At 42.4% G+C, this 70,760-nt stretch overlaps 5 protein-coding genes across 6 annotated transcripts; 2 read left to right on the forward strand and 3 right to left on the reverse strand.

Annotated features, from left to right (window-relative positions):
• Window positions 1-25,252: 25,252 nt before the first annotated feature.
• Window positions 25,253-32,384, forward strand: C1QTNF4 (C1q and TNF related 4; the record flags this gene model as incomplete). Its single annotated transcript, XM_079536777.1, has 2 exons — window positions 25,253-25,298; window positions 31,276-32,384. The coding sequence occupies 2 exons, from the start codon at window positions 25,253-25,255 to the stop codon at window positions 32,382-32,384; spliced, it is 1,155 nt and encodes a 384-aa protein (XP_079392903.1).
• A 2,931-nt stretch (window positions 32,385-35,315) lies between these two features.
• Window positions 35,316-37,934, reverse strand: FAM180B (family with sequence similarity 180 member B; the record flags this gene model as incomplete). The annotated part of the gene is made up of 3 exons (XM_079536971.1): window positions 35,316-35,759; window positions 36,029-36,108; window positions 37,868-37,934. 3 exons carry the CDS (start codon window positions 37,932-37,934, stop codon window positions 35,316-35,318), a joined length of 591 nt encoding a protein of 196 aa, XP_079393097.1.
• Window positions 37,935-44,751: 6,817 nt separating this feature from the next.
• Window positions 44,752-49,399, reverse strand: NDUFS3 (NADH:ubiquinone oxidoreductase core subunit S3; the record flags this gene model as incomplete). Of its 2 annotated transcripts, XM_079537377.1 has the most annotated exons (7): window positions 44,752-45,003; window positions 46,184-46,303; window positions 46,685-46,810; window positions 47,948-48,097; window positions 48,358-48,455; window positions 49,208-49,279; window positions 49,354-49,399. In XM_079537377.1, 7 exons carry the CDS (start codon window positions 49,397-49,399, stop codon window positions 44,836-44,838), a joined length of 780 nt encoding a protein of 259 aa, XP_079393503.1. In that variant the 3' UTR covers window positions 44,752-44,835. The 2 variants fall into 2 exon arrangements, with proteins under 2 accessions (XP_079393503.1, XP_079393502.1); XM_079537376.1 differs by lacking the exons at window positions 49,208-49,279; window positions 49,354-49,399 and adding an exon at window positions 48,716-48,897 and having other exon boundaries at window positions 48,358-48,478.
• A 230-nt stretch (window positions 49,400-49,629) lies between these two features.
• Window positions 49,630-55,809, forward strand: KBTBD4 (kelch repeat and BTB domain containing 4; the record flags this gene model as incomplete). The annotated part of the gene is made up of 4 exons (XM_079537317.1): window positions 49,630-49,648; window positions 51,137-51,757; window positions 54,284-54,390; window positions 54,949-55,809. The coding sequence occupies 4 exons, from the start codon at window positions 49,630-49,632 to the stop codon at window positions 55,807-55,809; spliced, it is 1,608 nt and encodes a 535-aa protein (XP_079393443.1).
• Window positions 55,810-56,811: 1,002 nt separating this feature from the next.
• On the reverse strand, window positions 56,812-58,767 carry PTPMT1 (protein tyrosine phosphatase mitochondrial 1; the record flags this gene model as incomplete). The annotated part of the gene is made up of 4 exons (XM_079537836.1): window positions 56,812-56,952; window positions 58,052-58,243; window positions 58,451-58,531; window positions 58,597-58,767. The coding sequence occupies 4 exons, from the start codon at window positions 58,765-58,767 to the stop codon at window positions 56,812-56,814; spliced, it is 585 nt and encodes a 194-aa protein (XP_079393962.1).
• Between the last annotated feature and the right edge of the window lie 11,993 nt (window positions 58,768-70,760).

The raw sequence follows: 70,760 nt of genomic DNA on the forward strand, positions 1-70,760 counted from the left end.
TATGTGGAGGACTGAGTCATATTTTAAGAGGTTAATAGCTTTGACTTCAAAGGCCCTTTGTACCAGAAGCTCTGCCTTCAGCTCCATTTTCAACATTTTTTTTTCTTCTCAAAGCAAAAGAAATTACATACCCATTATACATCCCTTTTGCATTTCAGCATATGCCAGGGGCAAGCATGAGAGTTTCTTTCTGCATCTGATGACTCATAAGGTCGCTTCTTTGACCAGTCAGCCTTTGGCTTAACACACTCAAGAATCAAGCCAAACAGTAACTTCCTGGTTCTACACCCAGTTTTTTCCTCTAACAAGGAGGTTTTTCAGTTGCCACAGAAGTTCTCCCATAAACAGTTTAAACTTTCCACAAGTATGTGAATAGTGCCTCTAGATGTCCACAATCACCCCCATTACTCTTCTTTAAAGAAAAGAATGAAAGGCATTTGGTTTTTATGTTCTAAAGAACTATGTCACACAGACAAAGTGATCATCAGTCTATTGCCGAAATCTAAAAGATGGGCTGGTTCTGACCATCATGGTTTTGTGACTCATTGGCCAGAGAATGTTATTTGGCTCATCAGCGTGCACTTTTGCCAGAAGGATGCCAATCTGTTGAAGCTGATTCCACTTTTGGACAGAAGAGGCCAACACTATTGCTCTGCAAGCATAGCGTTGCATGTGTTTCATTGTGTGTCATCAGTAAGGTATCAAATGCTATAGTGAGCTTAACTAACAAATTTTTACAGGATCTTTTAGTCAGATAATCTACTGTGGCACCACACATTACATATGTTAGTTTCCTGAAATTTCCACGAGGTAAAAGAGGAAAAGTTACCTTTATCAGAATCTGAAGTTCTGTTCCTTGGAGCACACATCCATGAAGTGAATGCAGCTCTGCAATATGAGAAAAAAGCAGATGAATCCATTCACTAAGTCTCTTTTTAGTTTGTACTAAACTAGTCTTAGTTTGGGGATTGCTATCAGGATTGGAAGCTGTTAGTTTTGGAAAATAGTGAATGGCCAAGATGTGGAGTGTTTTTTCTTGCTCCCTCTCATGCTATTTTTCACTTTCTTTATTCATGAAATGCAATGCTGTACCACTGATGAGCTGAACTTTTCTATGAAATTGAATGAGAAAAACAACCAAAAAAGCAGCTGTAAGTAATACCTCTTTTTCCAACTGAGGATTACACTTCACTGAATTGGATATTGAGTCAGAATCCTAACAGATTGTGCAAAACCCACCAGAAGTCCATTTGCACCTTTGACAAAAGATGCCTCTGAAAACTCTTTCTTAAAGGACATTTCTCTTAGAAAGAAGAATAAAAGGGCTGGGAGAGAATTTGCAAAGAAGAAATAGAAGGATGCAGTGTGGGTTCTCAGTGTTATTCTTTATTTTTTATTAAACTTCATTTTGAAACCAAACTGAAAATTGGCAAAGCTTCCAGGAAAATTTAGCAAAGAAACAGCTTGCAGTAATCTAGCAACGAGGGTTACTATGGCAATAGCAGTACACTGTGAGATTTAGTAGATACAATTTTCCATGATTCACAGTATATTTTTAGCTATTTTTCTTTTTGTTCTGTCATGCAAATTGCCTTTCTAAAGAAAGGGAAGGACAGAATATCTGGATCTTGCCCTCAGAAAAGATAGAGAGGTGTCAGTTTGTGCTTAAGGGAAGTCTTTGTGCACTAGCTTCAATTGATCAAGTCTCCTAAAGAAATCTTGAGTCTCTGTTCCCCTTTCATCTTGTCTTGAGCCTTTAACACCGCTGCTTGTTCCTTGCTTCTAGGAATCCTTCCATCCTTTGTTCCCCTTAATTTTTTTCTCTAATTCGTGCCCGTTTCACAATCCAAACCCTAGGAGTTTCCTTCTTTTCCAGCTATTCTCCAGCATAATTCTTTTCCATACCACTCTTTTCTTTGTGGCATTGTTTGAGCCCAGACATTCAAAAATCTAACCCGTGTCTCCTGACCTCCCTCCCTCTGTGCAGTCCTCTCTTTGGTCTCTCTGTGGCTTGCTCATAGCCTGAGCTGATAAAGACTTTAATGTTCTACTACTCTCAATCACACTAATTCTATTACTCTCCTAGCCATTTTATAGGGCTCTGACATGCAAGCTGTTATTCTGTTTTCCCTCATATATCTCAAAGAACTGCCCTTCTATTCTTTGACCACATGCCATACCTGGTCGTTTGGGTCCTCTTCTTCCATCACAACTAGAGTCTCTGCTCCTGGGATACACACACTCAGAGTCATTCAAAATGTGGATTGCTTCATTTTTTAAAATTTTATTATTATTATTATTATATTTTATTGATTTTTATTTGCTTTCTCGACTGCTAATCTCTTCCTCCTCTGCTATGCCAGGTTCTACTTTGGTTCCTCAACTGCATGAACTAAAAAGTTAACTAAGTGCCTTTACTCTGTGTTGGTGCTCTTGATCATCCCCTTCACTTTACCACTGTCTCCAATTTCTGTTATTGTATTCCAGAAATGTACAAGCACTGTGTTACATTGGCTTTAATATATGATAGATGGCTCATGAAAGAAGTAAAAATAGCTCCTTTTATCTCCCATTTGTAATTCACCTCTGCCTCTTTATGTGTAACAGTGGCATCTTAGTACTGGTTAAGCAACCAGGAAACTGCACAGAAACACAAGCAATCATCAGAACACGCTCATGCTATTATTCTTTGACCATCCTTACTCTTCTTCTTTGTTGTTGAATTCACTGCAGTATTGTCACTAATTAGGCTCAAAATGTCTGCCTGTTACACTCTTATGTACACAGTTCAAAAGAAATGAGGCTCTGTGAAGCCTCTCTAAACTTTGGAAGGAGTGGAAAAAATGCTGAAAAGAAGCAGTTCTTTAAGTCAGTCAGGGCTGAAGAATCTAATGAGGTTCTCTGGAAGGCTTAATAAAAGACCTGAACTTGGATACCCACCGTTCACAACTCCTACTGGTTTTAGTACTAGCTGCAAATATCAGCATACGTAAATGCAAATAAGCAATACAAAATAAGAACTAAATCCTAAAAAAAAATTAAAGATAAAAAAATACAGAAAGGTCATTTTATCAAAGCATAATATAATTTCATAGTCGATCTTCCTGCTACAAGATACAAGAAAAAGCTGACTGTTTATGTGTATTCGTAAGCATTTAGACACAGCTGATCAGTAGCTGGGGCTGTGGTGCAGTGTTACATAATGCAAGTTTATGACTTTGTAAGATGATGTTTTCCTTTCCAGCATTTCTGGATTTGTTTGTTGATTTTTTTTTCCCTATGATAAGAAAGTAAAGTATTTCAAATAAGTACTCTGTACATTTTTTACACCACATGGGGCATGTTAAATGCACTAATGGTATAAATACAACAATACGATGATTCTTCTGTCACAGAGGACATTAGACAAAGATGTCCTAATCTTTTCTGTGATAACATTCCTATATTGCTCAGATTAAGCTTTTCTCCTCTGAATCATCATAAAGCATGGAGGTATTTCTCAGGATAGTTGATGGATGCAAAACCCAAGGAATGAGATTTCCTCTCACAAGATTCAGCAGTACTGGGGCTCCATCATCTCCTCTGTAGTGCCATCAGTCTCTCTTGTTGCAGCCCACTTAGCTGGGCAGAGGCTCTGCTGTGCTCTGGAGTGGCAGGTGGCACTGTGAGACAGGAGCTCTCATCAAGTTCCCAGCACGACTGTGAGCAACCATTACAGCTAAGAGTCTCAAGACTTCTAGTTCCCACTGGGCCGTGTGTTTTTCTGACACTACCTGATCTCCTTTGTCCTTTTTGGTGGCTGGCAGTGCTGTTTTCTGACTGTAAATTGTTTTCCTCAGGTTTTCTTCTTAAAGGTACTCAAAGACCTTTGGTTATTATTGCAGGAGTTTACAAATAATCGTTAATTATATTGCTATTGTTCCACATCTAAAGTAATTAAATACCTGTAAGTAAACGTTGTATTTCCAATTAAATGCCCATATTATATTTTCAGAAATGTCTCCTGTGCCCACAACTATCACATAGCATTTTCCACTACTAGAAACTAGGATTTCTTAGGTTGAAATCTCTTTTACAGTCTTCACTACACTTTTTACCACAGATGCATCAACATTCACAAAAAACAAACTAATATAATATGGTTTTGGTGGTTTTTTTTTTTAAGTGTTTGAAATCTTCAGCGTGTTCTGGGTGTTTGCTAAATAAATACAATATGTTGTATTTAGTATTCCAGTTTCCAAAATGTATTCCCTGCACTGTCCAGTAGATGATGCTAATGCATTACAAACTATTCTTTAAGTTTAGTCCAAGGAAAGCTGTGTGTCTCAAATGCGTATTATTGGCACATCTAAATTGCTCTCTTTGATTCCAGTATTTTCTTGCGTGTGCAATTTATAGTTTCAGAACGTGTTGTTTTTCTGCTGCAGTTTCGTTACTTCCTTTGTGTTCCTATGTATCAATCTTCCATAACTCTCTGATGCTCCAGTCAGTCTGACATGAGTTTGGACAGTTTCAGAAGTCCCTTGGGTATGTTTGCCATCTATTCACTCATGATTTGTGATGTATGACATGAGGCTTTTTGCTGTGTCAACATTTCTTCCTGTTTCCTGTCTGCAGTATGTGAAACTAAATCCTTGCACTAAAAGGACAAAAGCAAAAAGGTGAAATGAGTTTCCACGAATCTTCCAGGATACTCAGCTGTTCTAATCTCTTTCCCTAGCATAAGCATACCTTAATTATAGACTTCAGGAAGAAGCATTATAATTCTCCTTTGCAATTGATTCTGATTTTCTTACACTGAGAGACTTGCTGCTAATTTCACATGAAGCTTTCTTCATGATCCTGAAATTACTTGCAGAATGCTCCCAATCATATATATCAGAGCCCAAGATTTTTCAGAGAGAGTGTGTCTGTATGGCATTTATAGACACTATTTACATTTTGCTACTGAAGAAAAAGCATGTAATAAAAAACGTTTGCCAAGGTGAAGGCATAAATAACTTGAGATCTTTCTGCCTGCTTCAGTCTCAACCTCATCCTCTGAAGTGGTGGAATTCCTACCAGACTCTTCCAGAGGCTAGACAGCTAGTTAATATTACTCCTAAGCTGGCAAACTAGCACTTGTGGTCCTTTCAGCTGTTGGATCCTGTCATAGCTGTTACCTGCTTGCTTAATGGACTCACCACCAGAAGGACACAAGGCAAGAGAACCAAATCTTCTAAGGAAGAAAGAAAGAGGGAACTGAGCTACCACTCTTTGATCTTTCTTTCTTTTTTTTTTTTTTTTTTTTTTAACTTTACTCCCTTGGAAAGAGTACGAGCACCTGAGAAGATGAAGAACTTTCTTGTTTCTCGCAGCAAGCAGATCTGATGTCTGTCCTTGCTAGACTGTGATGCTGAAGCTAACTAGACCATTTGACTTTTCTTACACTTTTTCATCCAAGAAAGATTAGTTGTATGAGAAATTTCAGGCTTCTCAGGTCACTCTTCAACAGGCTCAAAGACAGGCAAAAACCATTACGGGTTGCATTGCAATAGTTGGCAGCACAGATGAGATCTAAGAATAGGCCACCCAACCAGCAGCTAGGGCATGAAGCTGGTTTAGAAAATGCATGATTCAAGGTGTAGGTGTTAGAGCTTATGTGCCTTAATCTAACACCTGGGCAAAAAATTCCAGAACGTATGAGTAAACCAGGAAGAAACACTTCAGCAGAAGCATATCTAATTGTGCAAGGCATACAGGCAGATGTGCATGACTGGTTGTTGTGTGGTCATTCAAGCAAAGAAAGAAAGAATGGGCAAATTGTTTGAATAAAGAATACAAAGCAGTCATCTTTTACTATTTCCCTGGCACAAATCAGCAACAAATATGCATTTGTCACCATGTTCAAGGAGAAAGAGATAGTGACAGAGAGAAAGAAAAGAGACAGAAAGAGAAGGCACAGCACTACAGCCAACAGTACGTCCTATCCCTTGGATTGGAACCACCTGCCTGGCCAGTGGTCTGCCTCAGACCTGGTTTTGTGATATGTGCCCCTTTGGATGTAAGCTTCATACAGTATCAGAAGACACTGTATTAAAGCGTTAGTGAGAAATCATTTGAGTACAAAATAATAATACGTATGTGTAGATACTGATTCATCTCTAACTATCCAGGTAAGGTTCTAACACGGAAAATGGTCAAATCAGCAGTCCAATTAAAAATATCTGCTTTTTTCCACAGAGTCCTGTTATATTTAAGATCTGGAGGGCAAAGCAGAATTACCTGACTTGTTCTGCACAGTAATTGTTTCTGTGAAGGAATAAAAAGCAAAAATTTCATAGAAATTTAAAAGAAAGGGCAATAATTGAGAAAACATAGACTTTAGAGAGAGATTGCTTTCAGCCCTGGCAGGCAAAAGAGCCATTGAACAGGAAAGAAGTACTGAAGAACTGGATCAGTTTTGTTTTATCTTGAACTTTGATGCGCCCTGGAGAGGGGCAGACTTTTTGTGTAATTGACAGGAATTTTAACACGCCAGTACAGCTGGGTGATGAGAAAGAAGCTGCTGGTCGCTGTAGCTTAACTTGATAGAATTTGTCAGGAATGGCTTTGCTTGCTGTGATGAGTAAGCACGGGAGACATTTCATTGCTACTGTGAGGCTGTTTTTAATTCACTGTAGACATTTGGGTTAGGAAGCTGAGCTTTATGGGCCATTGTGTTTAAGTAATTTGAAACAATAGTTCGGGTTATTTTAGGGAAAGCTGGGTTTCCATTATGTTGGTAATCAGGAAGAAACGTTTAAGTCAGCTTTAGCTGGACTAATTTGCTTAGTTTTGCCTTTGAGTTTCAATGTATACATTGAGGTTGGTATTTTTTAGTTTAATATAACAGATTCACCTCAAAATGGTTTTTAAGTCATAGAAGCGTGGATTTGGGTGTGGAAAGCCTTTATATACAGTAAAGATACAATCAAAGAAGATAAATAGTGGTAAATTAAATAAATTTCTGGAAGATTAACAGTGGCACAGACATTCATGAGGCATCATCTAGAATGGGCGTAACAGAAAAGACATTTCTCTCAAGGTATTACTGATTTCTTTAAGAGAAACTGAATTTTTGTTGAGAAAAACTCATGCAGTAAATGCCCAGGGCATATATTGTTAAGCATTTAGATGCTGAAGGAATACTGAGTTCTTTGTCGTAGCAAGGTGTGCACACTGAAAGTACACACACTATAATTTCTACCACTTCTTTGTATGTGATCTCCACAATAAATTACATAGAAAATTGTATAGCTAACAATCTGAGACTGCATGATTCACATGTGAGATTTCAGTGGGTTGGAGCATACTGGGTAAGGAAAGAAACATTAAAATATGAAGGGCTAGATTTTTAGAATTGTGAATGCTAATGTAAATTCTAAGCAGCCTAATACAAGTAAAATATAATTTCCAACAGTATTAGAAACTGCCAAATAGGAGCAATCTGATCAGCTTCCTTTTACTACAGAGAATAAAATTTAAAACACTGTTCTCTTTTTGTGGGCAGGGGGAAGGAGCAGGGGCAGAATTGCAAAGAAAGTAGGTCATGATGACAGCTTCTGTCCAGTTAGGCAGGATATTTGGAAGAAAATGGAATACAGTTTGTACTTCAGTATTTTTGCTTCAATGAGCAACAAGAAAAGAAAGTTTTTCATAAATTATAATGAATGGAATGTGTGTTAAGTTCATCCTATGCTTTCAATTAGAGATCTGAAAATCAGGAAAGTGTTTTGATTCAAATTCTGAAGCCCTTTGTTTGAGGACAAAGGAACTGGCACATAAAAAAGACAAAAGTACTCTTTTTTGCCTCTTGAGTTAAGTAAGTAGAACTTAGTGCTGGTGGCCATTGTATAGGAAAACTGGCAGTGTTAGTTAATGGAAAAACATGAAAAAATAGGGGCATAGGAGCAGATCATAAAACTAACAAGACTTCTATTTTGGAAGGAAAGCTTCTTTTTGAGTGATAAAACTGACTTGGAGCCATCTTTCATAGCGCCTAAGTCTCAAGAATGAGAGAGGAGGTGGTTCCCAGATGCAGGAGATGTCTTTGAGCAATATGCTGTTTGTTTTTTCATGGCAAAGGTGCAGCTGGGAAAAACACTGAGCTGTAGCAGATGCAGTAAAGAGGCAGTTTCCTGCAACATGTGAGAAGAATTTGGCAACATGGAACTTCTTTGATCTCGTTCTTTTTTCAAAGTTTGCAGGACATTCCTCAGTATGGCCAAGCGATGTATGCAGTTCCATGATGTAAAGCTTACAAAAAGCAATGCGATACAAATTCACAGTACCAGCTGATTCCAGTTGATAATAATCTCCAGCAGTTATATGGCATGTGTCTATTAGCTCAGTGTACTTATAACTGTAGGCGCATTTTTAACACAGTCATACTCCGTGAAGATGATTTTGAAGAAAGACTGTTGGTTTTTCTTCAGTGTTTTGTCAGGGTGCATAGAACCATTTTACTGAGGCTGTTTTTCAGTTTCACTGAAGCAATGTATTACAAAGTCTTGAGGTTGGAAAAAAAAAAGTACACATTTTCAACGAGTGTTATGTGTATGTGAATTTTCAAATAAAAATAAAGATAAAAGCATGTGAAGTTAGCACCACTGTAACTTGAGGGCATTCTTGCTGGGACGACAGGGGCATAGGGAAAGAAGACCAAAAAGAAAACCAGGTTAACAGCAGAAAGTAGAACCAAAGGGAGCTGAACTAAAATTCTTACTGCAGTTTAATTTCACAATTTCAGAGTTTCAGTTTTCAGTTTTTCATTAGTCAGTATATTTCTGTGGGACCTAATCTTTAGTAATATGCATGGCACCAAGAAACGTGTGCATAGAGTACATTACAGGTAATCTTCTATAGTATTTTAGGCTTTCACAAAGGTTTCCCTGGTATATCTGGAAAACACTTGCAGACCCATGTTGCAATTGCCAAGTGAGTCAAAAGCTAATCAGAAAATACAGAAACAGAATCAGAGATAAACTGTCTTTATTTCATTTGTATCACAAATTGGATTTTCACCAAAGATTTCACTGAATGGGACGAGTTTTTAAGGAACTCCTCTGGGTAAAGTGGAAAATAAGTCTTCAAAGTGCTGTACCCATACACTCCTAAATTTCTCTGGTGATAGCAATTATACTCACCTTTTATTGCTGGGTCTGTAATGTCCATAAAGTAATGCAGTTGAGGATGCTGCTGCTGTCTGATGACTCGTCCTTTTCAGGAACATACATGTATTGAGTGGCTTGGACTTTGTTATGGTGGTATGGGGTTCAATCAAAGACAACTTTCACAGAGAAAGGAAGGAAGAGTCTGCTATTTCACAGCAAATGTAGTAAATATATATATGTAAAATGAAAATATATAGTAAAGAAATAATTGCTCCAGAAATGAGACTTTGTAGCTATGTTCTGTTGAGTGGGCAGGGTAGCATAGAATGGTAATTTATTGCAGACGATTCTGTTGTGTCATTATTCATCCAAAATAATGTGACTTAATACACTTGCAAACTAGTAGGTTATTTCCATAGATACAGTTAAGTGCTAAATTGAGAACTCTGGAAGTGAAAAGAGCTATCCTGAAAAGCTGTAGTGTGTATGATGCTGATCATTTGGCTTGGGATTTCAGATTTAGAGGAGTTTTGCAGCCATGTAAAATTACTGGAAACTGCTACCTAAGCATATCCAGAAGGCTTATTTAAGCCTAAAATGATATCTGTGGGAGGCTGTGTGTGTTTGAGGCTGTCAGCTGACAAACATTTCTTCTAATGACAGTTCTGCCTCTGGCTGTCCTTGACCATGCCCAATTTCTGACACATGCTGGGACAACTGCACAATGAGCAGAAGCAGGGAACTTTTCCAGATGATAAATCACCTTCTTTTTTACCTTTGACTATTTTTCAGACAAATCTTTCTCCTAATGCAAGTCATCATGTAACAGCTTAAATACTCAATCTGAAACATTTGAGGTCCAATTTGAGGACCAATAAATTGTCAAGAGTTAGAGGTTACTTCTTAGAGCAGCACTGCTTATCTTTGTTCAGCAATATTTGCAGAGGTTCAGAATTTCCCAGGTGCATCGTTATCAGGAAAGACAGCTTTGCAGGATGTTTGTTTTATTATTTCAGCTTATAAGGAAAAAATCTGAATCCAAAGCATGCTAAAGGGAGAGTTGATAGTAAGAAAAAATTGTTAATTTGAAAAAGATTTTAAAATGTGAACAAACAAATCTTAAACCCACATAGCTGTGAGCAATATGAGGAGATTTCTGACAATATGCAGATTGTCAAATAAAAATAATGAAAAACTGAGTAACTGAAAGGTTGACCGATCCTGCAAAGATTTCTTTCAGTGTTTTTGAGTCATTTTCCAGTTTTAACCTTTGAGTGAGTATGAAGAGCTTAATGCTCATATTTTCAGGTAAACAGATTTGAAATGTAATTTTAGTTATTGTGGGAAAATGCCCAAGAAATTCAGAAGTTAATTCGAGAAACTTGTAGAAAAATCGTAAGTACACCTGAATAGGTATGCACTGAGCACAGGATGGCTTAAATATGGTTCCATAGTGTGCATAAGATATAGAACTATATTATTTTCATTTGGACAGGGAAGATTATTTTGTAGAAAGCTGTATGTGTTCTTAACTTCAAGCCAATTTTAGTAACGCTGAAAAAAAAATCTGAATTTATTTATCACTGGATACAGTTTTAGTTAATAATTTGTGCATTAAGGAAGTAATTGCATCTCTGCTTATGTAGTTATCATTCACTAATTGTGGAATTTTGTTTGGACTTTTGCATGGATACAAGAACAGTGGTACTGTTAATCTTTCCTGCCTGTATATGCTAATAATTCTCTTCTTTAGAAATTGAAACTGGAGCTTTATTATAGAATATAAGCATTCCAGACTTGATTAAGTTTTAAACTTGTATCCTAGGATTAAATGTGAAAGAGTTGAATCTTCCAGAATAGTTGCAAGGAAAAGAGACAAAGACTAAGGAAAAAGAGACAAGAAAATATAAGGTGTTGTTTTCTTTTTCAGTTTTCAGATAGGATTTAGTTCTTAGGAGAACTGTTTTAAAGCAATTGGTTGGTTGGTTGCTTTCTAGCTGAGTTAGATAGATTTGACTGTGAAATCCATTAACCCAAGGCCTGTGTATGCGTCTGCAGGTGTCCCAGAGGAATTCAGAGCTGTACATTTCTCTGATGTCTGTTAACTACTTCAAATATAAGGGAAGATGCTTAGTTTTTCTTCAGGAGAATTTTTGACATTTTCTTCCCCTTTGGTCATAGAGAAATGATTGGTAGAATTTTAAGTTTCTTGAAATTATAACCTTCTTTCCTACTTAGGTTATGTGAGCCTTCAGTATTCCAGTCATGAGAATTGTCCTGACACTTCAGTCTTGCCAGTCATATCACATTTCTTTTTAAAGTGGAAAACTGTCATTTTTTATCCGGGTTCCTCAGACTTTAGCATTAGAAGATGAACAAGCAAAATGTTTCTTCTCTTTAAATTCTTTTGACAGCTTATGTGTGCCATACACTGAATTCAAACAATATTTTTTCTATCTTCCTCTTCTGTTGTCAATGTTACATCCTTCTGGACGCTTTTCTAGTGAATAAGATGAGCATTCATGTCTGTCAAGTGCAGTAAAATTGCAGCATGCTGCCCTGTTATCACTGTGCTGTTGGCTTTATCTGCCCTTTTTGTCATGGAGTCACCAGCAGCTATTGCTCACCTTTTTCCAAGAACTCCTGTCAGGTACCTCCTAAAATTTTCTGTTCCACTTTGCCAGACAAGTTCCTCAGCAGGTGACTTGCTGAGTGTCTAACACCATTTCATAAATTGAGCATTTTCTGTTTATCTTTTCCCCTTTTGTTTTAAGTTGCCAGTCTGCTACAAGGGTTTCTGCTTTTTTGTGTTTTCTGACTGTTGAGCCTTTTTCTGATGATCCTTGCCAATGGTTTCTGAATCTTGTCATTTAAAGAATATTAATTTGCTCCTACCATATCCAGGGTCACACTTCAATCCCAAGAGTATATTTCACACCGCATTTCTGCTGGCTTGCACCAGGTGCACCTCTTTCAGTTGACAAAAAGGGAACACAGAATATCCAGTAGTGGTCACAATTGCTGTTCCCTCATCATTCGTGCATATGGCAGAGAACAACTTTTTTGCAAAAGGATTCATACTTTCTTCTGACCTGCCTTCCTAGGTGGACCTACTCCAAATTTCAACAAAACGATATACCCAGAATCTCTCTCCTCTTAACTTTCTGCCCTTACAGTACAGACTCCAGACATCTGATGTGATCGGTGAGTCCAAGACACAAGTTTTACATTCTTCTAAAGTAAAAAATACGCAGATATCCCTCAAGTAGACCGCTCAGAATCACCAAGTTCCAGACCATGAAAAGATATAAGCCAAGCAAAGGCTCATCTAATACCATAATTTCCAAGAACAGGATTTGCAGGTGGGCTCTCAAAAAATCCTGTTATCTATTTACCTACTATAATCACTGTATCTTTTATTTGCTGTTGAGAGACTTCAGTGTACGTTAAGTGATACTATCTGCTGATCATGCAATTTCCAGGTCAGTAATAAATATACACTCCACCAGCAGTCTAATAAAGAACTTTAAGGGTTATCGTTGTTAACTGTTGCAACGTCAAAAAACTGACCATGTAGGTTTATTTCTCTTATCCTCAGAATCATCCCTTGTAGGTTAGTTTACCTATTAGTGAGTCTTCACATGTTCTCAGGATTTTTTTTTTAATCTTTAGGTTTGTTTGAATCATAACTGACTCTGGTGTTTCTCATCATGGAAGTTGTATTATTAGCGGCTGTAAACTCAATTTGGAAATTTCAAGATTAATTCTTCAAGTTATTCCTCCTTAATTTACTGTTTTCTTAGTCGAACTTCATATCAAGTTACTTTTCAAACAGACAGAATTTTACAAGTTGGGCGTATGTATCAGACACCAAAAATTCACAAGTCAATTGTCTTTCCAATACTTTAGAAAATTAAGTATCCATTTTTATTTACAACAGAGCAAGGTTGCTTCTGTAGAGAACAGAATGATAACATTAATAGTGAATGAAGCATGAAGGGCAATGCCTCTGCGTATGAAGACACCAGAAGTAACAGTATAGTTCAGAAATTAAAAATATAGCACATAATGATTACTGAGGGTGCTATCAACAGCAATAAAAATGATTATAAGGAGTACATATACATCAGGACCAGAAAGCCTGAACTCCAGCTAAGACCATGTCAAGATTACTTAGCAGCAGAACACCTGGGTTCTGCTAACAGATTGTAACACAAGCTATACCTGATATCTCAACAGAAAGGCAGCAATAAACACTAACAAAAAGAGAAAAGAAAGACAATGGGAAGCAGCCTTGACTTAGGATTATAGAAGATGAAGAGAGCTAAACTGGAAAAGCACTTCTAAGATTGTCATTTAGTAATACCATAAGAATTTTCACAACACTAACACACAAACAAAAAGGCATCACAATACTCCCATGGGGCTTCAAGAGATATATCCCCAATGGGAGGACTTCCATCTGCAGTGAAGCCAGAGATGTCACTGGAAGATCTAGCACATTTCCTTCTTCCCTTCTCCATTTTTGCCTACCTAAACCTTCTTCTGCCTCCTTCCTAGGGATCCACAGTTAAGGCAGCTCAGCTCTGTTTCAACACTTTTCCAAGGAAAAGGAGGAAATCCCCTGGTTGCTCTGAGTGGAACACAGCCCGTTTCTCAGCCCTCTTCCTCCCCTCAGCTGAAGCAGAGAAGGCATGAAGCAGTATTGCCCTAATGAGAAGAAAAAACTGCTGGAGGCAGAAGCACAGCCAACAGAAGCAGAGCAGAAGGTAAAACCATGGATTGCACAGGACAGTGCTAAGTATGTGGCTAACTTATAATACTGTAGTATCTTGGTATTCAATCATTTTGACCGCAGTGGCAACATATACATTTAGAAAAACATTACTATCATACTGTTGATAAATTACTCATCATGGCTATCACTGCTAGATGATTAAAGGAATGCATTTGTCTGGGCTGTGTTCAAGATGAGCATTTTCATCTCCTGCAAGTCAGTGGTCCATTCATTCTTCCAGGAGCAGTAAATTAGATGTTGAGTAATCTGCCCTATGAAACGTGTAAAGAAGCTGTTAAGAGAGCACAAAATATGTTTAGCCAGCAGTACCAGCTGGATGTGAGCCTGTGCAGGATACTTTGTTCAGCTGTCAGCTGCTAGCAGAACCACATGAGGATTAGTCTGTAACTCCCATCCCTCAACCCACTTTTCATCTTCGCCTTTGCTTTGCTGTGTAGGGAAGATAAGGATGTAACAGGAAGAAGCAGCCACTGGTGCATAAATGGCTGGGGAGGACAGGCACAGTGGCATGCATGTAACGTTGTGCACACTGCTTTAGATCTGTTATTGGGGAAAAGACACCATAAATAGCATGAAATGACATTCCGCTCATCTCACCTGCCAGTCCTCTTTATCTGAGGAAAGCCACTCCCTTGTTTGTTTCCATTCTGCCACTGTGAATGGTGGGGATAGGCCTTGTTCCTGGTACCATGGTGCAGGTGAGCTATGACACCAAGGGAAGGAAGGAGTGGGGTGGAAACAGGTACTGGGAGAAAAGTTCTCGTGCTACAACCAGTGAAAGCAGCTCTAGAGCAAGAAAGGCTGTAGCAACACCAGCTCCCTCGGGACTGTGTACATTGACATCTATCTCTCTCCAAATACAAGGTACAGCAGAGAGAAAGAACCCTGGTATTGAAAAGCTGGAACTTTTTTTAACCATTCCCATCTTCACATGTTCTTCCTGGAAGTCAACATAAGATGGTTTTACTGGGCTAACGGTAAATGTGCTTTACAAATCCACAAATTTGCTCTTCAGGGTAGAGCAGCAGTGTGCAAAGCCTGCTATTTTGCCGTCAGCAAAAATCAACACAGACCTCCAAAGGAACGAGCAGCAGTCTCACTGTTATGTGATGACCTAAGCAAGGCGAGCTTTCTAGGGATAGATAAGAGCTTTTGGTGAACCAAATAATGCAGCCGCTCCATTGTGGATCTGTTTGGACCCACAAATCTTCAGAGTAGATCGGACAAGAGCACGATCTCACCAAAAGCCGCTCTCTTCCCCCAGCTGTACCGTTCCGTCAGCTCTCCGCCAGACGCCCACCCGAGCACGGTGCTTCTCGCTCACCCGCCGAGGCTCGCGGCCAGCACACTCGCCTGGCCCGCTCCCCGGCGCCTGTCCTCCGAGCAGGGCAGCGGGACCCCTGCCCGCCCCTCATGGCGCCGCGCCGCCCCGCCGCCCGTTGGCGCCGCGCTCTCCCTCATTCCCCGCCCCGGGCTCGCGGGCTGCGCCACCTCCCGAGGCCGATCCGCCACCGCGGTGACAGCGGCTCCGCACCCCTCGCCCCGCCGCCGCCGTTCCCTCCCCTCTGCCGCCCGCCCCCGGGCCCTCCTCCCGCCACTGATTCGGCGCCGGAGCCGCGGGTGCCCGAGCCCCCTCCCCGCCCCGGCCCCCGCGCTGCCGCCGCGGCTCCCGAGCTGTCAGTGTGCAGGCAGCGCCGCGGCCCCGCGCCCATCCCCGCGTCGCCCACCGCCGCCAGCGGCCGCAGGTACGGAGCCGGGCTGCGGCTGGAGAGGAAGGGGCTGGGGCCGGGACTCCTCGGCCGGACGGGGCGACGGGAGGGGGCCTGCTCTGCGGAGGAGCCTGCGGGGGCCGCCGGCACGCGGAGCGGTGGCAGCGGGGCCGTCCGTCCCACGAGGGCGGGCGCTCGGGACGCACTGCCGGGTCTGAGCCACGGGGTAGCTGGGCGCGGAGGGACGTTAGGGTGGGCTGCGGTCCCTCTCCGTCCCCACGGAGAGGCTGGACCGGCCAACGGAATAGCGGGGAATGCCTAAATTAGTCCCTTCTCTTTTCCCTCTTTTTATTTTTATTTTTCTAATTTCCACTCTTATTAAAAGGGTAGAGTTTATGGGGACGAGCGTGAAATCGTGGCCCCGCTTGGAGCCGAGGTTGAAGAACCTCCCGAAGGCCGGCCACAAGGAAGGGAATCCTTAAAAATGTCCCGGGGGGCAGTTTCTCAGATGGTAAATAGCACTTTAGCTTCCTAGGGGAACTAAGTCCCATGGGTTTTCCCAAAACTGGCGTATGGAGCCGATTCTGTTATATACAGTACTTTACCAAATAATTTAGCTCAGTCGTTCTCTGTACTTGACAATCCCAATGTCATCTCCTCAACCCACTCCCACAAAGCTCCTGGGGAAGTGGGTCAGCATCCCCAGATGATGTATCTACCAGGCATTCGGTGAGTTTCTGCTCTGCCAGCTGGCTGGGAGGCAGCATTGTGACCCTTCATTATGCACATACTGAATGAGCCTTGCTTCAATTATTCATTCTGATGCTATTGCAACCTTCTGCAGTTTCTCTTCTCCAGGGAGATGATGTGTAACAAGACTTTGAAATACTTTGCCATTGAGTCTGTGATCTGATCTAAGCACACAGCAGCTGTTTGCTCATGTAGCCATTCTTAAGGGTTAATTTATAGCAGTAAAATGTATGTCAGGGAAGAGTGAGGATTCCCAGTAGGGCGCATTACCCTCTGCATTCCCTCTGTTCACCTCTAGAAAGCTGCAATAAAGCTGAAGCCAGAGTACTTGAATGGCTACTGGACAAGGATCTGGAAATATGTTTTGTATTTTGTCTCAAAGAGTTAATGCCACAAAAGTACTTTCGGTCTCCTTAAGGGAGAACCTGTGGCTTCAGCATGGCATTGGTTTAAATCAGATAAGTTGTCCATATGGTTGACATTTGCTATTTTGTTGATGAAGAAACAGGTTCAGAAATTAAATACATTGGAAACAGAGATTTGGCGACAAAACATGGAATCTCATTTGTGGTTATTCATGTTTTACTAATGTGATCATCTGTTCATTTTGCCATGTTCTCCAGATAATACTCATTGATAAATGGAGAACCATTCATATTTTCTAAGTACAGGAGGCTGGATTGACCCACAGAGGCCAGTAGCCTTATTTGTTGAAATATAGCTGTGACCCGCAATCAAACAGTGCTTACATTCTCTCTTTCAATAGTAAACAAATTTTCAAATAGCAGCGAGGCCAATTGTAGATTTCTGGTTCTCGGAATTCTCATTTGTATACCAGACAGTAGTCTGGTTGGACACAGACACAAAGAGAAATGCTGTATGCCAGAGCTGTAAAGAGCTGAGGTAACTTTGCGTGCATAGCACCCAAGAATGTGAAGACCAAAAGAGGCTAGTGCTAATACAAGAGTGAACATGCAGTGATCTTTAGTCATTCTGCTAAAATTTTACATTCTTATGGTTAAGTATAGGCAGAGAGCACTGAAATAAACAAATCTGATAGCAACGATACATTTCCAAGATGGGAAGTACCCCTGAGAATATTCTCAGCTGAGACACCTTCATCGCTACTTTGACTCTAAGGCATGAGATTAGAATGAGATTAGATTGAAAATGTTAGAATCTTAAAAATGCTGAAGTGTGGGGCTCTGTTACCAGCATTTGAAGTCAGATATTAGGATCTGGTAGGTTTTACTCTAGAACTCTTCCATTTACCCATTCTTTTTCACTGCCCAAAGCATGAAGTGTACATTTTACTCAAAGGTGCGTAGTTAAAGAGAATGAAGTTCAACTTGCATTAGAATTGCATCTTATTGACTAGTTTGTAGCACTGCATCTTTATACTGCCTTGGAAGACATTAAGGCTTGTATTTGATAGTTCGTCATGCTTTACTAAAAGAATCTGCCTGATTCAATCCAGGTTTCACTCAGCAGAGCTGAAAAGCTTTAGCTCTTTCTTTCTGATTTGATAGATCCCATTGCCCAGGATATCCAAGCACAGATAAATGAGGACTTAAATTTTCCCTTCAGCTTTCCTAAATCTTTACCTTTGCCAAGAAATGGAATTTTCCCAATGTTCAAATGAGACAAGTCAGTAATCTGCAAATGCTGTGCTGCTGTCTCTCTTTCAATCACCTTTATCCCCCTGAGTGATTTCTTGTTTTGGTAAAGCCTCTGTCTAGAAGCATACATCCTTCACCAGACAGGTTAGAGAGCAAAGGAGGAATTCCTGCTGTCTCTAATCAAAGGTCTGAGGTTTCCAGCAGAGGTAGCCCAGTCAGAATCAGGAGCTGATCACAGATTAGAGCGGTAAGTGGCCACTCCTGAGGCTAATAATTGATTACTAGAGCTCCATTGGCAAACAATACAGATTCATAAAGTCCTGTTTCTTCTTCTTCACCCTTCAGCTGGTTAATCCATTTCGTGTATATTTTTTGTTGTCAGAGATTCAGCAACATTGTCAGGAAAACTGTTATATTGGGTACAAGAATCTGGGGAACCTATGGAAGCAGATACTGAAATGAGAGCTGGAACCAGTTGAGAGATTTGAGCCACTGTTGTCAGGAGGAAAACCAGGTCCTCTTTATGCCCATGTAACTAAGGTTTATGATCTATCATGTGCGTATTCATGAGTTGTGACTGGTGTTTGAGCTCTGAAGAAGCACCTGCAGTGCTTTGATTAAGGGCAGGTGCAAAGAAAATATTTAGCTGATGAAAATCTTCTAAATGCCTCAATGCATCCCTTCCCTTGTGAACTGCTAGTTTAACTCAAAGTAAATGCAGTAAATTATGACATTTTGAATACATCCTTAAATCGGTGAAGAGAACTGGCTACATCTTTCCCATTCATTCTTTCCAGCAGATTCTAACAGAGTTGTCTTTTGTTTTTGTTTCTTTTACACATGAGAACATTTTTTGTGGCATGGATGAGAGATTTAATTTTAAGTTAAATTTGAGGTTCTGGATCATTAATTTAAATATTTCCTTCAGTGGGGTTCAGAGGGTAGCAGGTGAAGGCTATAAATAGGGTAAACATTGTTTTCTGAACAGGAAAATATTCCTTAAGTAATATTCAAAGATTCAGAGCTCATACTGTTTGCTTTTAGTCTGTGCCAATCCTTCAGTCGGGCCACGGGCTGCTTAAAACAGATATGATAGCTGTGTCAGTGTGTTCTGGATCTGCTTTTCTTCTGTGTTTTCTTAGTTGGCCTGGACATGAATAAAAAGAATAAGCAAATGCCATTTAGCTAAGGCAAGAAACTGTGACACCTGACATGCCCTGGAGGAAAAGATCAGAATTCAAAATTATTCCAGTAAGCTGGGAGAAGTACTTAGAAAAAGAATGGGATGAAATTTGGTAGGGATAGCAGCAAGGTGCTGCACCAGGGCAGCATTAACCGACTGTATAAGCGCAAGAGAGAAGCAAATGACTGCTGCAACTGCAGAAAAGAACTGCAGAAAAAGAAAGTGTTGTGACAGATCACAAGCTGAACATGAGTCAGTGTCGTGCTGTTGCAAAAGAAGGCAAACTTCTTGCTAGGAAATATAAAAGACATATAGCCTGAAAGAAATGAAGCCAATTCTGCTCTTTCCAGTGTTGCTAAAACCTCACTTTGAAGACTTGGTGAAGTTTTGATTATTACACGTAGAGACGGGTGCAATTCAATTGGAAACTGCAGACAAGGGCAGCAGAACTCTTCAGAGGTCTGGAAAAATGTAAATTGCAAGAAGATTTGAAAAAACTGAAATTATTTAGCCCAAAGACCAGCGAGCTGCCAGGGGAGTATCTTCAGATATAAAGTAGAAGAGAATGGTGCATGGTGGATTGAATAGGAAGCACAAAGTAGCAGAAAAAAATATATTGTTTTAGACAGTAGAGATAATTTTGTAGGACCTGGCATAAGAGAACTGATGAATATTTAGTCTGGGGAAGTTGTTCAGTTATTTTATGAACAAATTAGAAAATTATCTCTGGAGAATGTGCTTTGACTAGGTCTTCCCTTAGGAGCGTACATTGGACTATATAACTTCTTTAGTTCACTTCTATATATATTCTTCTAATGTTTTTTGAAAGTAGCACATTTCATTTCATGTAAAGGAAATAAAAACTGCCTGGGAATATTTTGCTAACATTTGTAAAATAACCAAAGGTAACGCAGCCCATGGAATACAGTGTTGCTCTTTCTGAAAAGAACCGGGAAGAAAAATAAGAGTACACTAGAAAATGGTTTAAAGAGCTCGTTTTAGAGAAATTGTACAGAACAAGGCATTCTGATTTCACTGAAACAGATGCTTACCTGAATTTGAATGCTGAAATCAGTGACATGGAAGAAGCAAAATCAATGAGGATTAGCAGTTATCAAAATGATGAGAACTGGAAGTACAAGCTCTTCTAGTGTATTACTCCTTGAATGCTATACCCTCATCCAAAAGTGATTTTTTTTAGCGATGAAATAAAATATTAGAATTCAGAACAGGAATAAAGTAAAACAAAGTTCTACATTTGATCTTAGATGTCTCTTTGGGGAGATAAAATCTAGGTCCTGTAATATTCATAGTTTAACGTACACTGTTTAATATAAATGGAACAGACAGTCCCTTGTGCATGATGAAAAATACTCTATGAGGAGACAGGTGGAAAGAGAGAAGAGAGCAATGAGTGTCTCTTTTGGATGCTGTAGTGATGAGCTACTGCACATAATATCCTGAATAGAAACTTGTTTTGAGACCAACTAAAGGGTTTTTTAATCCTCCAAGGGGAGAAGGATTTTTCCTTTCCTTATATGTCTCCTCTCAGAGGAAGGAAAAGCTCTGAGAGGAGTTAAAGCCGTGCTGCCAGGAGTTGCATTTAGACCCAACAATCAATAGGGAATCTTTTCCACAAAAACAGGGACTCTTTGGAATTAAAAGGCTGCAGAGCAACTGCTGGAAGGATTCCATGCTGAATGAACAAGACCAGGCACAAATGAAGAATTAGGATGAGATTTTAGAAAGCTGTTCCTCAGTGAACTTTAACATATTAGCATTAGAATCCGGTGTCATTTAAACACTCTTACACTGGAATGATCCATAATGTTTTTTAAATTCTCATGTTTTGATTTACAATGGGACGTGACCACAAACGAAATGTTCTGATTGCTCTCCCTGCCCCTATCTTTCATAGCTGCTTGAAAAATTAGGAAAAATGGGTTACCTAGAAAGCTGATCACTTGGTGCCCCAGATATTTCAAAGTAAATTCATGTCCTGTCCACTTAAGGACTGACCAGTGATTCCCATTACTTTGCCTGAGTCTTCTCCCATAATTCCCTCTGTTTTCTTCTCTCTCTCTCTTTTTTTTTTTTTTCTTTTTTTTTTTTTTTTAATGAGTAAAAATGATTTCCCAACACAGTCTTTACTTAGGAGACAGAAGGAGTGTTCAAAAGAAGGCTTGCAGTGATCTGATTCTAAAGTCTCAGTTTTCTGACAGTTTTCTAACCAGGTGATTCTGGAAGGAAATGAAGCAAAGGATAGCTAATGTAAAAAATAATAATAAGAATAAAAAAACCTTTTTACTTGTAGAAGTAGGCAACAAGATGGAAGGACTGTTCTCAATGAAACTTGGGAGGAAATGCAAGAGACTGTTCAGAATACAACTGACCATGCTGGTGGGAGTTCTGCAGGTGGTAGGCTGCTGTTGGAAGCTGTTGATAATTGTCATGAAAAGGGAGAACTTTAGGCAGAGGTCTCTTAGAAGGAGCCCATTGACACTGGTGCTTACCAAACATTTATGGAGTCTAAACGATGGATATGAGCACAGTGAGGCAGTGGGTAGTGTGTTTCAGCAACACATTGATGTGAAAGACGAGTCACATTCTGAACAGCCATGAACAACTGTCACGCCATGAAATGAAGAGAGTCTTGATGAGCTCGTCTGTGTGAATCAGAGGATTATGACCAGGGAAATGCGTGCAGAGCTGAGTACCAGCTTCAATGTGTTGGAAATGATGGTGGCAATATTGGAATATTGCAAAGGTTGTTCCTGGTGGGTTCCATGAATCCTCAAATAGGAATAGAAAGAACACCATGTGCAAGTTTGTCAGGACCTGTTGAACCAGTGTGAGGCTGAAGGTGACAGTTTCCTGAATCACATCATTATCTGTGATGAGATGTGGTGTCACCACTAGGAGCCAGAGTCAAACCAACAGTCCATGGAGCGATGACACATGAATTCTATATCAAACAATAAGTTCAAGGCACAGCTTTTAGTGGGTAAAGTGATACACACTTTCTTTTGGGATAGGAAAGCAGTAGTCCATCTGGATTTCCTGGAACCTGGACAAATCAGCTCCCACCATCACATTACAACACTGTCTAAGGTGAAGGCTCAAACTTCCAGAATCAGGCTATTGAGAAGACAACCTTTCTCTTGCAACAAAACAACAAGCCCCACATCAGTCTGAAGGCTGTGGAGCACATTGCCTGTCTTGGCCAGGCTGTCCAGCCACATGCAAACATTGTATAGTCTGGATTTGATGCCTTTTGGCTCTCATCTGTTCAGGCTGATGAAAGACGGACTGCATGGGCAATGATTTCCTAGCAGTGTTGCTATTATAGGAGAAACAGAGGTCACGTCCCTCTGGTGCAGATTTTTACAAGTGCAGTATGCAGGCTCTTGTTCATTGCTGATGAAAATGCATGACTAATGGTGGTGACTGTGTTAAAAAATAGTGTTTTGTAGCTGATCATTTGCACCATCAAACAGCATTATTATGCTTTTCGTAGTCTGTTGTAGTTTCCATGGAAATAAATAGGAGACATTACTTTTGGAGCAACCTGTGTACTTACAGTGTGCTGCTGCAGTCATTTCTTCAGTATTTTAGCAAAATTCATTTCATATAAGCAAGAATCAAAGGCAATAACTTCAAGCTGGCAAGGGCAATTTTGCCTAAGAAGAAACAGGCTGGTTGCACAAATGAGGCTGGAATCTGTGAGCACTTGACAGGCACTGAGTGCTTTCTCTGTGTGAATGAGGAACTGATGAGTGAACAGCAGTGTCCAGCAGCGCTTTTTCATGGTAATGCCAAAGCCTTTTACTAGCAGTTTCCTTGTACAGATGGACTTCTACAGAAATAGTCAGACAGACATTTCTGCTGCCATTAAGAGCTGATGGGCTCTCTTTAAATACTGGAAACAGTGCAAAGCCAGAAAGCAGGTAAGGAGAAAGCTTTGCAAAATTACATACATGTTGGGGATATTGCACAGTAAATCCTTCTTTCTGATCCAACATCCAGGGCAGTACACTCTGCCTTTTGGTCAGCAACACTTCTGTGTCATATTTTCACAGAAAAAAATCCAATTTCAAAGGCACATTTGAGAAAATTTAAATTGTAAATAGTTTAAGGGAGGAACTTCGTAGCTTCCTGCTGAACAAGATGAGAAACTGGTTAAATCCATGGGCTAAAATATGCTCAGTGTTTTAAAGGGGGAAGCAAGAACTTGTGTTTTCCTGAAGATATCAATGATTAATACATAGTCCTGTGGGGTCTCATTTGCATCAGATAAAACATTCTGAGAGGTAGTTTTTAGTAAAATGGTGTCTTTCAGCAGGGGTGGGATCATTTTCTCCAGAGTGTCTGGCACGATGCTATGTTTTTGGTTCTAGAAGAGAAACAATATTGATAACACACGGATGTTTATAGTTGCTGCTAAGCTGTTGTTGACAGGCCACTGTCAGCAAAGGACTCAAGAAACTGTTGGGAAACAGGATTAGGACATGTGACTTAAACTGGCCAAAGCAATATTCCATACATATATGTAATACATCATGCAGAAAGAGTTTTGAAGGAGGCAGGAGTTCATCTCGTGCTCCTGCACTGCTCGAGGGGCTAGCTGGGCTTTGGGAGATGGTGAGCAATTGCTTGTGTATCACTTGTTATATATGTTCATATATTTATATATGTACATATATATTATATATAGTCATAACTATTATCCTTTTCTCTATCTTAGTAAATTATTTTATCTCAACCCATGTGTTCTGCATGTTTTCCCATTCTCTTCCCCATCTCACACCCCAATGGAGGGGTGTGAATGAACAACTGTGTGATGCCAGCCACATGCAGGGTTAAATGGATAAAAAGTTGAAAGGGCTCAGGTTCCAGCTATCTATAGGCAATCCCCAGAGAGATGTCATTGCAAGAGATTTGTCAGGAATACCCACTGGAAGTGGGAAACTACACTTCTGGTTGTGAGGAGGTCAGCATTAACAGATGTGACTAACTATGCTACTTTTTACTGTGTCTCCATGGACGTGAATGCTACTGTACCTAGAACATGGTAAGTCTTATTCAATAAAGCAACTAATATTAAGGGGCATTATGCATACTGCAGGACTTCATTGACAGGGCAGAATTTTCATCTTTGAGTAATACTGGGCTTTGCTTATTGCTGAGTGCATAATGATTGTTTCTTCTGAGCTCTCTAGCTCAGCCCTGCATTGACCCAGGAAAAGCAGAAGCAGAAAATAAAGTGTCAGAGCAGAGATAGAAGTAATATTCATGGAGATACATAGATCTTAATGGAGATACATAGATCTTAATGCCTTCGATCACCTTCTTCACTAAACCAGAGCTCAGTGAATTTCCAAATTGAGATGTTGCAGAATGTTGGCAGCAAAGAGCAGCACTGCAGTGCAATTCACAGTGTTCTCTAAGTAGCTTCACAGTAATAAAACAGCAGGGCATGAAAAGAAATGAAGGTGATTTCTTTGGATGAGTGTAAAGGCAGATGTTAAAAGACAGCATGCTTTTCTACCTTACCTGTCAAGAAAAGAAAAAGAAAAAAAAAAAACAACAAACCTCTTAGGGAAAGCATCGTTCTTGTAGACAAATATGCCAGTGTATGATTTTTTTTTTTTCAGATAGATTTGTGAAGCCTATTGTCATAAAATACTAGTCAATAGTACGTGATATTTTCCCTAAGTGTGCTACAGTGCAGCCTCTGATGGATAAAAGACCAAAGCAATTATGTGTGCATAGATGAAATATAGTGTTACAAGTTGATCTATCAAGCAGAGGGAACTGAATCTTATCCAGTCTGAAAGTTTTTTCTTAACTGTGAATAATCAAGAGGGGGACCCAGCTTGTTAACATCTTCTGTCGCATTGCTGAATAAACTATTAGCAGTCGGTGAGCTGAGACATGACTAGGATACCAAAGCACATTTCATTGTCTTTGCATGTAATGCCAGCTGACATTCAGCTATCCGTTAGTGTCCTTAGGGGATAATTATTGGACTCTACAAGCTCATCCTAACTTCTAATGCGATGATCAACCAGCAGGAACCAACATATCCCCTCTTACTTTTACCCAGTGTTAGGTCTTAGAGCAGTGACTAGAGAGCAACATTCTGTTGAGTAGGGAAGTTGGAAGAGACTAATATAGGCACAGAGTTCAAGGAGAAATGAGATTTATGTGCCCACAAAAGCAAGAGAGAGAAAGAGAAGAAAAACTCAAGACTTGTTCCTTTTTTTTTTTTTTTTTTTTAATTTATTTGTTTAATAGGACCTTACTTGGCTGGTAATTATACTGAAACCTAGCTGATAGGAGGTATAAGAGCACGGAGTCACAGAAAGTAAATCGAGAACATAAAACCATTACGGAGAGGACAGAGAACAAGCTTTGAGATGGCACCATAGTTCCCAGTATCTCATTCTCATATCTCCATGGTCTCTTGTACAACAGTTTTCAATAGGAAAAAGTAACACAAAATATGTGTAAAGTACAGAAAGTCAAAATGGCATTCCTGTTTACTGCACCTTTGTATGTGATGCTTTTCTACAGAGTCCAGCAATGTGCAGTTTAGCAGGCTCTCAGCTTCTTCTGCTACTGTGATTTAAACATCTTAATTTTAAAAAAGCAAGAAGTTTAATGTAAAATTATCACAAAGCCATTGGGAGATCCTTTTGGTAGATGCTGTCAAAGTGAGTTACATTTTTTCACCTACGAAAGTGTTCCTGGTATTCCAGGCAGGCCTGTCTTGATTAATCCTTGATGTTAGTGTGATCTTACTGATGCAGGAGTCTGGCTCCTCCCTGAGTAACGAGTTGCTTCAACAAAGCCTTATTCTACAGGCCCAGCATCTCTGGTGCATACATAAACCAGGCTAAAAATGGAAACTAGGTTTGGGGGTGGATAGAGAGGTGGTTTAACTTTGACGTTACTGTAACTGTAACTGGATCCATGCAGAAATTCCTGTTGTTGAAATGCTCTCAGTGTTTTATACCTAAAGGTAGTAGTGTTAAATAAACATTGTACAGCAACAGAATCTTCTGGATTTCTCAGGCAGTGGTTTTCAATCTTCTCTGGCCTGTGTTTTCACATAAACCTTTTCTCTCTGAGCTCATTCTCAGCAATATCTATTTTTTTTACTACTAACTGTTGTGTTTTCAGTGGCAGTTTAGTAACAGTCTGTTTAACTGCAAGTGCAGAACAACTTCATAGAATTCAACACATTTTATGAACCACAGATTAAACTCAAATGTTCTAACAGTGTTTTCTTTTTCTACTTCAGATCAGTGTTGAAGTATGTTTCTTTGCTTTATGTTTTGTTTTTTTTTTTTTTTTTTTTTTAATCTTGTTTGCTTGAGGATAATGTATGTGGTAAAGGGCTGGACTTGTGTAATTTGTTCATTAAAAAAAGTATGTAACCAATCTGTATTACATTTTAAAGTATTGGTTAGTTAAGCATAAGTGCTGGCTTCCATTTAGGGTATATTCAGCTATACTGAAACACCACTTTGCCTGTCTAAATTAATATATTCTTACATATGCATAGTAGTCAATGAATATGCCACCTTGGCACTGCGAATTTCCCTGCAAGTTGTTACAGGAATAAAAAAATTAATATCGTAAATATCATGTTTCTATTTTGATCATATATATCATCTTATATATCATCGTTTTAGCTTAAACAGAGTTATTGGGGCGTCAGCTGAAATTTAGCAGGTTTAATTAATATTCTAAAATGTAGGCTAATATTAGAAGATTCTGCCAAAAAACAGTCTCTCCATTTTGTTTTCCTGAGTACGGCTGGAGTTGAGGCATTTCAAAAGAATTTTTGTCTCTCCACAGATCTTTCAGTGCACAGAAGCTGTGTTACTATGCTGACAGACTCCACCGACTCAAGGAAACATGTAAAATGAAATGCTTTCTGTATTAGTGCCATACAGTTCTGTGATTCAGAGAGCGGTTTGTAATTTCCAAAAAGCATCCCAACATGCTTCAGTGCTTCACCTCTGGATTGATCCAGAGTTCAAAAAACACATTCATCAAAAGCAGAGAAAGCCGAAAGCCAAAAGTTGAATCCCTGGGTTTGTCATACAGTACTCTTTATACTTACTTTACATTTGAGGATCTGCTACATATAATTTCTCCTTGATGTTGGAAGAAGTGATGCTCTTAAACTGTATCCAATGAGTGGAGCAGACAGTATGTGGTATCTGGGGAAAAATTCTTGCTAACAGTAGTCCAAGAAGGCTGTTCATTACACAAGCTTTCACTGATTGAAATAATTCAAACATTTGTAACTGTCCTTTTCTATTAGAGCAAGAGCTAAGAAGTGCAGGGCTTTGCTCTTGCTGCTCACAGGATTTTATGAACTTTTACTAACAGTGAATCCGAGTACATCACTTTGTTTTTGTAACTCATTCTTCAGTGATATTATGATCTTATGAAATTAAAGGACTCTTGCCAAAGGTAGGTGTAGGGAATCTGGCTCATTAATGTTTTGCAATAAAAAGAAAACCCTCTGGAGTTTGCAAGAAGACCTGGCCTCCCAGACTAGAAGTGGGGTGACCTTTCTATTATTGAAAGTACTTCTCTAAAATCCCTGGATTTCATCAGAAGAATAAAGGTAATTGTCTTTCCTCTCGTGGATTGATTCAGTTCCAGGACAGAAAAATCACCTCTAGCTATCACAAAGCTATTAATGTTTCCTGGGTCATGCAAATTTTGAATTCTGTCTCTTTACTTTCAAAAAAAGATTTGCAACTCCCGTCTTGCTATGTGAGTCACTACCATTTTAATCCCTTCTTTTCAGGTCATTAATTTAATGTCAGTGCCTTTGAGAACATCGTATGTTTTGTGCCTTCTATTCCAAAATTAGTTTCTTGTCTTCTTCCCAGCAGGCTGCTGTCCCCTGTTGGTGCTCCCTGATGCAAAGGCATATCTTGCTATCTCTTGGACCTGCTTAGTTTCATTGTGTACTTCTGTGCTAACACCGTAGGTACTGTCTTAAAAAGGAATGGTAGGGCAGCAGACAAAGTACCCTGATTCGTACATAAATGTAACAAGAATAACGCAGCTCCTGTGTATGCCACATATATGATCCACTTTCTGCTTCTGGCCTGGGTCTCTCACTTCACTCTGCAGTTTCAAAATCTATGCAATAGCAAGAATACAAGGCTCCACTGCAGTGCCCATGACCAGCCTTATGTCCCTGATGGTATCTCAAAGCTACCACAGGAAAAGATTTGTGTCTCTTTTTCCTTTGCTAGAGCAGCAACAGAGCATTTTGGAAGGTTTATCTTGCAGATTTAATATGATAATACTCAAGTCCAAGAATTTTGCAAGTTGCCTTTGTTTATGACAGCCTTGTAGCTAACCGAGCCTTCTTAATGACTGGCAAATTATTCTTAGATTGGTTTAATGTCAGAGGCAGTTATTTGATACTTTCTACATTATTTTAAATAGATAAAGAACCTAAGTAGTCCTGAAAATGGTGAGTGGGAGCTGTCAAGGAAACAATTTGCTATTGGAAACAGAGCATAATTAACTACCTTATTTAAATGACTTGACAGTAAGTTATTGGGAAGAGCTAAAAACAGGGGACTCTGCAGCAGCAGAGAGTCTATGCAATTGTAAGCGAGTGAGCTGTCTGCTTTCAGAGTGACCTTAATACAGAGAAATCAGCTTTGGGATAGAAACAAGAATAGTGGTCATTTGAAGGAAAATAAGGTCAGATTCACTATAGAGTTCATTAAACTGTTATGTCTTTTTGAATTTGGCCAGCAGCATCCTGCCTGTGGTATATTCCCTAACTAAAAACATCTATGTTAAATTCTTTACTGTCAATTCTTGCCTCAAGAGCATGCAGCAATGTCACAGTCTGCCTGCTTCTCCATGTGGCCACACCATGGTGATCACTGGAATAATAGTGAATGAGCATGACTCAGAAACATCTAACAGCCCTTACAAGCTTGCCCTTAGGGACTGGCTTACTAAGCTGAAAGCCGAAATCAGCCTGCCCTGCTAGATGTAGCACTGCACTCTACAGAAACAATTCTGCAGAACCAGGGGCTAAGTTCACAGTGTGACTGCTTGACATTTAGTTATTGGTGAGATGTTAGGGCCTATTAGTATTGTTTAAACTCCAGTAGTGATCAAATGCAGTACAGACATGGGAAGAGAGTCACAAGCTGAGCTCACAAACTAAAAGACAAAGTGAGGAAAAATAAAGACAGCATGGAAGCGTATACTTGGCAGTTAAATTCATCTGCTGGATATGAGATTATCTCAGACACACAGCTGGTTAGTTCCTTCTAAGTGTCACGGGTAAGGTTAGTCATTTTATGGCAGAAAGTAATCAGTGTGATTAAGCATGAGCTACCCCTGATCAATCCGTGCTGAGCATTCCCAGTCACATCCTTTGTCTTTCCAGCACCTGTTCATAGGAGACGTGCTCTGTGATTTTTCCAGGAAGCAAAGTGAGGAGCTGACTGGCCAAAAAGCTTGTAGATCCTCCGGTTGTCTCTCTTGCCCTTTGTGAAGATGAGTGCAACATTTGCCTTTCTCTCGTCACCAGGAACCACGTTTAATCTCCATGACCTTTCAAAGATGATGGAGCGTCCGATCTCTTTCAATACTCTTCAGTGCTGCGCATAGTGTTCCATGGGTGTGATGTGTTCAGGAGAAGCAGCTGAAGTTGGTAAAATCATTCAGAGTATGGGGGCATGGAGGACAGCATCTACTAGGGCTGCAATTCAGATTTCAGTTTTATTCTCTAGTATGAAGGAGCAGGAGCTGTAAGTCAAACTGAATTCCCATTTGTGAGAGATATAAGTATTACATCTTGCCAGAAAAGGGTCCCATTACCACCTCACAGTCTACGTGGATTCCATCTGCTTTACTTCTATTACTATTACTATGTCATCCCTTAGTTTTTTCAAATGTTTACCCCTATATCCTTTATAATTCAGGATTTGTTTTCACCCCTCCCCCTATGAGTGGCATGTTTTGCTCCTCTTCTGCCAGTCTGTGAATTCATTGTTTGCTGGCTGGCAAGGCACCAGTTCTAGGGTGACAGATGGGGGCAGACTGCAAACCAGGCAGTTGCTTCCCAGCCCGAATGATATTTTAATAAGCACAGAGAGGTGACAGAGGGAGAAGCTTCTCACTGGAATGACTGGCAGTTTTGTTTTCAGCCTGAAAGCGCTAATAGATGACTTTTGGCATCAATCCAAAAATACAAAACCAAAGAAACTAGAGGCAGAAAATCCCATTAGCTCCTAACTTACCCTCTTTTTTAAGGGTTGGAGAACATTTTTCTCTCTGGTCTATTCTCCAGATAGTGAATTGTTTCCTTGTTTCTTGTATTTAAGTTCTCTCTGAGGAATTCTATAATTTGGGAGACTTGCCTTTCCTTCTCTTTTTTCATTTTATTCACTTTCTCACTATCTTCCTTCCTCCCTAAGCAACCCTTCTTCTTCTGGTTTCTTTACATTCTTCACAGATCCACAGTGAAGTCTGCCTGAATAACAGGCCTTACCATCTTGGCTTCCAGCTTCTGCATCCTGTGAAACAGCTGCTGCAGTGCCAGGCAATAAGATCTGCATGGGAACCTCTAGAATGAACGTCCCCTTCTCCTTGCCCTTCAGCTGTATCTCAGTTGCATAATACAAGACCTGCATAGGGCTTGCTTTCATCCTTGGTTTTAGGAATAAAAGTGCTACTGAATAGAGCTCTGGCAAAATCCCACCAAAATCTGAGATCCCTCTGCAGTGTGAGCAGCACAGTGTTCTGCAAACAAACTGTAAGATAGTGAGGCTTTCAGAGAAGAAGATTCTTTTTCTTCCTACAAGTACAGGAAAAAAAGGTCCAGCTATCCCTGGGAAAATATCAAAATGGTGCTGGGGTACGACTGAGATCCCATACACTGATCAGAGAACACCTTGAAAACTTCTTAGTATTTATTTGATGCCTACTTAGCAGGATTCAGATCTGTTTCAGATGAAGTACGAACTGGAAATTAATATGATTCCTGCTAAAATGTGGTTCTTCTTCTTTTCAGATACAATGATGGCACTGAAGGTTCAGATTCTGTTTGGCTTCCTCTGGTGTGTGATTTTAATGCCTATAGATGGCTTCCCAGTAGACAGCAATACTGAATTTCGCTCTGCTTTCTCAGTGGCCAGAACCAGCAGCATGGAAGGGAGCTCTGAGATGGTCATTACCTTTGACAAAGTGTATGTGAACATTGGCAATGACTTTGATCCCAAGACCGGGTTGTTTCGGTGTCGTATTCCTGGAGCCTACTACTTCTCATTCACAGTTGGGAAATACCCAAAGAAAAACTTGTCTGTCATGCTGATGAGAAACAAGAATGAGGTGCAAGTGATTGTGTATGATGAACATCACCGAAAGGAACGGAAGGTAGCCAGCCAGAGTGCCATGCTGCAGCTTGACTATGGTGACACAGTCTGGCTGCGTTTACACGGAGACCCCAAGTATGCTCTTTACAGCAATGTAGGCCCCTATACAACTTTCAATGGCTATCTAATCTATCCAGACACTTCTGCCTTCTTTCAGAACGCTCTCAGCTCTCAAGAACTGGGGCCTCACCGTCACAACGTTCAGAAACTTCCAGGAGAGCAGAATGCAGCTTCACAGCGACATATGTTATCCGATCAGCCTAAGAAGGAACAAGACCCTCGCTCTGCATTTTCTGTCGCCCGCTCACAAAGTCTCCTGGGCACAGATGGCAAGCAAACCCAGCACGAGCCAATCACATTTGACACGGAGTTTGTGAATATTGGGAAAGATTTCAATTCCTCCACTGGCATCTTCTCATGCCGTATACCTGGTGCATACTATTTCTCCTTCACCATTGGCAAAATGCCCTTTAAGACCATGTCAGTGAAACTTATGAAGAACCACAATGAGGTGCAGGCCATGATCTATGATGACAACCACTCCAAGAGGCGGGAGATGCAGAGCCAGAGCATCATGCTGCCTCTGCAGTACGGGGACACCGTCTGGCTCTACAGCCATCAGCATGATGGCTATGGTGCCTACAGCAACCATGGCAAGTACATCACCTTCACAGGCTTCCTGATCTATTCGGAGCCTCAGCCAAAGCGGCTCCCAGGTGCCAGCTCACTCCAAGGGTCAGAAAATTAAATGTGGATGTGAAAGGAGCATAAGAAAAACCAGGGTGCCACGAACTTGGGTATAGCTCCTCTTTGGATATAGTCCTCTACTTTGAGCATGCTATCATGTGTACAGTGCTTTCTTTATGCTGCACGATTGTGCTCTGACTGCAGGGCCATTGCTGTGTCTGTCATTCATCCATAGAAAAGTCTGTACAGGAATGTATGTGTGTGTCCTGTGTTGGTGTTTGACTTAAGCATAAAGCATGAGGTAGTTTTGGGGCAGGGGTGGGGCAATGTAGTGAAATGCTGAGGATCAGGGAACACTGCAGTCATGTTACTGCAGATCTCTAGCATCCAGAAAGCGAAGGATGTGGTGACTTTCCTTGCATATGTGGGAAGGAAATAAATGTAATAAAAAATACAAAAGGTGTAAAATTTCCTCAGGTTTGAATTTGTTGTTGCCTGTGAAACTTGTGTTCTTGTCACTGCCTGAAGTGTCAGCTCAAGAGAAAAAGCAGCACAGTGTACAAGCTGCAGTACTGTACATTCATGTGTGCAAAGTGTTGGTACCTTTTAAGGTTTTATTGGAAGTGTCATAGTATTTGATGCTTTTCTGAATCTGAACCTCCTGAATCAAGAAGAATGCACAAGTGTTTAGGAATCTCATCTTCCATTTAATGAAAACAATACATTTAAGAAAAGAAAAGTCTACTTCTGTTTCTTGTGGTAAAGGATGAGGTCTCAAATCTAGGAATGACCCAACCTCTGAAACAAGATTGCTTAGAAACAAGGTAAGTAATAGGAATTTTAGAAGTACTTTTAAAAATCTAATATTTAGGTCATGACTTATATGTGAATAGTATTGTGCCATGCGTTGACATTAACTTCTTCAGAAAGTAACTCCTTGAACATAAGGATATGGTTAAGGTTTATGCCGCACTGGTAACCTAGCACAAATGGGATCGAAGTTACCTCTAAGTGCCATGTTCAGCAGTTGTGTTCCAGTGGTTTCTTACAGGCTGTGTTCCGTCGAGCCGTATTGCTGCTGCAGTGGGACTGCTGTGGCTGTAGAGGGCACTGGTATGTTCCTAAAAGGCAGCAGTTGGGATTTAGGAAACCAGCAGGCTGGAAGCTTCAGCGCAGTGCGGTGAAGTGCTGCTGCAGTTGAGCACAGTTAAACCCTGGTTTGTCTCCTAAAATACACGGCAGAAATGCACCATCTTAAGCATGCCTGGAACTGTGTGACGTCCCTTGAGTTTAACTTGTAGGCTGCGCTCAACAAGTAGCAAAGCCCTTAAACTGACCTTAACAGCATCCTGAATTCGAAAGAGTACACTTGCATCTGCATCACCAAGCCAACCCCTTGGATCTTTACATACAGCTCTGACTTTGCATTTTGCAGCAAGGCAGTATTTCCAGGCACTGCTACCATCCCAGCTCAGCCTTTTAATGCTGTTCTGTGCTCAAACTGGATGTGTTTGCAACCACTCCCTAGCTTTATCACACTGTATGCATCACAGACATTAAAGACTAAATGTATGTTTGGGAAAAGGATGACTGGAGGTACACTAAAAAAAAAAAAAGAAAAAAAAAAAGGCCAAAGAATACTGAGATAGGACACTATAGGACACTAGCTTCCTAGCTTCCTAGAAGCTATACTTCAAATATAATGATAATCTTAGTCCCTATGCCTACATCCTTAGGGGGAAAAGAAAAAAAAAAAAAGCTTTATGAATGGTGTAAATCTGTTCTGTAGCCTTTTGTAGCCCTAACCTGACCTCTAAAACCACTCTCTGTGTCTTCTTGCTTCCAGGCTTATTCCTGTCTCAGAAATACTATTTTGTCTCTCCATCTGCTGGGCAGCAGTGGCTTGGAGAAAAATAAACTAGGTCAAGAGCTAGCAGTTCCCTCCTTGAATGTCATACACCTCCTTTTTCAGCATGGAAAATTAAGAATGTATTGATAGAAAAGAAATTACAGATCCCACCATCTGCACGTGCAATGAATGCTCAAAATTAATGTGGCAGCAGGAAACCCAATAGAAACAAACAAAAAATCAAAACCCTCCTGTGTAGATGATCATATTTATTTAATTCCACACAGCAGTGTGTAAGATAGAGAAAGTTAAGAATCTCATTCTATAAAATAATTATGTTTCTGATTTTGAGTATAAAGATTGTGTGTTTGTTATGTTTGTCTTGTAAAGTGCCATAGCAGTATGGAAAAGAACTTCAGAAGAGATAAAATCTGCTGTAGAAATAACTAGGTCACTATCCTTGGGAATTTAAATGAGATATAAAAAGTATATTCCAAACTGCTGGCTGACACAAAGCAGTATACATATGTAAATATAATATACAAATACAGGGAAGCTTTGTAGAATACATACAGTTTTGGTTGATCTTTTAAGAAAAATGAACACATTATGTGGAAAATTACTTTGGGCACATAAAATGCGAATTGCATAACCAGGAAGCTGAAATTAAATGCACTACCTGTATTGTGAAACACAGCAGCATCTGCTTAGCTGATTACTGGAGAGGAGAAAAAAGACTGCATTTGGCTGAAACCACAGAAGGAATAGAGGACGCCAAGCTGAATTATTCAAGATAAATTCTGCTAAGACACCAGTGTAACATCCTGGAAAAAACCTGCCAGGACAACTCCCTAGAAAGCATCAGTGATCAAGATAGATAACACTTCTAAATAGCACTGCCTACATCAGCCCAACCCACTTAAAAAAAAGAAAAGAAAAAAAAAAGGAAAGTGTGAGATGCCATTTTGAGTTATGTCCTGTTCTATCTAAAAATAAAATGTTGTGTATAAATACAGAGAGCTGGATGAGAGATGTGGCATATTTCTGCAAAGTCCAGAATAATGTGGAAGGATCGTCAGCATTTGAAACAGCCCAGATTGCAGCTGAGGTCAGATGCACACCTTCCCATGGTTGTTCCCCTTATTAAGTGTCTCTCTTGGTCCTGGCCAGATTAGAGCGATAAAAATGTTTCAGAGATGCTAAATGTGAAGGCTTTTCCTTCGAGGGCCAGGAAGCCAGGAGGAGGGTGGAATTTGCAGGGCAGAGCCCCTTGCACAGGTCACGAAAGATTTCATCGGCTAATTGAGAGAAAAAACGGATCCAGAGATTTTTATCCAGACCCTGAACTGAGCGGATCTGATAGGCGCAGTAAACACTGGTGAAAAGCAGACGGTCAAACTCTGTTAGAGGCAAAGAGCTATCTGTCTGTGAGTAATATCTCAGTTGCTGCTCAATCTCCATCGGTGTTTTGGGAACTTCACGCTCTAAGACCTGCATGAACCACCGTGCTGAGCGCAGGGAGGCCAGCTCTTCGTCCCGCAGCTGGATTGTCCCGTTGGCCTGAATGTCCAGCCTGCCCCAGAGCATCTGGAAGAGAAGAGCAGCACACGCATTGCAAAGCCTCCTGCTCGACCTCCGTCACTGCCAGCACCACACCCTTTCTCTGCCTGGCTCCATGCCTCGGCTTCCCCACGGAGCCCCATCCAGCTCTCGCCTCCCACCTGCATCTCCCAACACCGGCCCACCCCACAGAGGTGTTTTCCAGGCGTTCCCAAAATACAATGAGAACAGCGCACAACACGAGAGTTTTTAGGTGCAGGCCGATGGGAGCACAGGCACTGCAGTGCCCTGGAGACCTCTAACATGACGTCGGCGTCCTCTGGGCCGCGGTAGGGTGCGTTGGTGCTGACATCGTCCCTGCTGTAAGGATGTTCATCTGCAAGACATCAGGCAGAGTTGGACACCACAAGATCATGGCCCTTCCCATTTATTTCTATCATTTGGTTGTCAATAAAGCCTTCAGTATTTCTGAGCTGGCACTTGCAGCTTGACAATTATGACAGATGCTGACCTCAGGATTTCAGTGAACAACGCAAGCATCACAAAAGAAGCAGAAGGGGTTAAGGGAGGAAAATTTGAGGTCTGGATATGATGACCTCCAGTCCTGCCATCATGGAGCTAAAGCAGCAAGGGGATTTGCTTTAGAAGACATCAAGGAAGCCCCTCACACTGAGCTGGGTGCAGCAGGAGTTGAGCAGATGGGTTGTGGCAATGGGTTTCTTTGTAGCTTTTGCAGGGAGAAAGAAATGCTGCCCAATGGGAAGAGTGCATGAGAAGGCTCCTAGAACTTCTGGTGGAAATAGTACTTGATGCTCACCCTGTTTTTTCATTTGTTCCCTGAGCATCTGCCAGTGGCAGATGCAGATTATGAGGCTGTTCTCACATCCAGCTAGTTCCTTGCTGGGTCACCTAACCTCATTTATATGAGGATATTATTAATAACCTCAATTATTAATATGAGAGTCACATTAATTCTAATATTTATTAAATCTTCTGATGATTTAAAGTTCTGCATTTATTTTACCTTTTCTTTTACTTTCTTTGTGAAAAAAATAAAAGAGGAGCCACGTGTTTCTTCAGCCCAGGATTGTGGGATGGAGGCTGCAGCTCCTCCCTTCTCCATGTTGATCTGTGTAGTCACGAGCCAGGACTCCCTTCTATGGATCCTTCGCTCCAGGAAAGATGAAATATAAACTGGTATAAACTAGTAAGCTCTCTGACACTTATTTTTTTTTCTCCACTTTTATATGGAGGGAGGCTTTTCTGTATTAAGAAAGAGGGAGAATATGTACTGAGTACTCCAGAGTTAAGGTCAGCAGGTGCTTATGAAAAGCAGAAAAATGATTTCATATTGCGTGTGCGTGATGACTACTCCCAAGCCCCACTTCCAACTTTCCATATTTTCTAAAGCTTTTCAGAGAGATGTGCAAGCTGCCTGTGCACGCTGTCTCCACAGGCTGAGATTTGTTTCTCTGCACAGCTGCAGGCTCCCTGATCTGAGCCACTTGAAGCTTTGGAATGTGAGCAGAGATGTAACTGCTCTTTCCTCTTCCTCCATAGATGTGCCAGCAAAGCTTTTACACCATCTGAAAATCACTTTGTTGGGCTTCCCCTCTCAGCTAACTGATACACTAAATTCACAGAAACCTCTAATAAGAAACATCTGGCTGGCTTGTAAAGTCGGTGATAGCCACGAAACTACTGTTGTTAATAAACATAACCAAAGCATAACAAATAATGTATTGAAATAGTTAGATAAATGTAATTTGAAGATGGAAAAAAATGATCCCTTATTTACTTTTATCATTTCACAGTAGTTCTTTTTCCCAAAAAGCATCTAAAAAACCTGCAGACATCATTGCAGGAGCAGATTTTTTCAGTAGAGACCAAGAAAACCCTCCTCCTGTCATCAAAAATAGCAGCAGGTCTTCATCCTGCAGGTAGGCATTAATGTCTCTCTGCTGTACAAAAGCCAGCTAGGACTCCAGCTAACATGCCCTCTCCTACATCAGCACAGCTAGCTGATGCATTTGATCATATCTGAAGAAGCAGGCCAAGTGTAGTACTGCTGGAATGACACAAATATTTGCCAAGCCAAGAAGCTACAGTAACGAACGAACAGGTGCACTTCCTACCTGTTAGCCTCTGGGATCCAGCAAAGATGCACAGGATCAGCCAGGTGTTGAGCTGCACCTGGGCCATAGCAGTCGTGCCCAGTAATGGTTCACATCCCCTCTGCAGACTGTGCTGAGTCTGAAGTGAAAGCTGTTTGCTGTGGTGTCTCTCCTGGCTGCTTCTAATCCCAACAGCCTCTGCTAGAATAGATCCGCCTTTCTGTGTTTATGACTGCAGCCCTGGGAAGGGCCTTGCAGCTGAACTTGCTAACCCCAAAGGATATTTTTCATCGTATTTTGGAAACTTGGAAGACTTTGATGTGAAGGTTTTGGCAGAATTATTTAAGCTTCTCTTCCAAAAACTGATTTTCCACTGCAATTAATTATACAAAGCTATTTGTTTTAAGAACTTTCATTACGCATGATTGCCTCTGAAGAAGGGGGGACCTCTTGGTCCCTTTCTCCTCTGCACAGTGCCGTCCCATCTCCATGGAACTTCTCCACTCCTTGGCTTCATGTTCAGTTTTCCCTTTTACAGAGTTTTAAAATCTGCACACAGTCCAGAAGTGTCACAAACAGATAAGGCCAGCAATCTGGGAAGATTCATTCTAGGGCTGTAGCAGCCAAAATATACAAGCAGGCAGAAGAAATGTTACTTGTTCAGCCCTGTAGCAAACCTTCAGGAAAGGATACTCAGTATACAACAAGGATGGGAGTCAGTTAGGCTTTAGCACCTCGTCATCCTCTCCTGTGCCTTCCTGGGTTACAATGAGCAAGGTCTGCTTTAGGTGTTGAGAATTACCCAGGTGAAACTTCATCTGATTCCCTTTGCAGAAGATAGCTGTGCTGTGTATCTTTGCACTTCTGTTACTGCCTCACTCAGGATGTTGTGTATTGCTACTCTGTATGGCACAGCATTGTTCCAGGATCACCAACAGGTTCTTGCATAGTTAGGGTTGTACGAATCAGTCCTAAGTATAATTAAGTAATAGTGTCATCTCACTCAAGTTAAATATGTCCTTTGGGGAAATATGTCTACGAAAAAAGAAGAGAGCTGAAGCTGAAGTGCATACTTTTCTCAGCAAGTTGGAGAATATCAGTTTGTAGTGACTTTGGTCACCAGGTAGTTTATGAGATGACCTTCCACTTTATAAATTGACAATTAAGACAAATTGTGCAAACCATGCAGCCAGACTTTTGAAATTTCCGGTGTCTGCAGCTATACCAATCAATATGTGGGCTTACAGAAACTATGAAAAAAAGCACAGATTTATTAAGAGAGTAGGGGACCTCAATATCCAGGGCCATTTTCCCCCCATTTGCATCAAAGTAAAACCTGTATTTCTGTCACAGCCCTGGCTGTCATACAGCTAAACAATGCTTCTTTCAGTTTTCATTATTTTCTGCTTCTTCCTCTTTAGCATTCCTTTATTCTGGCATGAGATATCTTTTACTAAACTGTAAATAACATTGCTACTCAAGAGATAGACTCTGATGTCCCATTTGTGCAGTGAGATTGATGTGTGCCGTCTGAATCCTTTAAAATCCACTGAGTTCACATAACTGTCTAGAAGTTACTTTGCCAAAACAAATTAAAAAAAAAAACAAAAAAACAAAAAACAAACCAACAATGCTGCATCTTTTGGGACATGAAATAACCTCTTTTCAGCATGCATCTGTGGTGTTTTGCAATACCTGACAAAGCAGTCATCCAGAACTTTGGCCAACATTTGCATAAGTTATATTTGATCTTGTCAACAGGAATATGTCCTAGGAACTGCATGCAGCTGAAGTATCTACAAAAAGATAGTCATATCGGTGGGAGGAAGGAGAGAGAAGGCCCATAGACTGCATTCAGATGACTGATCCAGCAGCAGGTAGGAGGTGGTAGCATAGGTAGTGTTTGTTGCCTTCAGCTGGGGGAGTTTTGCAGAATTGCCTCACTATCCCACAGAGAAAGACAACTGCAGTTATGATAAACATGTGCCTTAGGTGTTTGTAAACCAGCGGTAGTTATATGGGATGTGCTCCGAAGCAAGCAGGTGATCCTGACAGTTGAACATAGTCCCTGCCTGTGCAAATGCAATGTTAGGTGGTGCATCTGCTCCTCCTGAGGGGTTGTGTCCTTGCCAACTATTCACAGCTGAATGTGCACAGTGCTGCTCCTCCACATGCCCTCTGGTCAGGCCATCTGTCACAGGAGCAGTTTCAGAATGTCAGATTACTTCAGGGGCACCTTGGCTGATTGTGGCATTTACACAATGATCTTCTCAATCTGGGAGGTGGGAAAGGGAAAAAGGATATAGTCATAGAACCATGGAATTTCCTGAGTTGGAAGAGTCCCACAATGATTATTGAGTCCTACTCCTCACTGCACAGGACCACCCAAAATTCAAGCTCTATGACTGAGAGCTTTGTCCAAACTCTTCTTGAACTCCAACTTAGGGCCATTACCACTGCCCTGTAGTACTTTTTCAGTGCCCAACCACCCTCTGGTGAAGAACCTTTCCTAATACCCAACCTGATCTCCCGACACAGGTCTTGGGTCCTGTCATAGTCACCAAAAAGATCAGTGCTGCTCATTTTCTCTCTTTGTGAGAGCTGCCATGAGGCCTCCACTCAGCCTCCACTTCTCTAAGCCAGACAAGCCAAATAACCTCAGATAATCCTTATACATATTACCCTCAAGACCCTTCACCTTTATAGCAAAAACACTAAGTAATAGCCTGAAGCAGTGATTGAGCACCTGGTGGGGAGGCAGGACCAACCCAGGGGAGCTCAGCTGCATGCAATACCCCTGCGTGACTGGAAAAGCTGGAGCCAGGATCCACCCCTTCCAGACCTCATTTAAGGGTTGGCAATGGAGGTGAGGGTATCTTGCTGGAGCTCCCTATGTCCTTGAGGCTTTCTGAAGGTAAGCAGCTTCTTTTCTGTATATTTGTGTCTACAGCTGTTGTATTTCAGGAGCCCTCGCTTGCTGTAGCCTACAATCTTGCTGCTCTGCTATTATTGCTGTGCTTTTTGTTGTATTACAACCATCTTTGTGTACAAAGTTTGTAGGAGCTGGCTGAATGTTGAGCCAAACTTTGTTCCAAGCAGCAGAAGGTTGGCCCATCACCAGGTGATGGTGCAGCAGAGGGAGGAACTGTCAAAGGAAGATACAAGTGAGGTAGCAGCCATTCAAACCTAGTTTTCCAAAGTTACAAATGATGGTACCTGTTGGGAAGAATTCCTCTGGATCTTGCATTATACAGACTTCTGCAAGCCCTCAAACCTTGTATCTGTTCATTGGTGCACTTACTGTCTTCATCTACAATTACAGTGTTCATACAGGCCTTTTCTTTTGCACCGTGTTGGGTCTTTGTGATTTTTTTCTTTTTCTTCAGTTGTGAACACAAACATAGCAGTGCTTGTACAGCTGAAGCTACTCATCCTCTTAGTGCTGTGGATTTCTGTTGCTGCTTTTTCCCATTGCAGATTACATCTGTATGGTGGGGCAAGCATCTTGTTGCATAGGTTGTACTTTGATACGTATGTGGTGTAGAGAAGCATCAGAAGGCTTAAGGTCTGCTTAATGCAGCACCAGAAGAGCCTCTTTGGAAGGGAGGTTTCTTTGAGATGAGACTGTAAAGAGTCAGGTAGCATCTTGAAAGCAAAACTTTGCTTAAAAACTGGAGGAATCTCTTGCTTCATGTCTCACCCACAACTTGGGGAGATCTCAGAATCAGAGAAACACCAAGGTTAGAGAAGACCTGCAAGATCATCCAGTCCAACAGTACACCCATCACCAATGGTTCTCACTAAACGGTGTCCCTCAACACAACGTCCAAATGTTCCTCCTTGAACATCTCTAGGGTTGGTGACTCCACCACCCCCCTGGGCAGCCCATTCCAGTACCTGACTACTCTTTCGGAGAAGTAGTATTTCCCAACATCCAGCCCAAATCTCCCCTGGTGCAGCTTGAAGGCATTCCTCCTAGTCCTAATTTCAGCTCTTGCCTCAGGTGTATCCAGCAGGTGCTCGGGAAGAAGATGAGGAGAAAGAGAAGGCTAAGAATGAAAAGGAGGAGATATGTGGCTCGTGGATAGGTGACACTGTGAGTCGCAGGAGGGAAGAAGCGTAACAAGGTTGAGTAAAGCATTGTCTATAATCAGGTGCAGCCTATACAAAAGAGATGGAATGGGGTCCTCACATAACATGAGGCAGATGTGATAGGGTGCAGTAATGTGAGGTGTGATGTCACCTAGCCAGTCCTTCAGTAGTCCTGTAACTTCTGCTCTAAAGGACTCCAAGGTCCAGCTGAAATCCCTGCCTTGTTTTTGTTTTGTTTTTTTTTTTCCGCCTGAATATCAATCACCAGGGCCCATACAGACTATGTGGCTGTGGTGGAGGTGGATGCCCTAATGCATCAACAGTGCCATCAGCAGTGAGGAGAGACTGCTTGCATGGCTGTAGGGAGAAATGCCAAAGTTCTGGAAAACACCAATAAAACATACTCAGCTGAGGAAGCTCAAGATGGTGACTGTGAATCATCACCTAAACTCTATTCAGCTCTGTTATAAGAAAATGTCTCCTCTGATTAGGACATCTCTCTGTCAGCTACTGCACATATGTCTCATCCAACATCCTCCTACATTTGGAATATCCTGTGCAGGCAAATGAGCTGGCAGCCTCATCGAGGCAGTGACAGAGGATTTAGAAGACAACATTGTGTCTGACCATGCTGACAACAGCCTTGCCCAGCGTGAAGCAAGCGCCCACCAGCCACAAGGACCCCGGAGCAAGCAGGTTCCTATGAAAGCATGGCCCCTGGGGCTCAGAAACAGTGTAGGTGGTGTGCCAACATTGGCAGTACTTCGTGAGGTTGTGTAACCTCCTGTCTCCTGGGACAATGTGTCTGCGTGAGTAAACTGCACTCTTTATAAGCTCCAAGACTTCTCTAATAAGAAGATATTTGGGTCCATTAGCAAATATTTCACATATTAAAGACCTGCTGGAGCCAATGCTTGTCCCTAAAGGGCTGGCTGCTTGGACTCTGTGTATTCTTTAGCAAATGCTGCATTTGGCTAACTTGACAGTGCATTGTGTGATGCTGTCAATCAAATTCTCCCTCTGCACAAGCATGTTCAGTGGCTTTTCCTTCTGTTTTAGTTACTGTCACTCTTCTGACCTATCATACTGGGAAATAGTATTTTTGTGAATACATCATAAGTCATGTTATGGTGCTTCAAGCATCCTGAGATGGGTAATAAAGAACATAGTGGGGGGAGGGGAGGAAATGCTCTTCATTAATATCTTTCACAGTGGCAGAAGTGGAGTTATACGCTTCTGTCTTGTGCAATGAGCATCACAATGCAAAAGAGCTGGTGCAACAGAAAATAGAACCAGCTGTGGAATATATTGTAGAAATGATTAAAAGTACATTTCCTATTTAATCAATTCAAACACTGGCAGATTCTAAGGGGACCTAGAAATTATTTAAAACACAAACTTCTGCTGACTTCTGTTTCTTTCTCCTTTTTTCTGCCTATAAAGATGTCTAATTTTAAATAATAATGGCAAATGCTACCAGTCTTAATTAGAGAATGCTGTTCTGAGTCATATCCCAAACACTGCTGGCCACAACAGCCTGAAACAAATTAAGGAAGAAAAAAGAACTTAATCTAGGGTGTAAACAAATATGGAACCTGATTCTTACCATACAGCCCAGCTCTTCTTGCAAACAGGCCACATTCTAGTTGTAGTGATTTACTATTTTTTTTTTTTTTTTTTTTTTCCTTAAGTGAATTTATCATTTCTATTCCTTTCTCTGTCCCATACTCTGACTTTCCCAGCTCCTGTTTTGTTTATGGAATCAGAGCATCCTTAGAGTTGGAGGGGACCTCTGAAGGCCATCTAGACCAACTCCCCTGCAATCAACAGGGCACCACAGCTAGATTAGGTTGCCCAGGGCCTTATCCAGCCTCACCTTGTTTAGTGATCTAAGAATTTAAAAAGCCCTGAAGTGGTACTGGGATGATTCAGATAATCTCTACAAACAGTTTGTGAATTACTTTATGAAATTCTTACACAATATATTTGAGAGCTTAATGAGGTCAGTCAGCTTTCTGGTGCAGAAATGTTATGTATTTTCTGGACTATGAACAATAGACATTATTAATTGATGACTGCTGTGATGTAATACCAACAGCTGGTGGGTGGACAGAAGCTACAATAATTTTTTTTTTTTTTTTTTTTTTTTGAGAGCTGAGCTTTTCCACAACAGCAAAGATAGTGGTAATGCTATTATGTCACAGAGCTGAGAATAATTGGAAAGGTGACAAAGATGCACACACTTTCTTCTACAAGAGAAGGGAAGAGAAATATTTTGGCTGCAGGGAAAACCACAGTCTGAAGAAGCCAGAAAAAGTAAAGGCTGCTGAACTCTGAAGGAAAAGCTGGTATGCAGAAGCATGTGAGAGGTTACCTGCCAGCAGAACACAGACCAAGTTCCAGAGACAGTGCAGCTATTTCCAGTCTTTATGGTCTGAATTCAAGTGCTTCTTGTGTTGTCCTAACAACAGTTGGTTTAGAATCATGAACATACACGAGCTCTCTGTGTCTGCTGCATCTATGGTCTTCCCAGAGCCCATTGTAGAGCTGAGACATTCCTCTTATTGAAGCTGCACAGCCATCTCAGAAGTCTCCTCAAGTTTGCACTAGTAAGTGCTCAGGTTATGACTTATGCTTCCAGGGACAGCTAACAAAAGTAGCGTATCTAAAGCAACTCCATTCAATTTCCAAGCAAAAAAGACAAACCTAGGATCTTAGAGCTCAAAGTTAGATCATCAGGACTGTAAATTAACATACTTCATCCTGAGTTTTTCATCTGGGTTGAAAACAACAATTTATGTGATCGTGACAGGCAAGAGTCTCATAACAACTTTTATTACTATAAATATTACATTCAAACAGAAAGGATGGTGCCATGCACCCACTCCATTCTGCTGCTATTTTGCATCTTCCTTCTTGGCTCCAGGTTCTATTTTCAGGGGTTCTGGAGGTGCACGATAAGCAGGAAATGCCTCCCAAGGGCTATTCAGATCAAACTTGCGGAATTCCTGAGATAGTTCCACAGGTTCTGCCACTACTCGTTTCACTTCATCATCATACCGCACCTAGAGCAGAGCAAAGGACAATCATTTTCACACAGCCCCCACTGTCATCTCTGCCACTGGATGTAAATGGTTATGACCAAGATCAGCCTCCAGTACAAGTAGCCCTTGTTTTTATGCCATGGATGGGATAAAGCACAGGTCTCTGCCACAGCTTCAGTTCTCCTAATTCACAAAGAGGAGACCTCCAAATGACACTGGGACCTCTGTACTCTCCAAAAATACCCTCCTTTCTGCTACCACGCACCTAAGGTGTGTGGCCACTCTGAATCAGGAGTACCTAGCCTACAGTCCACACAAAGTTTACATGGAATAATGTGTTTAGTTTGCCATATGGCAAAGGAAGTTCTCCTGAGTCATTGCAGTACGGTGGTCTATCCACACCACTGTAGGTGGGGACTACTCTCATGAGTATCTGTGAATTGCCATCATGTCAGCTTGTTTGGTTGCAGTTGTGCTTCTTAGCATAATATTTGGAACAAAGGGCAAGGGTAGGTGAATACTAGATTGGACTGATTTATCCTTACTATGTCAATCCAGATCTCCAAATCTGCTGCCTGCTCATCATTTACAGGACTGCGCTATTTCTATTTTCTTAAAACCACCTGTTGTCTGCAGAACCTCAGTGTCTCTTCTTGAGACTCAGCTCAGCCTCAGAACTGCACCAAATACAAATGCTTCTGCGAAAACAGATACTTTGAAACTAAGCAGATAACCAGATACACTCGTTTCACTCGTGATTTAGCATACAATAGTAAATGCTTGATGAATGAAGTCAGTTGAACTCTAGTTCTGTAACTTAAATTTAAAACTAAAACTCCACAAAGCAGAATTCCAGGTGCAGAAAGATCTGTTTTGTCATTTACTTCCATAGGCATAAATAGCTTTTCAGTAGAAAGTTTCATGCTAAATGCAGAAGCACTTTCTCTGTCCAAGAAGTGTCTGTGGCACACTGCACATTAAAATTGCTCAGTGTTCCTATCTTTAGGCTGCCTTATTGCAGATGATATATATGATGACTTCAAATGCTGGAGATATGTACAGCTTGCTAGAATGCACACCAGTTAAATGTCTTTAGCTGCCTTTTAGATGAAAGATTATAAAGCAATCGCATCTCCGCACTGAAACTCAGATAAGAATATTAGAGAGATTTTATAACTGCAGACACGAATGCATCTCCTACCTCTACATAACCAGAGAGTGGAAAGTCCTTCCGGAAAGGATGGCCTTCAAACCCGTAGTCTGTGAGGATTCTCCTTAGATCAGGATGGTTGGCAAAGAAAACACCATACATGTCCCAAACCTAAATGAAAGGGAGACAAGTTGAATTAGACAGTCTGTCTCCATTCTAACCTCTCTAGCATGTCCACGATTCCCCACCTCATCTGGAAAGGTCAATCCAACCATGAAAACAAACAAGTCCTGCTAACAAAAGCTCCTCTTACTTTGAACAAATACTTTGTTATTATATCCACAGAATTTCAATCACTTGCCTGGTTTTGTGTACTACCAGTGCAAGTCATAAAAGAACTAAACAAAAACAAACAAACACCTTTTTTCCCCCTATTCAGAAGAGGAAGCCAGTGAAACACTTCTTTCTTTCTCAGTGCCCTAAGTACCAAGTTTTATCAGGAAAACACAGCCCCCCTCAAAAGAGACTGCTCCCAAGTATGCTGGCACTCACCTCTCTTTCATACCAGTTTGCTGCTTTGTGCACAGACACTGCTGAATCAATAGGTGTCAGCTCATCAGTGTATGTTTTCACACGGATCCGACTGTTGAATCGCAGAGACAGGAGATTGTAAACAATCTGAAGCAGAATACAAGAAGGCATTGGGCTTGTATGGACTTTGAAAGTCTCTAAGCAATACAAGACAGGCTGAGCAAAGATACATTCTATTTCAAATATTCCTTTTCAGCAAAATCACGTTCAGCTCTTAGGAGCTGTGCACTGAAAGGCACTGTAACTGAGGCTGCAATATATTATCTCTTTCTTGGAAGTGTAACAAAAAGCATGTGGGATTTATAAAATGTCAGTTGTTGAAAAACAGTTGAAGAGGAATACTAAATCTTCAAGAAAGAGAATACTGGAGGAATGAAAACACATGACAATAGACTGTCACAAAGAAAATGGCTACCAATTACTCTCAGTATTCAGTGATCCAATTGGAACATAAATTTGTTACCACAAGATAAACAAAAGAGAAAAAATAAATTAGCTACTTTTCCTTATCCTTGTAACTTTCTGGGAATTAAACCACATCGCTTCTCCCATTTGAAGGATGATCTGCCCAAATTGGACAAAGGAAGAAGGACATCTTCATCAGTAAGGAGGCAGCCTCCTACAACCAGTGACCCAGAATTTTATGCTTTTATACTGTACCTTTTCCTAGGGTAAACTACAATAAATTGAACAGAGCTTTCTAGTACTAGGTGAGAAGACAATATGCTGAGTATCTAAACTCCTTCAAATAGGTCCTGATGTCAGAAGATGTTTTTAAAACTATTGAAGTTTGTCCTTTTTTAGAAAATTGTTAAGGAGAAGTAGACTGGTGGAATTTTAGGGCAAATCATGATTGGCTGTGTCAACAGCAGCGGACGGACCCAGGCAGAATAAGGAAGAGTACCAGTACGTATTTAGCAGAAAGAAGGCTCTGGACATTTTTGTAAAAACAAAGCAAAACAAACAAACAGAAAACCAACCACTACTACCACTCCCTGCAAAAAGACTTCTAGCTTGTTCTAGAACAGAACAGGAAAGCCAAGCTAGGAATTCATGCAGTATCAGTTCTACTACTACTTCCAAAATCAACAGGTTAAACAAACCCTGCACTTCAGAGTGGACTTTTATTTTTGTGAAGTAAAAAATGCAGTTCTAGCTGCAACAGCACCCACAGCCATTAGCACTTGTGAAACTGCAAGTTTGATGTCTTAGAGCAGTTCTTACCTCGAAGCGGTACTGCCGAGATGGGACATCAACAGCAGTCAAGTCAGCCAAGGACTTGAACTGAGCATTAGTATGATCTCGGAGGAAGGTCAGAACTGGAATAATCCCATCTGGATGGATCAAAAGCTCCAACTCATTGAAACAGGTCACCTGATGAAAAGGATAGAAAGGGAACTAGCACACATGCTAGTAAAAGTGAACACTGCACAGAATCCAGCAGGACATCATACAAAGAGAGCATATGGTACAGCAGATACAATGACATCAGAGAAAGTGGCTCAATAGTAGTTGTAATTTTTGTGTAATTCTGACAAGCTCCCTCCCACACAACAACTTTTGACATCTAACAAGAAGCAGTGTGTTCATGCGGTCCCTTGCCTCCCAGCAAGAACAATTTCTTGAGCACCTACCTGTGCTTGCTGGATATACTTGGGCAGGATCTCAGCCACATACTCCCCAAATGCACAGAGCTGCTTCTGTTCTACTTCATTTTTTGGTCTGACAGTAGCTATGGAGAACAACAGATTACAGCAGGACAAGCCACAGAAAGAGTAGCAACATTCATCACGTCCTTAAAAATCCCTTTAATCACTCTCAATCTCTGAGTAGCTCTTTCAGAAGCCAGGCAGATTCAGGCATCCTACAGAGCTTACTTATGGTAAACCTGAAGCTAAATATACAATATGTGCATAGCGGAGTGCAGAGTTCACTGTCACAAAAATAACATCTGGGGAGCAGATGGCTGAGGGGAGACCTCCTCTGAGCTACCTGAGAGGAACGTTGGTGATCACCTTTCTTGTGTGATAAGTAATAAGATGTGAGAAAAGAGCCTCAAGTTGCAGCAGAGGAAGTTTAGATTGGGTACGAGGACGAACTTGCTCATGGAAGGGGGGGTTGGGCATTGGAGCAGGCTGCCAGGGAGGCAGTGGAGACCTCATCCCTGGGGGCATCTCAGACATGTGCAGATGTGGCAGTGAAGGACGTGGCTTACTGGTGGGGGTCAAAAGGCCAGACAGATGGTCGGGCTTGGTGGTTTCGTAGTTCTTTTCCAGCCTAGACGAGGAGCCACAAGCACGTTAGCGTGGCCAGAAAGAAGAGGCAGGAGGGCACCCGCAGCGTGCACGGCCACCGGCACCCTCACCTTCCTGCCCAACATCTCGGTTCCCGGGAAGCCGCTAACCGCGCTCGGATCCGGGACAACGCGAACGAAGCCCTCCGAAAACAAAAGGCCCCTCCCGCCGCACTTCCCGCTTCACTTACGGCGCGTCTCCGCGGCTGAGCCCCCCGCCAGCCGGGTCTGCGCCGCCGCCGCCGCTGCCGGGCCCGCACCAGCTGAGGACAGAATGGACACGCGTGAGGGTCGCGGCGCCCTGAGCTGCCACCGAACGCCGCCCGCCCATCCTCACCTCGCCGCGCGGCCCGCACCAGGCCCCGCGCCGCCGCCGCCAACATCCCGCCGCACGGACGGGCAAGGGCACGGACCGGAAGCGGAAGAACTCGCCGCCACCGAGCTTCCCCCGGGAGCCGGAAGCGCGCGGGGACTTCTCGGCGGCGCTTCCGGGTGGAGGCCGGAAGTGGCGAGTGCTTGGCGGCGCCTGGCGCAGGGTGAGGGGCGCGGGGGAGCCGCTGGGGCACCCCGGGGCGGCGAAGGCGAAGGTGGAGGGAGGCTCCGGGGCGGCGGCATGAAGGGAGGCGCCGCAGGTGGGTGTCGCACCGGGCGGAGTGGGGCTGGGGCCTGCTGCCCTGCGCTGCGCGGAGGAGAAGGCGGGGGGGCTCGGGTGCGGAGTGCCGCAGCGCCGCGCTCACCGCCCGGAGGCCGTCCTGTGCGCTGCGTGCCCATCAGCTTTCCGAGGATCGGCCTTCCCGTTTGCTTTCTGAGGCGTCTGCTGTAAATCCCACGTCCTTCGTCGTGGTCTGTAGCCGTTGCTGACGCTTCCCCGTGACGCGGCTCCAGCCCTCGGGAGCTGCGTGGGCTGTGGGCAGCCGCTCGTGACGTGGGTTTTGGGGCTGCGGCTGTTGGGTGCCGGACTAGGAGCTCTGCGGGACGGGCTGGTACCCGCTAAAACTGGGAGCTTGGGGCTGAGGGGTTCTGGGTCGTTTCCTCGGTCTCGCATAATGGATGGTGATTCAGACCGAGAATGCCGTAGAACAAAGAGGTCGTACTTAAGACGGACCGTTCGGGATGGCGGGACCTGTCCAGTCCGTGAGGTGGAGGAACTGCCACCAGTGAGCAAAGCCTGAGTGAGGAATTAGGAGCTTTCCTGCACCAGCAGAGCAGCTGCAGGAACATGCGTGTTTAAAGGCATGGGAAAGTAACCATTAACCTCCTGCAGAGAAGTCACGTATTTGAGAAACTATGTATTGGAAGTCATGTTCAGTATTAATCAGTTCAGTTTTGCTTTCAGTCACCATAGTTGGATAGTTGAGGTGTAGAACTAGAGGGAATGCAAGCAGGCTTGTTAATGCTGCCAGGAGCTGTGTTAAAGAAAAGCCTCTTTCCCACAGCAATCCTTAGCTGGGTCTGAAGCTTCTTCAACCCAGAACACTCCCAGTTGTCTCCGTTGCCTACTCAGCAGTATTGCAGACTGAGTTCTCCTTGTCACTTGGGAAACGGTGACTAAAAGCATGTAGCAAGTTATTTTGCATGCTGAAAATCTGTGGCCACACAACGTGGCCATCAGTTACCTCATGTAGTTAGCTTGAAGGACTGGTGGTTGTGTCTGGCAGACTTTTTGGTGAAAACAAAATCACATTACGTGGTGCATTGCGAAAATTTCATCACATTGTTTTTGGATGCTAGTTAACTCTGCTCTTTGCAGTACAATACTTTAAACCCTTTCTGTCCCACCTAGCCCAGCTGCAGTAGTGTCACTTTCCCTGGCTTTGCAATTATTTCTTTGTGTCAGTGAAATGAGTTGTGGAAAGATATGCAAATTTTCTGATTCTGCTGGGATGCTGTGCTCACTGGAAGTTTGGTATATATTATAATTTTAATCGTGCCAACTTCTAATTTGTTTCAGTTGTTTTAGTTTCTGAAACTCCAGCAGAAGCTTCTGGCTGTGCTATTTATGTTCAGTCTCTGAAATATGCTGGCTGCTTACCAACACGCTTGCTTTTCCCTTTATCCTGAAGGATTGCATAATCTTGTTAGTGGAGGGAGAAAGCCTTATAATAATTGTGATTTCACAGATTGCTGGAGGTCTGATCTGTGTGGCACCATGGACTCGTCAGAAGAGACTGGAGGCTCCTCTGCTGAAGAGAACTACTTTGTTAACTACACCTTCACTGACCGCTCGCACTCAGGCCGCGTGGCCCAGGGAATTATGAAATTATGTTTGGAGGATGAGCTTTTTGCTGACGTTACAATATCAGTGGAAGGCAAAGAATTCCAGCTGCACCGTTTGGTCCTCTCAGCTCAGAGCTGCTTTTTTCGTTCCATGTTCACTTCTAACCTGAAGGAGGCTCACAACCGGGTGATAGAGCTGCAGGACGTTAGCGAGAGTGTCTTTCAGCTCCTTGTGGACTACATTTACCATGGGACTGTAAAGCTGAGGGCCGAGGAGTTGCAGGAAACCTATGAAGTGGCAGATATGTACCAGCTGACTGCCCTTTTTGAAGAATGTTCCCGTTTTCTGGCCCGTACGGTGCAGGTCAGGAACTGTCTGCAGGTGATGTGGCTGGCAGACCAGCACAGTGACATGGAGCTCTACACGGCTGCCAAACACTGTGCAAAGTCACATTTGTCTCAGCTGCAAGACACGGAAGAGTTCCTGCACCTACCTCTTCGCCTACTGACAGACATCCTTACAGGTAAGGAGTTCTGGAGGCCAGCCATGACCTGCATATGGGAAGAGACTTTGAGTCTGAGAGTCTAGTGGGGATAAAACAGATGGAAAGATACAAGCTTTCATAATCACTGTCTATTCAGAGGCTTAGCTAAGCAATGCAAAACAGTCTGGATAATTTAATCAGAAAAAAATTCCACCATAAACTGTCAGTGGAAATGAAGGATCTACGCTATAAAAAAAGAGACGTAGAGAACGCTGCTAATTCTCAGCAGTTTCTGAGTCAACAGACTGAAAGTATTCCAGGTTTTTAAACATCACTTAGTAACGTTCAACATCGTTTATTTTTGTTTGCATTAAAAATAAAACCAGTAAGCCTTACAAAATAAACATCTTATGAGCATGTTTTTGTTTTAATTCTTCGTCATTTAACATTACAGTGCAACAAGTCAACATTTGTAAGGCTTGAACACACAGGCCATGTTTCTAGATTCTGTTAGTGTTATTAACAATTTTATATAATTACTAGGATTATTAAGGCTAGACACGCAGCTGACTGACACAGAGGCATTGTAACATCTTAGGTAATACAGTAATTACCTGTAATGTAAATGTAATGGATGCAGTGACCTAGTGTTGTGAAGGATGTGTCAGCACAGTAACAACTTACTTCATTCGACACCAGTCCTTAAAGATTCTCTGTTGCCCTCATAGGTACAGGCAGTACGTTAAAGCTTTTTCCTGATGCTTCAGTCACAACTCAATTTTTGTACAGTTGCATATCACTGTTAGAGGAAGCAGGAACAGAAAAGAAGCTCATACATTCAAATGTGTTGGACTTGGATCCTCAGAGATTATCTCTTTCTTGCTTTATTTAGAAAATAACTCTGTAAACAAGTAAAATAATATACTTTGTGTGTCAATGTTTTGTGTGCTGATATAACAATACACCTACCATGATTGGCTTCTTTGAAATACTAACAAATCTGTCTGGTAAGACTTAAAGTATCCTCTAAAGTTGAGTCTTTGCACATGTTGCAATGCAGTACTGCAGTATTTATTTTGCAGTTAAAGGAATTCAGAGTCAAAAACCAGTTCAGAATATGTACTGAGAGCTCAAAAACGATGATAAAAGTAGGGCAGTTTTGGTAACTATCCCTAGCTACGATTTTTAGACTAAGTTGTGACTTCATTAAAAACAAAATACTAAAGTTCTGAAGTAAAGCTATAGAGGTCGATCACCCTTTAACCCTTCCTTATAATGATTTCACATAGTAATCATAGTTCGAAGGACTATGACCTTTAGTGTTTGTGGTCCTGAAGTAAAATAATTGCTTAAGAATTTTTTTTCCATGTCATTTATTTTCATATATAGATTCATGTCACTCAGTTTTCATGGTTAAACTTAGCTCATGAAAATGGATTAAGAGCTGAAATACACTTTCACTGCTGGTAGGGAAGAACTTTTGCAATTGCTGCTTCTTTGTTTAGTCAGTGTACAATTAAATAGAAGTTATTACTAGCAAGGATTAAAAAAAAGTCATTAGATAGTTGTTAAGCTTACCTTTTATCGTGTCCCATGATCAGTTTTAAAATCCAAGTTTTTCCATTTAACCACTACATCCAACAGATAGCTCACAGAAATGCTTTTTTTTACTGTTGAATAGAGTAAAATTACCTGCTTTTCTTCCTCCCTTTTCCTCAGTCCTTTCAGTGGGGAGAAAAAGATTTAGTTGGAATTTGTAGGATGCCTTCAGCATGGCTGAATTCAGGGTTTGTTGTGAGAACAAATTGCAAAGTGAGAGGAGCCTTTAAAAGGGAATCCTCTTGATGAACGCAGACTTAATTGTGTTAGAGCAGCTAGCTGACTTTCAGACTACAAGGAGATACTTTCTAAGTACTATATTGATGGTGATGATGCAGTAGTCCGCAGCGTAACAAACTTAGTTTTGCCTGGAAACTGGTAGAAATCTGATGCAGTCTGTTACGCTCAGTGTCACACTGCTAAAGAAAGCTATAGCAGCTCACAGGGGATTTCCAAATGTTAACAGGATAGCAATGACAGAGATGTTCTCTGTACGCTGTCAGAGAGCTGACCCTCAAGACTGAACAGTTCCTGCAGATGACCTTTGCTTGATGAGTTTCTAGGACCAGTGATTCAAGAAATGCAAATGCTGAGAATTTTAAATAAGAGAATTTTTATGCCTAAATGCTTAATTAAGATAATGCTTTTCACAGTCACAAAACAACATAGAACCTCTTCCCTGCTCTCTTCCTCTTAGACATAAGTTCTTGTCCAAATCTATGTAAAACGCTTTAGATTTGCCAGCTTTATCTCCTGCTACTTGAACAAGGAAACTTCATTGTAGTTGCTAGGCTGGCATTACTGATCATACCTGCCCAAATGTATAAACCTCTGTATTTTTTTGTCCTTTTCCTTTCTCTAGAAGGTAGGGCTTGTTGAGGGAGGGGGTGAAGGAGTTGCAGGAAAAGATGTTCTTTGGTACCTATGTCTAGATACCATAAATTTCTTTCTGTCCCCAAACCACAGATGGTGTTCCATGTTCTCAGAATCCAACAGCTGCCATAGAAACCTGGATCAACTTCAACAAGGAGGAGCGTGCAGGCTTTTCAGAGACTCTGCGATCAAGTCTGAAGGTATAAAAAGATCTTTTTTTCTAGGCTGTTTAGTAATTCTGCACTTCTCAAGGCAGGGTATATTCTGCCCAGAGGTGTGATTGAAAGTTACAACACAAATGCCATTGAAATTGATTGTGTTTGCATAAGGAATACTTCCATTGTTATAACTAGCAGCCCCACTGACTGCTTTTTTTTTTTTTTAATTTTAACCTGAGGTAGCTTTCACTGGTGGTTAGAGCATTGCCACAAGTAACTTCCTTTAGCAGATGCTCAGTTGTTTGAAAGACCATTGAGAAATTTTAGTTTGGCATTCTCTTTGTAATAGTTACTCCATCAGCAATGGCACCAATCCCTTCACTCGACTGCAGCCACAAAGATTCCAGTGAAGTCTGTTGATAACTTTACTATGTCAGATATGTGTGCATGCTCTAGGGTAGCATGGCTTGGCAAGCAGAGTGCATGCCTCAGGTTCGTAGGTGGGTTCCGAAATGCTGATAAAAATCAGTCTCAGGCATCACTGATGTTCGTGTAAACAGGCCTAGTTCTACTAAGACTGACAAATTCCTCGTTTCTTAGGTGATTGGAGAAAATGTTCACATCTACCTGATTGGAAAGGAGTCATCGCGAACACATTCACTCGCTGTCTCTCTGCATTGTGCTGATGATGACTCCATCAGTGTGAGTGGCCAGAACAGCTTGTGTCACCAGATCACAGCAGCCTGCAAGCATGGTAGTGACCTATACGTTGTTGGTGGCTCCATTCCACGCCGCATGTGGAAATGCAACAATGCAACTATAGACTGGGAATGGTGTGCCCCTCTGCCCCGTGACCGGCTCCAGCACACTCTTGTCTCCGTGCCAAGCAAGGATGCAATATACTCCCTGGGGGGCAAAACTCTGCAAGACACTCTCTCTAATGCTGTCATATATTACAGAGTACGAGACAATGTCTGGACAGAGACCAGCCAGTTGGAAGTGGCTGTCTCTGGGGCTGCAGGTGTAAATCTTAATGGTGTCATTTACCTGCTGGGCGGGGAGGAAAATGATTTGGACTTCTTCACCAAGCCGTCTCGGCTTATTCAGTGCTACGATACCAACACAGAGAAATGCCACGTGAAGCCATACGTACTGCCTTTTGCAGGGCGCATGCATGCTGCTGTACACAAGGATGTGGTGTTCATTGTAGCTGAGGGGGATTCGCTGCTTTGCTATAATCCCTTACTGGATAGCTTCACCCGGCTGTGCTTGCCAGATGCCTGGAGCTCAGTACCATCCCTCTGGAAGATTGCCAGCTGCAATGGCAGCATCTACGTTTTTCGAGACCGCTATAAAAAGGGCGATGCAAATACTTTTAAACTTAACCCAGCCACCTCTGTTGTAACAGTCACAAGTGGCATCAAAGTGCTGCTCACTAACCTGCAGTTTGTCCTGGCCTAATGGGGAAGAACAGCCCCAGTAATAGGACAGGCAGTGATGGTGTTCTGCTGCGCAGCTCAGAGGTACCCACCACCCTCAGCACCAGTCCCAATTACTACAAGCTCACAACATCCAGTAAAGAGCCCATCTGCACAGAGGAAGTACAGGCCTGGTCTTTTAGATAGCACTATTAAAGCTGAACTGATGCATCTTAGATTTCAGATGGACTAAATGCTATTACTGTGATCCCCTTGATGATAAGCTGCTTGTGTTTGAGGCCCAAACCACAGCAAGTGGCTTTTTTAGCTTGGAACCCGTCCACAAATCCTATAGCATATGGAGGACAACCTCCTTGGCACAGACGGTAAGTTTTAACTGCCTGGGAGACTACGTGTTACTGCCATTGTCAGTCACAGAGTTAGATTTGCGCTGTCTGTACTCCAGGGATGTCCCCACTTAAACGTTCCTGTGTTGCTACTGCTGGAGAGGCTGGGAGAAATATTTACAGCAGACAGATTCCAGAGCTGACCCCAAGTAGGTTGCGTTATTCGGCACTTCTCCTAGAGGAATGGTAACAATCTGGGAGTTTGCTTATTGCTGTGTCATCACCAAGCATAAAGAAGGAGATTGTTCTTATGAGCATTGGCTTCCTTTACTGTACAGGAAATCCCCACCTGTAACCATAACATACTATTGGTAAAAGATGGAATTAAGACCACTTCCTCCTACCCCTCTCTGTTGGCACTGTAATCCCTTGGGTAAGAATCTGAATAAAGTCTCTACTGAGACAAAGTTTTCTTTTATTGGCTGCAAATATTACAAAGACTTCCATGGATTGCGGTTCAGCCCAACATTCATGTGCAGGTGAGAATGATAGCACTCAAAAAAAAAAAGTGGCCATATGGAGAAAAAGTTATAATGACAGCCCAAACTCTCTTTTACCATAATTTATATAAAAATTTCTTTATTGAGGGTCAAGAAGTACAATACTTAAAAGAGCTGAGACTGAGATTTCGGTAGTTCTCACTGACACTCTGCAGTTGTCCCAGCAGTAACATCCTTGTGAAAACTCTCCAGGATCTGGACTTGTTTACGCCGAATAAGGATGTGGGGACGGATCTTGGCAATAGCCTCTATTGCTTCCTGAGGGCTCCAGTGATGCAGCTGAAAAGGCAGAAACCCTGGAAGTGAAAATCCATTCCATCCTTGCACCAGTTAAGGGAGCCCCCTTTGGATGTTACAGGCAATGTTAGCACTGTTAAAGAACTGGTATCTTTATCCCTTCTATTTACTTAAACTTCCTCAGAAGGGCCTGAATCTCACTGCAGTTTCATGATATGAGTTCCTCAGTTAAGGAGGGATGGATGGTGCTGCCTGGGACTATCTCACTCAGAATTCCTACGTGTTGTGAATAGTTTCATGTCCCAGTCCCACCAGACAGAAAGGGTAGTGTTTTATTAAAACATTACTATTATCCTGGTACTTAAGGAGTTAGTGCATCACTACGGAAAGATTTTCCAAGGAGTGTTCAGCAGCACCATCAGTAGGATCCATATGTGGGATTTTGTTTTCAGTGCCAACCCACTTAGCTCTGCAGAGAACTCAGAAAGCCAGCACTACTTCCCTTGATCCTGAGTTGCATTTACCAAGAAGCGTAGAAAGGCTCGCCATTTCAGACAGCCAAGGAAAAGGTCTGAACAACAGAAACAGACCATTATCTGCTCAGTGAACTGCTAGAATCAATTAAGAATCTCAGAATCTCTCAAAACCTGCTCAGAACTTGCTATATTAATGGCCCAGCGGTCCAAAGAGCTTCTTGAAGTATGACTACTTTGCCAGAGCCACTACAGATAGCATCATATAACACATTTCAGAGCTCTGGCACAACAGCAGTTTCTCTTTCCAGTAAAATCAGGCCATCTTTGTCAGTGTTAATAACTTGTGCCATAAGTGCAGGCAAGTGAGGGATACAAAGATAAATGAGATCATCAAAGAAAGCTTCGACCGCTGTTCAGGAAATCTAAGCTGATTGTTCGTTTACCCTACATTTGCCAGGTTCTACAAAGCAGACAATAGCGCGACTTTGGGGCTTCACTATTTACCTCTTTTGAAATGAGTGTCTATTCCAAACTCTAAAATAATGGAATACGAATGCAGCAGCGCTTGCTCAGGTGTTTCTCGAGCAAACGCTGGTAGCAGCGGTCGGCTGTGCTTGCACACAGTCGATGAAAACAAACCCCGTTCAGCAGAGAGCTCTCCTTACTCGGATCAAATAGGCCGCTACCACGGTGGCGCTGCGGCAGCGCCCCGCCTTGCAGTGCACGTAGACGCTGTTACCGCGCTCGCGGTGCTTCAGGATGAACTCGACGCCCTCGTGCAGGTTTTCCAACGTGGGGACTCCAGTCAGATCCACGGTGCCGAGGCGCAGCTGCTCTACTCCCAGCGCCTCCCACTCCTGAAACAAGCGGCACGTTCACCCGCTCGAACTCCGGCTCGTGCCCTCGAGGAAGAACACCCGGAGCTTACCAAGACACCGACAGGGAGACGCGGCGGTGCCGTGACCGCGGCGAGGCGGAGAGCGGGGAGGCGAGGGGTCCCCCCGCCCGCCGTCCCGTTCCCACCTCCCGATCCCCGGTCCGCCACGAGGCCGAGTGGAGCCCACCTGCGCGGAGCAGCAGAGGAAGCGGGTCTCGTACTCCTCGTTCAGGGTGAGGACGGCGCGCACGTTCTCCTCGGCCACCAGCTGCGGGCACAGCCACCGTCAGGCGCTGCCGGGCTCCTCCGGCCCGCCCCGCCGCGCCCCCTTACCCTACGGCTGAGGCCCCGCAGCGGCAGCGCTCCCAGCAGCACGGCGCGGTCGATGCGGTGGAACCAGGGCCGGCGGGAGGCGGGCAGCTGCGCCCGCAGCGCCGTGTACAGCAGCGTCGGGTAGAAAAGCAACCGCGCCGCCCCAGCGCCCAGAGCCGCCGCCACCCCCATCGCGGCCGGGCGGGCGGGTGGTTGGGCGCACCGCCGGGGAGCGCGCGGGGGAGCGCGGCGGTGGCTGCACGGAGCACGGAAGGTCCGTCCCAAGGCTGAGGGAAGCAGCCGGCTCTCGCTTCCCCCCGCCTCGCGCCCGGCGTGGTCTCTCCCGGAAGCGCCGCCATCTTGCGAAGCCGGCCCGAGGCGGCGCAGGGAGCCGAGCGGCTGCGGGTGGGTCTCCGGGGGCAGGTGAGGGCGGCGGCCGGCAGGAGGAGCTCGGGCCGGGCCGGGCAGGAGCGGCGCAGAGCCCGCGGAGAGCGCGACCCGCCTCGCGCAGGTAACGGCCGCCTTCCCGCCCCGCTCCCCGGGCGCTCGGTCCCCAGCCCACCCGGGCCGCGGCGGCGGCCTCCGCGGCACGCCTTCCTCCCCCCCGCGCGCTTTCCCGCACCGCACGGAGGATTGGGGCCGCCCGCCGCCTCCTTCCGCGCGGCGCCCCGGGGTTCTGGCTGCCTCGCCGCGCTCCGGGCCTGGGGAGGCCGTCGGCCGCGATCCGAGCGGTGACAGCGCCTCGGGCCGCGGGGCGGCGGCGGCGGGGGGCGCTGCGGCTGCGAGTGCGGTTGCGAGTGCGGCCCGGGGCGGCGCCGCCTGTGGGGGGCGGGAGAGCGGCGGCGCGACCGGGCGGCGGCGTGGGGCCCTGCCGAGCGGGGCCGGAGCTGTGCCGGGAGCGGGTTCGTGCTCTGGGGCTGGTGAGGGGGGAGGCTGGTTAGGTGGGGGTGAGTACGGGGCTGGAGGTTATCGCCGTTCGAGTTGTGCAGCCTCAGGCGTGGGGAGTGGTGGTGGCCGCCGTTGGAGCAAAATATAAAAAGCAGGAGAAGCCGAATGTAAACTGGATGGTAAACGCGTGTCGGAGCAATAAAGGTTAATAAGAGCGTGAGATTTTTATAGGACTGTTTACGAGGAGGAAGTAGGGAGGCTGCGTTATAATAAAGCATGGAACCTTTACTCCTTCGAATTCCCGAGGATTCGTGGCTCGGACGTGCTCACCTTCAAGGCACGGACATTCTTTCTGCCAGAAGTCGTGGGTGCATTTTTCAAACGCTGCAGCTTTCTCCCGTTGTACCGCTTCAGTGTGCTCCTGGGGTGTGTTTCGACAGGAGCTCACTTGATCTAGAAAAAACTTGATGGGGATATTCACCTTAAAACATGCTTTGCTTCTGATCTGCGAGAGCTTGGCCTTCCTAAGCATCTTGATTTGTTTTATTTTTTGTTTTTTGCTTGTATTTGTCTGTTACTTCAGGCTTAGATCTTTGAACTAGCAATCACAATAATTGCTGAATAACCTCCTAGTGCCTTTAGCTGTCTTTTTTATTGCTTTTTTTTATAGCATAGCTCATCAGCTAGATTAAAACACTGCAGTGACTTGGCACCACGTGTCCACAATCAACTTTTTTTCTGCTTCATTCCCCTTGGCTGTATTCTTGGGAGCTCTGTAATGTGAGTTATCTGTATGCAGGTCTGTAAGAGGCAGCTTTACTGGAAATAACATTGCTGTGGCACACGTTTAAAAATCCTTACACCTTTACTTTGTTATAGGAAATGGGAAGGTGGGTGCAGCATACATCCAGCAGCTTTATGTCCTGTTGCATTGCTGCTGATGAGGAGACCTCTGGGTACAGGCAGAATTTATATATCTGCTCCAGGACCTGCCTGCACCTCTACGTACCGGCAGAAGCATTAAGTAGGGATAATGTGAGATTTGCTATTGAAGCAGCTGCAATAGTCCAGTGTTCTCAGATATGGTTCAGCATTCTTGTTTATCAGACTTGATCTGAGTTTCTTAATGCTTTACTACAATCTAGGCATTTTCAATATTGCTTCTTGTCTTTTAGTTTACCATTCCCCAGGAGTTTTGCAAATATTTGTTGCCTTGGTAATTGCCCTTATGTGAGAAGTACCATTTTAATCCGTTGCTCAGATATTCGGTGAGAAAAAAAAAAAACAAACACAAAACACAACAGTATAAATCAAAGCAAAATAAAATACTGAATTGTTTATTGGAATGGGAGTTGTAAATTAAGAAAAGTTGTGTGGGCCCTCTAATGATATTTCTCTTGAGGGTTTGCAACACAGTATCTTGAATTGTTATCCTATTGCCATTTTTTTTTGAGACAGGAGAGAGGCTTTGATGGAAGAAGTATCTAGCAGTCTTAATGTACTTCATCTTGACACAGGACTGCCTGTGTTACATGGAAAAATGCCAGACAGCACCTCTTCTGTCTCCACTTGGTTGTCCTGCCAAGATGCTTTATGTTTGGGGCATAACAGTGAAAAAAGAGCCTTTCAGCATTTGCACTTCCAGGAATTCCCGGATGTCATTTAAACATCATCTTGTTCACACTTGATCCAAGCACGTAAAGCTGAAATATACATTAGGTGCAGGAGATCTGGGGAGGACAAAGGAGAAAATGTAAACTGCTTTAAAGCCGTAGGGCAGATAAATCTGCGAAGACTTGCTGTAGCATTGAATAGCTCACAGCTCTGGACTGTGATAGACAGAGCAGGTGTGTTTGTTTATGACAGCAATGTAATGAGGCATGGTTGTCATCTCAGGTAAAGGAAGTCTTTCTGGCATCTTGATAAGCATGGGACTTTCAGCCATTTTAGCTCCACGTGTTGCAGAAGAAAGAACGTTACTCTCCATTCACCCTGAATTCAGCCAGCAACAGTGAGGAGCAAGTAACGAAGACCCCAAGCTGAGCAGGAGACTTCATTAAACTCAGAAAAGAATTTCTGTTTTGTAGGTAGTTTGTGTGAGTTTATTTACTTTATGAGAGCTTTATCTCAGAACTAGAATCATGGTCCGTGAGCTGTCTTCTCTGTCCCGTGTGCACACGTTGTCATACTGTCTTCAGTCTTCTCAGTATGTTGTGGTCTGTTTTTTAATTTGCACTGGCCATTTTACTGGCTGTCCTGCTAGAGGCAGAGTGCTAGTGGCAACCTGCACATTTTGGTTGCCAGTACTGTTGTAGACTTAGAACTAATTTAACAACTTGACTTGATGTGATATCTTTAGACTAGATGATACAAAGTGGTCTTAGAATTACCTGTTAGATTACACATGTTGGTTATAATTAGTTGTAAATGTAATTTGGAATAGCTGGTTTAGATGTTGTAGGCAAATGAGTCGGCACTTCGGGCTCTTTGTCCTTTCAGCAGCACATCTTGAGGAGGTCTTAAGTGAGGATGTGAATGAGAGGGTGAGTGGTTGCTGAGTGGGCACTGTGTCATGCTGGTACATAGCAGGCTTCCCTTTGCAGAGAACTGTTTCTCTGCAGTTGCATGCTATATGTTCTCTCAGAACCAATTTCTTTCTTGATTACTAGAAAAACTCAGCTGAAGTTCCAGAATGGGCTTTATTGTTTTTGCTTGAAATTAATTCAAGTTTTTCAGAAAATAGGTCTTTGCAGTAGCTTTCACTTCTGTCTGCAGGCGGTTTTGTACTATGCCTTTCATAATAATAATGTGGTTCTTATTTGCTAGATTTCAGCATTACACATGTCAAAGTAAATCCATCATTCTTCAAACATCTGATTTAAAATTCCGTTTTTCACTGCATCCATAAATATTGTTTGCTACTTTTTACTCAAACCGTGGTTCAAGAGCGATTGCAACATATATGTATCTGTGATATCCACAGATCCTTCAGAATCAGTTGGCTTTCCAACTGAAGATTCGTGCCTGTTTTCCCAAACCAGAGGATATTGTTATTTATGAAGTCTGTAACTGAAGTATCTGGCATTGTCCAAGGCTACATACAAAAGTGATAGCATCTTGCTTAACTTACTATAGAGATTTGCAGGATGGATACCAAGCATCCTAATGCCTGCAAACATTTTACAAGGTAAAGCTTTGAATGCTTCTTCCTGTGGGAAAGCAACGAAGTAATGATCTTTCAGGAACAGAAATATTTTGAATGTCTCTGGGTCTTGCAGTTCCTGTAGGTAAAACAGTGTGAAGGAAACTCTTCTCTCATTATAGTGCTAGATTCCCTTCTAGATCACTGTCTTAAAATTTTCCTGCTACCTCAGCTGTACCTGCTCATTATTTACCGTCCACAAATTCCTGTTTTCTATTTAAGCTTCTAAATAATAATTAAAAAAAAAAAAAAAAAAGTCTTGTGAAAACTTGACTAAGCAAAGAATTGCATTTCTTCTTGTATTGTCTTGCCTGTCTTCGTGTTATGACTGCACAGTGCTTAGCATGATTCCTGAGTGGAACAGTGAAGAATCCTTGCACTGTCAAAAGAGCTGTTAGGATTTACTGGTGGGAATGATCCACGTGTGAGGTCTTTGGAGAAGGGATTGCATATTTACTTCAGGGGTTTTGGCTGCACGGAAGTTTGTCTGAGTGCATTTCTGGTTCTGTGGTACTACGTTCCTAGTGTAGGTGAAAGTTATTGCTTACACTTACTCAGATAAGAAAACTTTTCTGCTAGAATTTCTAACTTAGTTGCTTACCACCATGTGAAATATGTGATATGCTAAATAGAAGAAACAGGCAGCAGCACAGGGAGAAAAGGTTCAAAAAGACTGCTGTAGTTAGGTTTTGGGTGAAAAATGCCACGCGTGTGTGTGCTTCCAAAACCAACAAGGCAGACCTGGCCAGTTTAGCAGTTCTTGAAATGCTGGTAAACGTGGGGATTCCCTGGAAGGGAGGTTTTTGTCTCTCTTCCAAGTTGCTGCCAAATTCTATTGGGTGGAGAAGAGCATTGGTAGTTTCTGTGTTGCCGAGGTGGACTTTCAGCAAAATGAACTTGGACTCATTTCTAAACAGTGACGACTCCTTTAAGTTTGTACACTTCACTCTTTTCTTCCCCTACACAGCATGATGGTGAACGAGAGTGTGCGTGTGTGGAGGAGCTTGTCTTAGCTACGGGCTCTGTCGGAGACCATGTATGGGTAAAGCGCTTGGGCCAGTTCAGCTCCCTGCTCCTCCCTCCTGGAGAGCCGAGCAGAATCCCTTCTGCTGAAATGCTTGTTCCACTTTCTATATTTGTACAGCAGCAGCAGCTAGCTAGGCGGTGTGGCCGGCCTTGTGTGTGTGTGCAGCATTTGCTGAGCGGAATTGAGAGCCAGAGTCACAGTCTGTCGTTACGTCTGTCTGTCTGTCTGCGTCTGGGGAGGACTGGCATTCCGAGTGAAAGGTGATCTGTTTGTGGATGCTTTGTTTTTCTTTAATGTAAAATGCAATTTGTCCAAGCTGGGAATGTAGTTGACTGGGAGTGGAGGAGGGAAAGCAGTTGTCTTACAGGAAGAATATGTGGTGAGTGGCAGCGGCACCAACAACGTCACTGCGAGCTGCTGTCTTCTGGGGGGGGTTTAATATCCTTGCCTGCTTCGGGGAGTGGTCAGCCATGGTCTGATTGTTGCCTTAGAAGGTCTGTCGTCCCTGTCTGCCATGAAGATTAATGAAAACATGATCCTGCCTTTGCTTGTTAAGGGCAGGAGGGATTAATGAAGAGCCAGACCTTGGCTGGCCTAGCGTAGAATAAGGAGTTGGTGTTGAGGGGATGGAGTTGTAGGAAATACCTTATTAGGAAGAGCTGGAAGCTTGTTCTTGGTACTTCCTTGGCTGTTGATTTGCATAAACTTTGTTTTAAGGCTCTGCAGGCAGTGGGAGGGCTATTCACAAGTGGTTTTCTTAAGCAGTAGATCAGGTGAACAAATAGTGAGGGCAGTCTATTGGCTGCTTGAACTGTAGTAAACTGTTGATACAGTAGTGGAAGGGTGCTCAAAATAGTGGCAGTAACTGGATCCGCCGTTAACATTGGCAAGAAATCAAGAAGGGGGGAATGGGAAATAGGATACAAGTACTTTTTTTTTCTGTCTTTTAGGGGATGCTGTCCACTTCCAGTTTTTCATGCCCTTTGATTATCTGTGCAAAATGAAATCTGCTTTTGGAATATGAGTGAAGAAAACATTGTTTTACTTGTAAAGTAGAAGTATCATCTTAAAATCTTTTTTGAGAACAGTGCTTCAGAAAATCAACCGGAATTATTTTTTCTTTCCTACCACTGCGTTGTCTTCAGCGTATTTCCTGCTGAGAAAGCTGTGTGTACCTCGAATTTGGAATGAGGAAATCCTGGAGATGAATGGTGGGTTCTCAGCTGTCTGGCAATGCCTGAGTCCCACAGTGCATGCAGGCAGGGAGCTGTGGTTGATGTGTGGCAGAGGGATGTGTCATGCATGAGCTCAAGCGTCTATATGCTATGTGACTGCTTTTGGATCATTCTTTGTGTAATAGTGATACACCATGGTAGTTTTCTCAACTTCATCAGGCGAACCTGTGGAATTTGTGAATGTTTGGATTTCTAGGATATTAAGCATGCTTTCTTAAGCATTCTTATATGTTTCAGCATTGTCACATCCTCTTAAAGCTCTCTGCCTCTTTTCCTGCTTCTCTTCCTGACTTCCCAGCTGACATCCTCTGGTTTGTGCTAGCCAGAACAAAGTGGCACAAGCAATATAAACTGTTTCTAAGTTTACAGTAACAATCAAAAGCAAATGTTGGTACTATTCAATGCCAACAATCAAGATTGTGCAATTCTTCTATTTTGAAGTGTTCTCCAATAACCATACTTAATTTTTGCCTGTAGTCTTGTAGCAGGCATGTGATTAGGCAGTTTCAACCAACACTTGGAAGTAGGCTATTGCAGACTCAAAAACTGTTTATCTGTTCTGTGAAAGACATAATGACAAATGGATAGAACACCGTAGAAATGCATGTTTGCCAAGTGCATTGAGTAGATACAGCCAGGCTTTAGAATGGCATTAAGTCTCCATTTTGTGAAAATCTTCTTAACGATGCTTAAGACAGTGACATTGTTTAGTCCAAACAAAGCAGTCAGTTGTGTTTCTTGGAAGGCAGATGCTTTGAGCTGTGTAACAAATTTATTGTGTACCTGTTGCCAGCCAGTGCAAAAAGAGAGACTTTGCACACTGCCCATTTCCAGGAATTCCAGTGGTTTGTGGAGCAAAATATGATGGTTCAGATGCGTAAGGGCAGGAAATCCTACTTGGTGTATGTACTGGAGTTTAGGGGATAATACCTGTTAATCCATTCTGGATTGACTGCGTTGTTATGCTGTTTGTAAAAACAGTTACATCAGGGTTGGAGACCAGTAAGAAATTAACTTTTATCTGACATTCTTTGTAGGTCCAGAAATTCTATAGCAGGAGGGTTTTGTTTTTCTTTTTAATTTCTTTTAAATGTTTATTGCTTTCATTCTGTGCTAACTTTTTTTTGGCATCATAATTGTGCAGTTGAAGAATAATGTTATGTCAGGGGTGGATATGTGGGAAGATTGTGGGAATTTGGAATTCAGCCCAGAATGAAGTTAGCTATATTTGTAAAGGCTGTTGAAACAGAGGAGTTAAACTTGAAGAGAAGAGGTAAGGTTGATAAGTAATTTAAGCAACAGCTGATAAGACAAGGTTGCTAAGGATTTACTTTTGATTTAAAAAGCTGAATTATAGTGTTAAGGAAGGGGCAGACATCTTTAAATAATGGAAATGGTTCATGGGTGCAGAGCTGGAAAGTGAAGGTAATTGTATAGAAGAACATGCACAAACCTTAGTGTGTTAGTAATGGAAATACCGGAACTCCTCATCGTTTGGGACCTTTAAAACTAAAAATGGTTTATGAGAAGATAATTAATTATGACAAACTCAGCACCTAAGTCTGATAGTGCAAATCCATGAGTCATCTGAATGAGCACATGCTGGTATTGCTCTGGAAAGAAGCTTATTCCATCTTTCAAATGTTTCCCCTTTCCTTTATGCTGCCTGGAGCTTTCGTGAGGTTGTGCAATGAGTTGAAGCTGGAAAGATGGCTGGGTTAAAACTGCTGGTTTCCTGTTGTTGGTAGGCTAGATCAGACCTGGATCACTTCCTTCCCTGGGCTCATTATACACAGGTAGGGAAAGATAGCTGGGGAGGGAAAAGTTATGCTCTGTTCTGATGTCAAAAGGAATGGCTTACATTGGATCTGCAGTAAGGATTATCTTGAATGGTACATGTGCATTTTCTCCACGTTTTTATCTCATCTTTTTGGAGACCTTATAGCTAGTCTTCTCTGGAAACACAACCTGAAAAGTTTAATTAAGAATTGTTTGCATATAGCAAATATATTTGGTCCTAGGCAGAGAGGTACTAGGTGTTCTCCAAACACACGTCATTATGCATGCATATCTGATACATGCCATGTTTGGTGTTGATATGCAGAGAATCCTGCTCTTCTTTTTGGGGAAGAAATAGGTAACTTCTAATGTAAGGATGTAGAGAAGACAGTGTGCCATGTTGTTTGCTTTGTGTGGTTTTGATTCTGGAAGTATGAAGTACCTGTAGAATCTAAATGTGAGGCAGAGAAACTCAGAGAACCTGGCAAGGTATTAGTGGGTTTTGTGTCTGTTTGGTGGCCTCATGCAGCCAGAGCGGTATTTGTAGCACTTGCTGTGTCACAAAGTTCCTGTTAGCAGTGGAAAGCAGCTGATGTCATGCTGTGCCTTCCAGGAAAAGTGAATGGAAAAAATGGATGGAGATGTAAGTGAAGAATGTCTGAAAATATGTGCGTGAAACTACAAGCAAGGGCTGAGTCTTTCCAATTCTTGGCAAAGCACAGGGGCAGCCTTGATCCTTGGAACTTCTTCCTTCCCAGCCCTTCATAAAGGTCTGGCAGTGACTGATCCAGCCTTTGCAGCAGGGAGTGCTTCTGGGGCCTTGAGTAGAGAGGAGCAAATGAAGCTGCCTTGGCACAGGTGTCCTTGAGCGTTAAACACAAAGGTTAGCAGTCAGGGTGGGGTATTTCGGGGTCCCCAAAAAAGCTACAGGCATGCTTTGTGCAGTAGAAGGCTACTGAAATCAGCAGGAAAGAAGTCTCTTGATCTACTTATGTAACTTTAGCTAAGAACGGACACTGCGGTGCGTTAGGCAGAGAGAAGTTCAGTTTAAGCGTAGTGCTGCATTTGTGAGTGATACTCAGAAAAATGTTCCATGATGCCCTGCAAATTTATTAATGTGTTTTGTGGTGATTTTGGCAGTGTTAGGCTGTGAATTAATGCAGAAGAACTCGCGTTTCTCAATTATTTACAGTGGTTTTTATACTTGACATGCTACATGAAGATATTGAAATGCTGTAAAAAAAGAAGAAACCAAAGTATATCAAATGAAGACAAATGTGAAACTTTCAGAGAGCCTGAGTGGAGGCTTAGGAAGAACTCCTTTGCAATGGAATGCTTAGATTTGTTCAAAAACTCAAATGAAATCAGAAATCAAAATATTCCCAAGTTAATGTTCCCACAGCAATGCCAGTGGTTTCCTGTGAAGAAGAAATAGTGTGAAAAGTTTTTGAGAGTTACAACTTCACGTGGCTAGTAGTAAAATTTCTTCAAGTTAATAAAAATTAAGTTAATAAAAAATTACCTGCTTTTGAAACTGATTTGAATCAGTTTTCATCCTTTAAAATGGAGTGCTGGCCTCAGTTCTTTACAGATGTAAGGTAAGAGTTTATCCACTCAATTCTTCAAAGAGCTCGGCTGTGCCTGTTGCCAAACATATAATATAAATATGTTGCAAACGTGGGATTTCAAGCTTAGTCAACTTCTCGATCAGTTACATTCTGAACTTTAGGAGTTAGGACACATCAAAATTGTTTTCACTCTGAAGCTGGCAGTAAATGGTGAAAATGTATTCCCTCTTTGTAGTGGGTGCATTAGTGCAGAATGCTGATGGCTTTAGTTAGAAACTTACCATATATTTTTTCCCCCTCTGAATTCAAATCTATTTGATTCCATGAAATCAAAGAAAGGCTTACTTTACTGTGGAGCTATGCAGGCTGTGTGTATAGACATTACACAGGAATGCTCTTCCCCAAGGTTTTTGCTTCTGGGCCTAATGATAGAGAATTGAAAGGTTTCATTTTTTTGGCTGAAATGGATGAGGCTGTTGAGATGCAGCATGGCTTCCAAAAGCAGGCACGCACAGTGTTTTAGCTGAGAATTTTGCTTCTGTTCAGTATACCTCAGTCTTTTACCCAAATAAGCTGTTAAGCTACGGCTGATTAGTCTTCCCTTGGCATGTGTGGTACCATAAAGCAATTGGGAATTTTCCCGTCTCCTTTTTTGTTCTAAACTGCACTGATTCCAAAATGAGCACCTCTCTTACTCTTTAATCTGTTCTTCCTATTATACCTGTTAATGGATAAACTCAGGTTCTGGTAGTTGAGCAAACTGTCGCAGGCGGTTCAGTTTGTGTGCTAACTGGCTGTGCAGACTGTCTGGTAACCTGCGTGCAGCTGAGTCCTCTGGCCTGTAAGACTGGAGAAAACAGTATCTGGCAGCTCTGCCTGCAGAAATGAATAGGCACAGTGGCTAGTAGTAGCGGTTGCCTTGTGTGGCTCCAGGTGCTGAGAGGTGCAAGGGTGTCCAGGTTGCAGGAGAAGATGGCAGATTCTCAGATTAGAAAGTATGGTTGTCTTGGTAAGTTTCTGGCAATGTAGGAGCCTCTAGTTCCTGACAGGTTTCTCATTGCTCTCTCTGTTGTCTTTTTGTCTTGTACGTGATGTTGATTGGAAAGTGGTGTGCCTTCTGTGGGTTGTGATCTGAACTGCCGCATTAAAACTTGATCTACTTTGTTCAGGCCTCTCTGTTTGTAATCTCACTTATACAGTCTGCTTGCTCCTTTACTCTCAGATGTGTAATTGTTCTCCTCCTTAATTTCTTCCCTGGAATAGATATTTTTATATTTCAAAATTTTTAATATTGGCTATACTAAATGCGTATGCATCCATCGTGAGTCCAGACTTAACATTGATTTACATGAGAGAACGTTGACACCATGATGTCTGTTTTACCTGTTTTCTTTTTAATTGTAAGCGGTAGGCTTGATGTCCATGGATGTTAAATTCCAGGAAGGTGCAATCGGAAATCAGAGCTAACTGGTCTAGGCGGGTGCTGACCGTGGCAGTAATTTCATCGATCGGAACCCATTAATTGATCCAGTAACCTCTTATAGATAGTCCTGGGTGCTGGGGAGACCGAAGCTTTGCCACTAAGTAACAAAGTGGTATCACAAGATTTATTGGGCTCATCTCCATCCTCCAGTACTTAGCGGCCAGAGCCATTTGTTTTCATTACCAGCTGCAGTTCTATTTGCACTGTGTGGCATACTGGAAGTTACAGCTCTGCTCATCAGTGGGTATATTTTGTCTCTCTTGGGTGCGGCAGGGCCAAGCGTTAAAGCTTCATTTTCCTACCTGGGGGTGTCAGGTGGTGTCATGGTTCCTGCCAGCTGCCAGAAATTAGAAGTGACATTGGTGCTCAGATACAGCGTTTCAGTAACGAAGGAGAACTGCAGGAAAAGCCTTAGTGAAAGATATGATGTCCTAGTTTACACCTCTTAGTTGTTTTTTTGTCCTCACGAAGAACCCGTGCTCAAGCAACTGTGAAAACAGCTGGCTGTTGGCCTCTGGTGCTCAACTGGAGTGAATCTGCATGCAGGAGCATGCCAGCTTGTGTACCTTCATCTGAAGTATACAAGTTCTGATTTCTTCTGAGAAGGAAAAAAGTTGTCAGATTCCTTGGCCTTTGGGCTATGTCTGTCTGGTGTGTGAACTTGAATCAAGTATTCAGTGTATTTATGTTGTGCATGCAATTATATGAGCCACATTGAAACAATTTTGATTTGAGAAACAGTTATGATTTAAGACCATTCTCCCAGGCTTTCTACAGGTGGTTGTCAGATTTGCTGCTCGCTTTCATGCAGCTTTTATTGTGTTAGATTTTGTCTTTGATTCAGTAAGGTGTATTTTTTTTTCTTAAAAGGATCCAAGAATTCTGGTTTCCTCTGGCTATGTTAGCTGTACTTCATCTCCTCTGAAGTTTTTAAATTAATTCTCTAGTTTAACATAGTTATATGTGCTCAGGGAAGGTTTTCTTTTTACCATTTAAAAAGTTG

This window comes from Tetrao urogallus (assembly GCF_951394365.1).
Source record: "Tetrao urogallus genome assembly, chromosome: 6".
NCBI classification, from domain to species: Eukaryota; Metazoa; Chordata; class Aves; order Galliformes; family Phasianidae; genus Tetrao; species Tetrao urogallus.